The sequence below is a fragment of the Platalea leucorodia genome, assembly GCF_965183815.1.
Source record: "Platalea leucorodia genome assembly, chromosome: 3".
In the NCBI taxonomy this organism is placed as follows: Eukaryota; Metazoa; Chordata; class Aves; order Pelecaniformes; family Threskiornithidae; genus Platalea; species Platalea leucorodia.
Window position 1 is genome coordinate 27,899,622 of NC_138825.1, and position 72,089 is coordinate 27,971,710.

The window sequence follows — 72,089 nt, forward strand, 5'->3', positions numbered from 1 at the left end:
AACCCACCCCAAACTCTTTATTTTGAAAAGCTAAAATAAGAGTTCAAAATTAAATGGATGATTCATGTGAGATATGTGAACTGAACAACACATCAAACTGTTGTACCAGCTGAAATGGCCTGGGTTTTCTCAGCACCATTAAAGAAAAGAAACAAGAGGTGAAAAAAATAGATTGCTGTTTTATTCCATCTACGCAAGCGTCACCGTATCTCAGGTTCGCAACAAACCAGACCCTCTACGATGAGCTCTCTGTGCGAGGGTGAGGGCATTTAGTCGTGGCTGCGGGGACAAATTTTGCTTCCTTTGTCTCTCCCAGGCATGGAGGAGCTGAGGGTTGGACGGGGTCCATAGGAAGAGGATGCTGTGCTCAGCACTGGTGGCCCTGCGAAGCCTTTACTCACAGTGGCAACCCTACTGCTTCCCCAGCTGCGGCTCTGCGCTCGTATGTTATTCCTCCATAAACCTTTTCCCTCCTGCTGCCGCTTTCCTGGATGTGGAGCGCAGCAGAAGGCTACCGTCCCATCCTAAGGAAATTCTTGGATGTGTAGACAACTGCTTTGCAGACTCCTGATCTCACGGTCACATGCAAAGAGACCTACTGGGGTTTGCCATGGATCTTGCAAGTGTGAGGGATACAGCAGCCCCGTCAGTCAAGTAGCAGGAGGAAAAAAGCAATCATAACTAACAGAAATGTTAGCTATTAGTTCCCTGAGATGATCATAGTGTGTTTCTTACTGAAGGTAATTAAAGAGGAAATCATGTTCTCGTGTCTGAGATGGCAGAATGTAAACACGGTAAAAACCATAGCATATGGTGCTGCTGGTTTTTTGAGTAACAATAATTTTAAGCAAATGTAAATGTTCCCAACTGAGCAAATGAGAATCCTTAACTGAGTCTTCTGTAGGAGATACATTATAGTCCCTAGCAAATATTAACCCTGACCTTTTGATGCAGAAAAGATCCATCTCACTGGTGTCAGTCACATTTATTTCAGTCGAGACAAAATAGCTCCTAGGTGTCGCAGGAAGAAACAACGGCATCTGAGTGCCTCCTGGAGAACATTCAGATCTTGAGCGTATTTTGTTTTGTGCTGGAGTTGAATTTGATGTGATAGGTCTGGAAAAATATAGAGCTGACAGTCTATATACACAACCAGGTTTTTAGTCCACATGGGTAATGAGACCCAAGCACCCAGCCACTTTTTTCATGCCTCTTTCAATTTAAAGTGCATTTTTAAATGAACAGTGGGGTTATTTGGGTCTATTAATTACAGTAATTGTTTCCTGCATGGAAACCACATGTATGAGATGTGAAAGGCGCGTGTGTGTGAGAGGGAATGCTGGCGTGTGTGAGACTGGTGCAATTCCCGTTTGAAGATTTTTTTTTTATCCCTAGAGAGGGAGCTTGTAATGAGCAACAACATTTACACTGAAGACTTCAATGCTCCTTGTTGCCCCATCGTTGCCTTGCCTTTCACATGGAGATTAAAGCCAGTGGTTGAAGCTGCTCCTCCTTTTCCCATGTGGCTGATATAAATTCTACATCAAATAGAAAGGAGGAAGGGCAGGTTTGGCTGTCAGCAAAAAACGAAGGAGAGGTCTGACAGCAGCAGGAGCAGGGGCTCAGTTCTCATTAATCTGGAGGGCACCAGACGAGTAAAAATAAAACCTCGGGAAGATGCCTACTGGGTCCTTTAAACAAAGAGCCTGTGATTGGCATAATAAGAAGAGCAGCATTGATAAGTACATGGGAAAATGCTTTTCATAAGGCTCGCCTACTGATGGATATGATGGGAAACTCATGCAGATTTTGATAGTTTGTATAAAACTTGAATGCTGTGGTTTGTGCATTATGGAAGTACAATAATGATCCTGTAGTTCAATTTCTAACCTGTTTTCCATTACAAGTCTCTCCCTTTTAACTTTCACAAGAAAGCCTTCTTTCTGCCTGATTATGGTATTTTTCCTAGTGCAGAATGATGCCAGAGGAAAATTGTTTGGGGAAAGTTTGGGATTAATCTCAAACTTTGCAGAATGTTATTTCCCCTTTTACATCTCCTTTTGCTGCGGTGACACATCTCAAACGTGGCTCAGCCCATGTGCTTTCCTACACTTCGCCCTGTGGAGCAGCTAGCTTAGCCTGGAGAGGAGAGGGGAGGGATGGAAAACTATTCAGCAACACGTCCTGATAGCGTTCCGCAGCCAGACAGCCTGGCTTTATTGAATTAGGGAAGAGCGACGCTGGGAAGAGAGACAGTAGATCTCCCGAGATATCTAAGAGTAGGTAGTTAGCCCTTAAGCTGTGCAGATAGTTTGTATGTTGAAGTCACGGCACAGACATAAATCACTCCTCAAAAGCATTAGAGTTGATAGTTTATTTTGTCATTCTCTCAGCTTGATTTTAGGAACAATTGCATATTCTCAATTCTGTTTTTTTTTCTTCTGTGCTGAGGTCCTGTTCTCTGCTCCTCTGTGTGGTAGATGAGTAGCAGAGACCCTGTTCTGATATACCCAGAAGTATAAAAGCAAGAGGTGTAGAGTCAGCACAGGGTTTTTTATTCACCTCTTAGTTTGGGATGGTTCCTGTGCATGAACATGGGAAAACTTACTCTTGACACAAGTGGGACGATACATGGTCAGAAATCAGCATTTTAGCTACTCTAATCAATGCTGTTTTCCCTTCTTTCTTTCCTGGGGAAATATTTATAGTTGTTAATACTGCTCCTTTTACCCCTTCTCACCCCAACTGAAGATATAAGTAAAGACTTCAAGGTTCAGAGACAAGACTATGAAATAAATCTCCCTTTGTTAGTTAAGCTAGAAATTTGAACCACCACAGAAGATTGTTAGAAAAGTTTTTAGGCCAGGGGAAACTTTGGTACTATTTGAACACGGAGGAACCCAGGTTGCACATCAGAGAAGATTTGTGTCAGCAGCACAACATTTTCTCTCTCAAAACCCCTGTTGCTACCTCATATTGTTTATTATCTTACTAGTTTTAAACTATTTCAGGCTTTTGCCAGAGTTTAAGTACAGGGCTGTAGATATTTGAGTGTCTACTGCTTTTGATGAATAATAGGTGGTTCCTTTGAAGCCACTCCTTTAGTACCAGGTGGCATCACGTCACATGAGCACTAAATATCCAGCTGGGCCAAATGAAGAAATAGCTGGCCTCAATGCCAGGGCTACTGGCCCTCTCCTCCTTTTGTCAGGAGGTGAATTTTGTAGTTCTGCTGAATGTTCATTCAGTGAGATCAATGGCAAACTTTATTTTTTTTGGCTCTGTTGTTTCTGCACCACTTGATGGGACAGGTTTCTCATGGCAGTTTTCTTGTGACAAAGCCAGAACAGAAGGAAATTTGTTCTCATCGGGGCTTGGCCACCAGAATAAGGAGACCGGGCTGGTTTTTGTGATGTGAGTATGCCAGGGGAGAAATAACTGTTACGGTAGTGTACTGATACACAAAAGGATAAAGTTCTTGTGAGCTCATTAAGTGCTGGGTAGCAGAGAAGGTAAGTCAGAAAGAGATTAATCTGACAGGGAATCTGTGATTGATTGTACCAGGTATTTTGGGTGAAAATGAAAAATAAAATGTGTTCTTCCTGAAACTTTTACTTATTTTGAAATATTGCATATTTGGAAGTATTTTTGTGATGACCAAGTAATCTATGCAAGTCTTAATATAGTAAGATTTAATTAAAATGAAATAGTTGAATTAATTCTTTTAAATGCATAATTTAAAATAGTGTCTTCAATCAAATGTATAAATACAATAGTCTCTGTAAGTGAACTGCATCAGCCTAAGGGCTTGCTATGCTTTTTATTTGCTTTATTAACTAAGAAAAAACAAACTTCTGTAGGAGTTATTTTATGTTTAGGCATGATTAAAAGTTCTCACAGTATCAGGGGATATTAATGGGCAATTATATTTTGAGTTTAAAATGGATTGATTATTCCTTTCCGAAAGAACACCAATGCACAGACAAACTGCACAGAAATAACATGTCAGTAATATCACACTACTGTACAGATTTTAAAGATAAATTTCCATCTGGCAAACAGACATTCAGGAAGGAACTGTTGTTAATGTGGCTTTCACACAGACGAAGTTCGTAAGGGATAAAACCCGGCTTGAAGCTTCGTTTCTACTTCTCACAGTTGGTAAATGTAAATATACTCTAGATGTTTCTTAAAGAAATTGAACACAAATAACCAATAAGGAAAAAGCTGAGTTTTCTCTCTTGTCCCACTGGAAGTTTTGGACTACTCAGATGGTCCTTCCAGAGAACAAGAGCCAAACAGCAGAACAAAAAGAATTCCGAAAACGACAACTACAAACCAAGAAGAAAACATGCTCTGTAAATATTAATACTTCACTGAAAACTTCAATGTGCTCAACAAACGTCACTTAATTTAAGCCCTGTGAGGGAAGATAAATAATAAAAACCTCATTTACGAATGAGAAGGCCGGAAGAGAGCCTGAGCCTATCGAAATGATATCCCTGCTAACTTCAGTGGTCTTTGGAGAAGGTCCCCTCCGATCTGTGCAAGGTCAGGGCTGATGACTGCCACAGGATGCGGTGGAGAGCCAGGCTCTCTTCTGTTCTTCACCGCAATACTAGCCCAGCATTATACAAGGTAAGATAATGAAATAATACCTAGGTGCTCACTATAAAACACATTGAGTTTGTTTCCCTAATGTACATGCCATGGATAAACATGAATAATAATACTCTCTGTTACTGTAGTACCGTTTGACCCGAGGTATTCAAGGATATTTTACCAAAGATGCACAACATACTTTGGGAGGGAAGAAAAATTAACCAGGCAAAAAACATATGGTACTTTTAGTAAACATACTGTAATTGGAAGTTGTCTTTGCTCATGGAATTGAAGCTAAGAGTAACTGCTACTGGTAAACAAAGTAAATATTAAAACCAGCAGAAGGGAGAGCTGGTTGAAAGATATAATTTCAAACTGGAATGGTAGCTGAAATTTCAAAATTTATTTCATCCTGAGCTGAAATGAAGTATCAGTCTCAGAATTTTATTTGGGGGAAAAATATATTAACAATGGTATTAAAATATGTTCAACTGTATTGAAATTCTCCATTTTAAATGGTGATGAAATCAAAATCATAGAATCAAAGAATCATAGAATTGTCAAGGTTGGAAAAGATCCTTAAGATCATCGAGTCCAACCGTTAACCTAGCACTGCCAATTCCATCTATACCATGTCCTCGAGCACTGTATCTATCCGTTCTTTAAATACCTCCAGGGATGGAGACTCAACCACTTCCCTGGGCAGCCTGTTCCAATGCTTGACCACCCTTTCGGTGAAGAAGTTTTTCCTAATGTCTAACCTAAACCTTCCTTGGCGCAGCTTGAGGCCACTTCCTCTCGTCCTATCACTTGTTACTTGGGTGAAGAGACCGACCCCCACCTCGCTACAGCCTCCTTTCAGGTAGCTGTAGAGAGCAATAAGGTCTCCCCTCAGCCTCCTCTTCTCCAGACTGAACAACCCCAGTTCCCTCAGCCGCTCCTCATAAGACTTGTGCTCTAGACTCTTCACCAGCTTCGTTGCCCTCCTTTGGACACGATGTTAATGTAAAATGTTGATGTAAGATGTTAATGTAAAATATTTTGACATTATTTATCCCCATTTTGTAAAGGAAGAAAGGTTTCCTCAAAGTGTTTGACTATGTCATCGATTTTTATAACAGTTCAACTTCATAGTTTAAGGAATAGATTTGACTGACACTTACATGCTTAGTCACAAGGAAACAGGCAGCTACTGATTCATAAGCTCCAATGGACCTTGTCTTTGAAGGCCACCTGTACAAGTGCTCATTAAGCATGTTCCAGGCTGCTTATGAGATCTCTTGAGATCAAATAGTTTAAGAAAATAGGGTTTGTAGTCTTTACCACTAATAGGAGTTACACGAATGTGTCTGGGGCAGAGCGTGCCTTGTGGATATTTTCTTATTTGCATTCAGTATTGCCTTTCCAATGGCCACTGTAGATTCGCTCTTTTGTAGATTTTGCCATTTTGTAGAAAGCTGATTTATATGCTAATTGGCTCACTGTGGTTCACTGAAATGAAGGCTTGTTTTAAAAGGGACCAATATTGTAACTCAATCTGGTAAGTGTGGGAGACAGCTGTCCGCAGTTCATAGTTTGAAATATTGTTTTAACAATTGTTTCTTTCTTTTTCTTAAATCAGTGGTAGAATATTGCCATTATGGGACTTTAGGCAGAAACACCTATTTCTTATAAGAGAAACAGACTTGCAGAGAGTGGAGCTTGGAGATGGGGCACCTGTTAGTTATTTTCTCAATCAGTCGCAAACTGGGATCTGAATTCTAACAAATTCCCCTTTTCAGTTGCAAAAGCTCTTCAGGAAATGGGATTACACTGACTTTAGAAACGTTGACTGTTTCAAACTGGTACCAAGCTAAAAGAGATGTGTTAGCCTGTGGCAGCGGTGTGGCTCCGTGCTTGGCTCTGGGGAAACAGGATATTGTGCTTTGGAGTCACATACAAATCCACCCCAGATCTGGATCTGAAAATAGCTGCTCTTTGAAAGCTTCTTGCCTGTTGATGTGGAATAAAGTCTGTGTCCTGAACGACGGTCCTTCATCTTAAAACTTGCCTATGCTGTGGGAATTAACTGACACTTATAAGTTAAATCTAAAATTGGGCTCAGCATCTGTTGTCACAGTACCTCGGGCACTGGGGATGACTTTGAAGTTGTATTTAGACTCCTTACAGTTAGACCTGGGGCACCCCTTCGTCTGCCACACGCAGGCTCTCAGCCTCCCGTAGGCAGGGGCAGCCTCCAGATGTGCTGGAAAGCATTCAGCGAGGGCAAACAGTGGCTCGCGTGCGGATGGCCTTTGGCGGAAGGGCAATTATACTGAGGAGCTGTTAGTAGGGAAGCAGGCAGGGAGGGAGGCAGGCATCTGCAGAATAGCTTGGATGCAGTTCAGACACTTGCAGAAATGGAAAAAAGGAGTTAGCTAGGAACAGCCAAGCTAGAATACTTTGTCCTCTGGTTGAGCAATGAGCTTCAAAATGAAGGAGAGGAGGAACAAACAGGGCTTATTTCCTCTGCGTCAAACAAGGTAAGGCTGGCTGAGTTGGAAAGGCCAGGTTGGGCAAGTAGGTCAGAAAATAACCGCTACGTGTCAATGCAGAGGGTGAACAGGTTGGGTAGTGAAGCCAAAAGTGGTTGGTCTCTGTGCTGGGAGCTGGAAGTACTCGCTGAATCTAAACATTTGTCAGCCTACTTGGAAATCTGAGTGTACACTAACTTGCCTAATTTTAGCTAGCCAAATTTTAACGTTTTGCCCTAAAGCCCATTTGTTTTCGTAATCACCTACAGAATTACTGCAGGGCATAAAGCTCTGAGTTTAACAAATTCTGGATAAATAAGGGCTTGATTCATCAGTGTTTGCCAGATTAAATAATTTCTTAGTACACATCTTTTCGACCCCAAGATTTCTTATGGTCCTGCATAATAAACCGTTTGTGCAATTAGCAATAAATTTGTCACTGTAAGTCACTCTTTAAAGCTGGGAACAAGTGTAACATTTATTAGTGTGTTAGAGTTTGCAGTTAAAAATAGCTATCCTGTTTTCATATAGCGAGCGCGCTTTCAGGCTTGTTTTCTCCAGCTCTGTAGATACAGGGAAGGTGACAGAATCAGCATAAGTATGTGATAGAAAACAGTATTCTTTGCATAGAAATAAAGTTTATTTGCAACATATTTTGATAAAGGAAAATCTGCAAATTTTGGCTTCGTTGCCACCTCTTTCAGCATTACATTTTGGGCTTTAACGAGTGTTTAATGCTGCCCGTTCTAATTGCAATAGGCCTTATCTGAAATGTGCAGTCCAGTGGTATTAATGTTAATACGTTATACAAATATGCAATGTTAATACATTATGCAAAACCAAATACCAACTGGTGCTCAGCATGCAGCTTTAGCACTCAGTGATTAAACAACACACAGTGAAGGACTTACTTAACTTTCTTCACATTGAATACTGTGGTCTAGCATCGGTCCCTGAGGTACCAGTCTTGCAAATGTCTTTGCACTGAACTCTGCAGTGAAATTGCTAAGATTGCTGCTTGCAGTACTATGAATGGCAATTAGACTATGTAACATAGACATTTACTTTTCATAGCATTTACCAGAACTGGTGGTTATTTATTTGGAAATCTCAGACATGAGGTGTTATTTGATTTAGGGAGCAGTCTGTGTAATTTATTACCTCTGGATATCCTTTGGCTCCTTAGGAAATATCTAATTAATGCCATCTTCTTGATTAGCTGATTCCTAATTAAATTTAGTATACTGTATATGTTTATTTAATTTGCTGTATATGTTTATTTCATTTGATTTAATTTTGTAATAAATCTTTCAGGCTATGAATTACATGTCTATTAGCTCTGAAAAACCGAAACTGATGCAATATAGAAGAAAGAGTTAAGCTCACTGTGGGCTTCAACCTGTAAGAGGCTGAGGAATCTCTTTTATATCAGTAGGAGAAGAGCAATCTGAGCCCTCACAAAATTATACCCGACCTGTGTGTGGAGGGTGGTGGTGGGGAAAGTTGAAGACTGAGGAGGAAGAGGGGGAGACTTGGGGCAAGAAGGATTCCAAAGAAAGGATTTAATTATATTGGAATTAACTCTAGATCATTGAACTGGACTGAAACAAAATTAATTATAAAGCATTTGTTTTGAAGAAGCTGAGCCAGAAAAAGCACAATGCTGCCAAATAATATTTAATAATTGTATTCAAAAATTAGAAAAAGGACCCTTTGGGACTCCCAGTAGATCATTGAAACCAACTGCTCTTTTGATGAAGTATGTGTCTTTCTCAGATTAAATTACAAGGGCTGTCTCATGTTCTCATGTGATTCTGTAAACCTATATTACATTATTTTAGTAAAAGCAAAATAAAAAGAATTAATTGGTGATCACAGACTTTTTAAGAAAGGGCAGAGTAGAGTTTTAATGAGCAGTTACTCAACTGTCTGTTCCACTGCTTTTCCCCAACCTGAGCCTCACGTTTTCTATGGTGCTGGGAGAAACTACTTTTCTTGAACAATTTCACATTTCCTGGCCCTGCTCATGTCTTGTAAGTGATGACGTGTCTTAGAAAACAGAGCAACAGAAAGAGAACGATGGTTCTTGAGTGAATTGGGAAAAACACAAGGAAACCTTTTCAAAGAGAGAAAGGGATGTGTTTACCTTTTGCTTTGGCTTCAGCTGTGTCTAGACACAGCTTTATGTGCTTAATGGTAACCGCAGAGCTTTGGGGAGGATCCTCTTGCTCATTAATGCCCAACATTAATGCTTCCTTAAGGCATTTGCTCCAAGGAGGTGCTAGGCAGTACCACCAAAACTGCCAGAATCAGGTTTGGCAGGACCTGGCAAGCGTGATTATGGTTTCTTGAAAACAAAATCTCAAATGCTGCTGATTTGTACTGCCAAACACCTCTGCCCCTGGGACAGAATGTTCACAGACAGTGCAACTCGTCCTTGAAGCTCTGTGGGTGCATATTCACTGCTAACTAATTTTAGGCAATACTTCAGTGTTTATGTTGATTTGATGGATAATGCTTTCTGAGATGTTTTGTGTAGAGAATTCAAATGTAGTCACAAATGAGAAAAATGTTAATTGGATCAGACAGCTCTGTTAGATTTCAGGTGCCCCACAGCTGTGAGCCTTTTTTCTTTTCAACAGTGTTTTAGTCAAGAAGTGGAATTAATGTTGGGTTTATCTTAACATTTCTGATTTTTCTGGCTTAACATGGCTCCTTTCTTGCCCAGTTTGAGACTCCCACTGGGAGATAATTGAAGTTCCTCCTGGGAGAGTTTCTGCAGCAAAACTGTTTTCTTTTCAAGCTCCCTTTCTGTTTTGCCTCACTTAAAATGGATGGAGATATGGCTGGATGTGTTGATCAATTTTTAAAAGGGCTATGAGCAAAAAAGATGGGCAGAATGGCTGATGTGCAGTGATACCTGGTGCAGTGCTTCTCGGTAAAAAACAAATATGGCTGTCAGATTTTTAGGTGTTAGATTTGTAATTTTTCTACTGTGTTAGGCAGGTTTTCATGTCTTGCATTTCATTAAAACATTTCTTGACAACATATGCTGTGAAGGGTATGCCGTGTGTGGAACAACTTGGGGGATGGAAAGATTAACTTGGCACTTCAGGATCTGGGCCTCTTAATGCTCTCCTAATGTCTGTCACTGGAATTATCCTCACAGGCACTCTTCTCCCAAGATGTTTCCTCTGTAAAGAAATTTGTAGTACCTCTTCCAGATTTTGGTGAAAGAAAAGCCAGTGCTGACTTTCCTGACTTTGGCTCTACATACAGGTGTTAAATCTCTCCCTGAAGTTCAAATCAGGAACTCTCCCTGAATTGAGAAGGATTTGTCAGTCTCTCGTGGGCTCTGCTGTCTATCACGACAATGTATGATCTTAGAAACTTTGTGACAATAAGGGCAAAACGAGGTTAAAAGGAGGGGAAATAGAAATTCATGGCCAGGCTGCTAATTGCTGGGTGACACCTTGTGTGTAAGTGCTCAGTCAGTATCTGCGGCCCTGCTCCTGCCGGACGGTTTAACTCCACCTGGGGAAGGCCTCAGGTTTACTGGAGGCCTACAACAAGCTCTCTCCCTTAATCCCATATAAATTTTTTGCCACAAATTTAATTTTGTGAATCAGAAAGAATTAACAGCAAAATAAAGCTGGGAACTGAAGAATAAAATGGAGAAACATAAGAAAGCATGTGGGTCGTATCTTGACGCTAGGCCTTGTTTCCCAGAGAAGCAACAGTGCTCCCCTACAGGTAGGGGACCCGGGGCTCCTGTCTGGCTTTCTGCCACGGAAGAGGCAGGGCAGAGATAACATTTCAAGGATATTCTAAAAAACTATAACTACTTAGAAAGCCTGGTCATTCTTGCACATCTCAAACTATCCCGGCCCCTCGGAGCAGGCTCGGACACGGAGCAGATCCCAAATGGCTTCCTCCAGGGAGCATGGCTCCTGCCCCTGTGTACACGTCCTGACCATGCTCCTCCGGTACTGCCATACGATCGCTACATATCAGTCAGTACAAGTAAATCTATTACCGTGGCCATTATAACGGCCATAAAGCGGCTATAGAGAGAAAGTAACGCCACATCACTGGGGTCTTGCCTTTGAACACGTTCTTAAAGATATAATTAAAACCACCAAGTGCTTATTTCAAAGCCAAAGTTCGTAAGTGATGGGTCTGGCATCATGCCTATTGCAGGAAGGCTAATTACACCATAAATTAAACTTTTTTTTTCCTAACCAAACATTATGACCTTTAATAAAATTGTTTTTACAACCAGCTGTCAATAAATCATCCAGGAAAGCTAGTGAGAAATGTTCTGTGAGCACTCCACTTCTGTGAATTTCATTAGCTGCAGTTTATTTGGTTTTGTGAGCTATGATGGTTTTTAAATCTCAAATTAAAAGCCCCGAACCATAAAAACTAATTCAAGAACATTAGCATCTCAGTCTCTGAAAATGAGCCTCTCTAATTGCAGAAATTAGTCAAGATTGTATAACGATCAGGAGGTCATTAAAAAAAAGAATAGTGCATAGGCAGTGCTTGACTCAGCTACAGCAGCTCCAGAAAAGCTTTTTTTGAATATACCCTTAACGACAGAAGAATGTCTCCAGGTAGATTGATTTGAAAGCACTGTGAAAGCCTTTTAACCTAGCAGTTTGATTTCTCAGACATCAGTTTTCTGGCCTTATTTATTCTCTTACGCGCATCAGGCCTTTTGAGTTTAGACACATGCAAGAAGTTATGCTGCGTATTGTACCGTTGTGTATGTAGCAGTGAAGTATGAGGTAATGTCAATAGGCTTTACTTCAGGAGCTCTTTTTGTTTTGCATTCTTAAGGCTCCTGTACTACTTCATGGTAATTACAAATATTTGTAGGAAATATACTATACTGCTTGATTTGTGACTTTAAGATGGACATATTTTAAAGCTAGGCGTTTTTATTAGATCGGTACCAGAAAATGAAGCTGTTAACATTCTACTCCTCTGTCTCATAGAGCTCTTCTAAGTAGAGCAGTGAGTTTATTTTGTGCTGTAGAAACACCTACAAAGCCTTTAAGTTTGAATCTGATAAGACAAGATAGCAATCCTTATTCTCAGCTCCTTTTTGGAATTGCAGGTTTCCTCACATTTCTGTTTTCCTCTCCATATATTTTGGCATGATCATTTCAAGCCCTTCTTAACACTCACTGTTCATCTGACTTTCCACAGCTCATTTGTGTGGAATATGTAACATAAAAGTCAGATATACCTTGCTGAGCTGTGCATAGCTTCCATGACTCCTTGTTTATACAGATGCTGGCATCTCACACAGATGTCTGTATCCTGCCCTGTGGTTTATATTCAGAGGGTTCCCTAGGAGTTCATCTGTAAATTGTGTCCACTCCCTCTATCACATTTTGTTTGAGGGACCCTAAAATGAATACTTAATCGAAAGGAGAAGATGAGACTTTCCAGCACCTACTTTTTACTAGTAAATTTTTAAAATTGCCTCTTTTCCTGTACTCTGCCTCTTTTTTTTTCTTCCAGACTTTTTTCCTCTTACCTGCCTCTTGTCACAAGCGTTGTCTGAACCAAAGGTCTTTTGGCATGTCTACACCAAAAATATGAAAAAATAATGTAAAAAAATTTTGAGTCTTTATTCACCATTTCAGGTTCCCTGTGTGCATGGGAAGCTTTGAGACACCTGCACCCCTTATTCTATGAGCTCTTCTGAATCTCGGTCTGAGACATCAATTTCCCTACATGTTTTCCTTCTCTGGGTCTCACAAATTGGTCTATTCACTTATTTCTTGCCATACATGCATGCACACTGCCAAAACCAGCCTTTCAAACCCAAATGCTGTAGTGTTGTCATTCACATTGTTCCCCAGCTTCCAGTTCCCTGCATACCAATGTGTAAATGCAGACATACACATGCACACATTTATCTATGGCATGGTGATGGAAGTGCCAGTTTTTATTATGTGACTTGATTTTACAAGGTGGGCTCCCTTAGTCCGCTAGCATATTATAGCCTTGTTATTTCTGAAACAAGCAACTTTATGTTTATTCCTCATATTTGATCATTAGTGAGACTGTTATTATAGCTATTCTGATGATCTTTAATGTTTTCAGACTGAATTTCAATTAATACAGTGTTTTTTCCCCTAGGCGTTTGCCTGTATGACATGTAACTGTCACTTAAATGCCTTGGCAAAACAGTTTGCACTACCCTCCCACCCCAATCAAATACTGAAACATAAACTCTGAACCTGACTGTAAGGAAAATAAATCAATTATAAATTAATTCTAAAAGCAAGATGTAGGCTACTGATGAGGGCAAGAGAAATCAGAATGTATAAATATCAGTTACTTGAACTCTGTGAAATATACACACACACACACGCGCGCCTGCGTGCGCACACGCGCATAATGCTAAACTTGATCTGGACTTTTTCCTTCTGGCTTCATTAATCAACTAGCCAATCAATCTGAAATATTTCACTTCAGCTTCACAGATCTGTTTTATGTATATACATTTTTCAGCTTTTATTTTGTTTGAGGTTTTTTAATATTACTTGGCTTGCCCTTCCATTATTCCTGAATGTTTAAGGTTGGAAAAAAAAGTAAATTACAGACCCCCGTGGACTGATGTAACACAAGAAGGCAGATGTTTTTCCCTTCTCTCAGGTCACACATTGTTTTTAAACTGAATGCACTAAGTCCAATAAAATGCTTTAAACAAAATACCGGTTTCATATAATAGTAGGCATCTCTTTCTGCAGCCATGTTTATCATCTGTGGAAGCCATGGGCACTTCAGATGAATAGCTTCTATTTAGTTCCCATTAAGTACCAATTTGAATTGGTATAACTTTACCCATATGGAATATGCATCATAAGTGTCAGAATTGCCTTGGTGAGCAGTATATAGTTTTCACAAGTTCTCTACCTAGCGGTCTATTAATCTGTCTTTGGATGTATTTATTTATTTATTCATTTATTTAAATAACAAACAACTGACTTTAGCAAAGGTACCAACTAAAAAATAGTTTTCAGAAAAGATTTTCCATATTGATTTAACAGGTAGTCCTATAAAGTGAGTACTCTCTGCATACGTTTTCACCGTGCATGAAAACGGAAACTCTGGCAGCTGAGAAGAGTGTCACTCCGTATGACTCTCGCTCTGTGATATGACCAGCTTGTTAGGATTTTGTATCAAATTACTGCTTCCCCCCCCCTTTTTTTTTTCTTAACTGCTTTAGCATTAGTGGTACTTCTCCTTTCATTATAATTGGGTCTTTCTTATTGTTTGGCTTTGTCTTGCAGCAAGACTCAGAATGTTTCTAGAAGAGAGAGTATAAATATGACATATCAATAGAATGCAACATCTGAGGGAAACAAAATGCAAGGACTTGCCAGATGCAACATTTCTGTCCAAATTGGCATCAGAGTTTTCAAGTTTGGATTTAAGGCTTTAGCTCAGGCCTGGTACCAGGAGAGGGGACACTCAGCACTTTCACTAAGTGCGTGATTGCTGACAGCCCCAAGCTCATCACAACTGTCCAATTTTAAAGACGTTTCCATGAGATTTTTCTGAGTTTCTGAACTGGTGTCCTTTTATTGCATTTTTACCTGTGCAGGATATAAAAGATGTGCATTACTTTTGTGGGTAAAGTTTTTAGTTGCTGAGTGTGTACCTGTTACTTTATACGTGCTCTGTTATTTGCCTTCCATTTTAAAGTGAAAGTAAGAGTTTTTTAGACTGCTAAAGAGTCCCTGGATTGTGGGAGTGCTCAGGGAAAGCCAAGATACCAAACACCTGTTTTTCACTAAACTTGAGGATGTTGGGTAGGTCAAGAGGGGAGCTGTGGGTTAGCTCATTCCACTGTAAAGCAATGAAAGCCATAAAATATTATGAGCAAAAAGCCACCTGTTCTTGAATTAGTGCTTGCCGTCTACCTTTGTGGTTTAAATTGAAAGTTCAGTATCTAGGCAGACTGTTTTCCTTTTGCTCTAACTTAACCACAGTGTGTCAATTTGTACAGTGCCTTCACAATCAGCTCCATCTCAAAGCCCTTTGCAAAACATAAAAGCAGGTGCCCACACGCATCCCTTCCTCTCCCAGGCACTGTGCTAACGGTAAAGCTACTTTTCTGTAAGCAAAGCATAAAAATCAGGTGAGTGTCAGACACTAAACTGGATACCGAGATGTTCAGAAAAGATACAGCCATCACGATGGATGGCTGAGACAGCACTGATTTACTGATTTACTTCAGGTGCAAATGCTTTCCAAGTAGCAGCTCTCCTCTGGCAGCATCATAGTCCTCCTTTGCTGGACAGAAAAGCTGATGGTCTCAGTCTTTACTGCTGGGTGTCAGTATGGAAAAGCATGCAATTTTGTATAATTTGGTAATTTGGTTGGGTCTGGGGGGATTTTTGGTGTTTTTATTTATATTTTTTTACCTGGTAACATATTAGTTTGTTCAGATTCAAAATGTAAGCGTGGAAGAGAAGGAGCTGATCTTACAGAAGAGCCATGTACCTGATGAAAGGTACTCTGTCATTCCATCGTTACGTTGACCAAAAGACAACTGGCTGAAGGCAATAAAAGCAGCTAGACAGGGTTTTATCATGAGATGCCTGAGGAGGTGGTAACCTAAACAGACCTACTCTGTCCTGCTCTAAAGGTAACGTGAGTGCAGCTGACTCTTGGGGACTAAATGCTGTACAGGGGACTTGTATCTTGATCTTCCAAAAAATGTCTGCTGATACTGATCTCGATGCCTCTGTGCCTGTTTTTCCTTGTGGCATAGGCTATTCAATCTATTTATTTGCTCAGTTAGCATTCAGTTCAGTGGGCTCTGAGTATGAGGCTGGTGTGGCCACGTTATGCTTTCAGGAGCAAGTCCGTTTGTTTCATTAGGTCCTTAGCTTTTAAGATATTTGGGGCAACAGTTATTTTATGCACCTACCTGTGATGCCTAGGTGAGAGCTATGCCCATTGTCCCTTTCCCACGTTGTCAGTGAAGAAAGAGAGAGAGAGCATCCTTGGGGCGGTGATTCAGATCTCACGTGGGCTGAGGCATCATTTCTGGAGATGCTTCACTTCTCTCCACAGACAGCTTGTCCAGGAAGCGTGCAGCAAAGCTCGGGCCAGGCTCCCTTTTAATGTTCTCTTGTGAAAAACACGCGAGCGTAAGGCTTTCCAGCTTCCTTTCGCTGGCTGTGGGAGGGTTGGGAGTCTGTGCTAGGTCACATCCTTACAGCTCCGCTGCTATATCTAATGAAGCCCTAACATCCAGAGGTGCAGCTTTTGTGAGCACTCTAAATAGGCAGTTCTCTGCCATGTCCGCTGCAGATGGCGCAGTCTAAAACCACAGCCTTCCCACCAGCTGAGGGCACTGAAAATGCAAGTCAGTGAAGGATGCAGGCTTCTGCAGTGGTCCATGTGCACTCCAGCAGAAGTTGTGAACAGGCTGGTTGTTCAACTCCACGAGAAAGTTTGCGCCAGCTATACAAGGTTTTTTGTCACTCATCTTCTGGTGGACATGAGAGAGGAGCTTTATCTTTAGTAAGGAAAAGAATTTTTTTTTTTTGCAATATGGTATGTTGGGCTTAAAGAATAACCGTATGCTCTTCAGGCTTATTTTAAGTCATCTTCACTGTTATATTTGCCAAGCAGTACGAAATGCCCAGGAGAACTTCAGCTTACCTGTGTTTCAATGGGTTGATATTTTCACATTTCTCTGTGTTTTTGTTAGTTTAAAAAAATTTATTGTCCAAAGCAAAATATTCCTTCAGATAATGCTATAAATTTTAGTCTAGCTCCAATTCTTCTTATTTTGTTAGTTCTGGCTTATTTAAAGTCCACAATCAAGTAAGACAATAATCAGTTTAGTTTTGCAAGCAAAGGAAACAAAAAGAAATAGCTAGGAATGGAAATGAGTTGTCTCAGTCTCTGTAAGAACTACACACAGGTTAACTGATGGATTTTAATGCCAGTATTTCAAGGTTAACTTATATGACATTTACTAGAAAAACCTTAGAAAAACCTTAAAATAAAATTAAAAAAAAAATCACAAAAAGATTAATGAAGTGGCTATTTGATTTAGTATTTGTACAGGCTGCTATTTACCAAAAGCGAAACCTCATATTCTGCTCTGCATACTCCAAATCCACTTCCTCCGTTTCTGAGCTTGTGCTGTCAGCCACTTCCAAAGCTCTGTGGTAGCACCATTAATAATCCTTTTGATATTCTTTTCTCTAATAAACATAAATCATCATGAACTCATTTGGTATTAGCATGGATGTCCTAAGTATTTCTATGGTATTCCATCACCTAATAGAAACACTCAGTTGTGGATCTGACTAAAACTAAAGCAACAACATTACTGTGGATGAAAACTTGAAAGAATCCCATCTCGTGCTGTGAATGTGAGTGTCGCTGTGTACTCTGATGTGAAATTTGGCCAGATTGTGTCAAGTGGGACTATGAGGGACATGACAGACTGACTCCTGCCTCTTCTGAGCTTGGAGAGGGCTCCCTGTAGCATCCCAGGAACATGGTGGGGCTCCAGGCCTTACACCCAGGGTGCAAACCCTCCTGCATACAAAGGCAAGGCCAGCGTAGCTGGTCCTGTGCTTTTGCTTGGCTCAGCATGAAATGCTGAGCAGTGGTGACCCAGGCATTGACACCAGGTGGGCACTGATGGCTTTTGGTTGCTCAGATCAGTGGTGGCAAAGGCATCTGGGGCTGCTGGCCACAGAGCTGAGCCGGTGCTGTCAGGTCTTCTGTTTCTTGTAAAGCTTCATCTCTCAGAGTTGAGACAATGTACGAGAATCATGGCTCTGATGCCAAAGGAACTTGGGCTTTTGCTCTGAGCAGGCCTGGAAGTAGAAAGAGGAGCAAGAAGGTCCTTCTCAGGTGGCTTTTCAACCAGTGTAAATCGTTGTATCTCTGTGGAAGTTCAAGGATAATTTCCACAAAGTGAGGATCTGTCTGCTTTGTTTTTTAAGCAGACTATCTTATTAATCTTAGCTGGAATTCTGCTTAAATTTGATAGCAAAGAGCAGCGCCAGGCATGCAGCACCCTGGCAAAGGAGGAGGATGAACCGCTCATGCTCTGCTCTTCCAGCCTGGTACTCTGAATTTACCTGGTCACAGCAGCTTTTCTCCAGCTGTGGGGACAGGTGATGTGATGGGCAAAGTACGGCAGCGCGTGCAGTATCAAAACACATTCACAGCCTTTGGCAGGAGGGAAGAAGGCAGGTTTGGAAAACTTAGTGACGTCAACAGGACCAGGATTTCCCTATTTTAACTTTGAATTTGGTTTGGTACACGGGTCTGCTGGCTGTGGTTGCTGGTCCTTGCGGTGAAAACAAAGCACTGACATAGATGAGAAAAGGGAGATGAAACTACAGTGTTACTTCAGTCCAGCATCAGCCATAAAGACAAAGAAAAAAAAACCAGCATGACTCATTTAACATGGCAAAATACAAACCCTGCTCTTTAAAGTTACTGAACAAACACATCTCTCCGTAGTCATATCAGAAATAAAGCCTATATTGAAATTGCTGGGGGTAGTTTCAACTTTGCTATTGATTCATACAGTGCCTTTACACTGAAATTTTGAGTAAGCTTTTTCTTTTACATTTTGTTTTGACTTTTTGGAGGATTAGGTATTTACATTTAGACTGGGGAAGAAGGAAGGCAGACTGGTTTATAAACTTCGTATTACTGACTATTTTTTTTCATGGAGTGAGCTATTATTTTGGCAGTAATTGCAAATGATCTTTGCACTGCAAAGGTATAAAATGTCAAATTCTCGACATCTAGTCAAAGTAAAAGAATATGTCAGCTTTTTAATGAGTCCAAATGTTGATCTGCATGATTATTTTATTTATGTGATTGAGGTCAATTACATCCTTTTAGAGCACAAACAATAGTAATCATTTAAATTTTTCTGTTAGCCTTTTAACTGTGGTTAAATGTTTTTTCCTAAACAGCTTCTTCTAATATCTTTAATTTGCAATATTTTTACTGGTGCCAATTGTTCTGCTGAAGTTTTGCAATGGATATAAACCACAGTGGTTTGTTCATTACACTAGATGCCTACAGATTTCTTTTTCTCTGTAGCTGTGCTGTATGATTTTATGTGAAATTGATTCTGTACAACTGTAACTAATAGGATTTTCCTGGAAGCAATCAGAACATCTTGTACCAATGTTTACAATAAATACATAAGAAGAAATTGATAGCTATCTAACAGTTTCCAGCAAGATGTGAATTAATGCAAAGCCAGCCTCTGAATGTTTTTCAAAGGGAAAGATTGGGTTTTGTTTTATTTTATTTGTATTGAAACTTGTCATGTTATTTGAATTCCCTTGACATTTTTTCATACTTCAGGGCCTTTTTTTACATTGTCCATCCATCAAACATGCTGTTCTTACGTGGTGCCTGGGAAATGTTAATTGAACAATCCTGAGTTTAACCCCTCCTTCAAATGCTTTGTAAAAATACAGCTGTTAATAACGTTTATTTGGCTTCAATTTAGATATGAAAAAATCCATTTCAGGAGGTTACTGAAAAAAGGTTTAGACTTAATATGTGTTCCCCACATATTAAGAGCAATGGCATGTGCTGTAAAGAATAAAAACCACAACACACATACATCAGTCCTCATGGGCTAATGGAAATCTAGACCTGATTAAAAACCCATTTCAGGACTTTTTTATTGCAGGGGTGGGTTTGATAGCTGTCAGTGTACAGGAAAATAGCACATCTGGAATCTTACTGTGTACTTGTGCTGGCTGGTATAACTCAACCTGTGTGTCAGATTTTTTTTTTTAATAGCCAAGATTTATTTGGTTTCTATTAATTTTTTAAAAGTCTTTGGTAAGTATGCTTATTAAGTACTAAATTTTTACCCTCCACAAATTAAAAGCTATATTTTAGTAGTGAGCAGTTTCCTTTTGAGAAAAGTAAGAAAGCCAGAAATACGCATTAGTAATGTGGAGAGTTAAGTTATTTGATTGCAGACGTACCCCAGTGGGTTCTCAGGGATGGCTATTTTGCAATTTGTTTAATGAAAGTTGCATTTTTCTTGTGACTTTTCTATCTAGTTAGTTATGGGAAGTCTAAAATGAGATATTAAACAAGTAGCAGACTCTGACTCACCGTAATATCAAGAATTTATTTTCCCATTAGGACAGTGTATACACCTAGGAAATTGTAAATATAGTTTAAAAAACAGATTTGCTTGTAAAATATGAAACTTCAGGAAAGAAGAGGCTTTTTTCCTAAGCAATATCTTGGAGAAAGATGAACAGTCAGCTACAGATCAAGAACTCCAGCGTTGTTTTGGTTTCAGATCTAACCACAATTTTAATGAAATATGTATATTTGTAATCATCCTTAAGTTAAAAGCAAGAAAGAGCAATAAAAGTCTTTTGACAGTCCCCCACATCCTTAGATTTATTGTCTAGTTAAATTTTTAATAGTGCAGTTTCAGAACTTTTCTATTTTAATTACTCTAGAGATTTGTACAGCTGAAATATTTAATATATTTTCATATATTCAAATCATGGTCTAAAATCAACAATGACTGGGATGTTGCCTGTCTTGCATGATCTTAAAAATCTCCAAAGATTGAACTATGCATATGAATTAATAATGTTTTGGCTGATTTACTCAACAGTGTCATTTTAGCTGCCCTGTCCTACTTGGAAAAAACACAATATTTTAAAGTTCTTGCAGGTTAGAGTTACCAGGTGAAACTCTAAGTCTTCAATGGGAAAAGATCCAAAAGGGGATAAATTCTAATTACATTCTATTATATTCAAGATGGCAATGTTTTTGAAGCAAATTATATACTATTCATTCGATTTATATACAGCGTAGGTGGACACACATTTAAATGTCATTCCAGTGTTAAAATGACTAGTTATAAAAGTCATAGCAAAGGACTTCTAGAATATCACTACAAAGTGCCCAGAAAAGTTCAGCCAATTCATTTGACTGGGGTGGAGAGAAAGAAAAGTATACCTTTCTGGGGTAGAGTCACCCACTGGAACAATCATTCATCAAGTAGTCATAATCTTGACACAGCAGAGTGCCCATCAATTTTATTTGGACCAAAATCAAGTGAAATACCTGCACATGAGATATTTGGGAGTTTTGTGTGATACCATGTTATTTGCCCCCAAATATACCAGTCTTTTCAGTTTCTTAAAGGCTTTAGAGCAGAATGCAGTAGTGACTTCTCAGATAATTATTTATATTTTACAAAACGTACCATGTGCATTTCCCTAGGAAGTATTATGCATGAGAAGTAAACTGTACAAAATAAATGAACAAAGCATATGTCATGAGGTAATAGCCTGGCTTTTGGATTTCTTACTAAGCAGGCATTTTCAGAAACAGATTTTAGAATGCTGTGGTTCACAGGTGATCAGTGGGAGATATTCTGGGCATTTTTTTTTTTTTAATGAGGAATTGAATAATCCTGGCTCTTACTGGACTCTAACCTGGGCTCTTGCACTGGGTTCCTACCTTCTTTTGCTGATTAGTCTTAAGAGGTCTAAAGTTAGAAGCAGAAAATGTTGATAAGCAAAGTCTGCTTTACCAGACAAGATCCCCCACGTGTCCACATTTTAACCCTCTGATCAAACTGAACAAGGTATGAGGTTACTGACAGGTTTGCGGGCTTGCAAGGACAGGAGTCTGTGGTCAGAAAGTAATGGGAGGTACCATTTCTTTCATCTTGTGTAGCAAGGAACATCTCTGCTGATTTTTGGCGAGTAACAACAATTTGTAGTAAAATTTTGCATTGTTTTGTTGCAAAGGGTCAACCCAGAGTCAGTGCTTCCTTTTTTAATCTCAAAATAAGCTGAAACTAAATTAGGCTGTACACAGTAGGAGGTGTGCTCCACAGGACTTTCTCAAGGCACAGATCCATATTAATGGATCAAGGACTGTGTTTTTGAGAGGCACTCCCTGCCAGAACGCTGCTGGTTCAATGCTGGGTGTGTTGGACTGTTGTGCTTCTCTGGGCAAGAGCAGCTCCTTCAAAATGAGCCAGTTTCGCTCCACAGACCACAGTGAGCAGCTGTCATCAACGCAGCCCTGCTAGGCTTATGTGGTGCAGGTCTACAGTGCTTGGGCCAGGAGAGCAGGTGCTGGTGCCAGGCAGGTGATCTGAGCTCAGTAATCCAGTAGGAAATACGGAGTCACCCTGCTATTGTGCAGCCCCGTGCTCCGAAGAGTCGTGCACAGAGCCTCTGCACTCAGCAGGCAGTTTTGGTAGAAACCTCATGCTGGGTGTGACCTTTACCACGGGTGAATGTCACTCAGTGGGCTGCTGGTCACTAATAGATCAGAACTGCGTTGCCTTTATTCATGTCATAATTCTGTGGTGAATGAGGTCAAGTCATTTGCCATTGCCTTTGGATGCTTGCAGAGATCCATCATGTTTCCTTTCTTCTATATCCATGAAATTTAAATGTGGCAGTGCTTGCATGAACAGATGAGTACGACTAAAGGTGTGAAAATATCTCCACAGGACTACAGCTCTTCTGTAGATTCCTGGATTTCAAGAGAGAGGACAGATCCTAATGATGACCTCTTAGCCATTTCTACCAGCTGTTCTCACATCAAGCTTATAAACCTGAATGCAATGAAAGTTTTTTTTTTTTAGACAGACATTTGGTTTTGCTATTAAGTCTTCAAGTGACAGGGAATATATTATGTCCTCAAGTAGACTATTTTAGTGCTAATTTACCTCCCTAGTAAAAATGCACATTATTTTTAGTCTGATTTTGTCTGCTCTAGCCATTGGCCTTTTTCATATCCCTGTCTACAAGCTTAAAGTAGACCTGATGATTTATAAGATGGGAAATATTTTTGGCATGGATGAGCGTATAAACTATGATCAAGTCAAGCATTCAAATTACCTTGGATAAGTTTGAATCTTTACAGTCATTTAGGAAAAGGCAGGTTTTCCAGCCACAGACCTATTCCTCTAACCCTTTTCTGAACTGTTCCCAGTTTCTGAACATCCCTTTTAAGCGAAACTCGGCTAGAGAGCTCAAGATCAGAGGTGCAGCAAACCTTGTCTCGTGCTCTCTTAGTACTCGTTGTAATTTACCCTGTGATCCTAAGATGCCCCAGAGTACAAAATAATTTTCCTTTAAAAAAAATGTGAGCTTTATAAACCTTACAGAGCTCTCTTTCAGGATGGTAATTCTCATCATTACAGCTGTCACACCATATTTACTGCTGTCACTGTTTTCTGTTAAAATGATGAAGCAAAGAAATGTCTGCAATTGTTAACATCATCCTCAGTATGAAATGTCTCATGTTTCCCAGCAGACCCTAAAATAGAGAGACGTAAACTGAGGAGGAAAGCTTTGGCAACCCTGAAAACCAAGAGCAGAAAGTTGCTGCCTAGTGACAGTAAAATGAGAGAAGACACGAGGATGACAAATGGGAGTCTGTGTGGGGGACACCTCAGGACACAGCTATGGAAAGCTCTGGGGTGGGGTGGGATTTTCCTGTGTCCCAACATGGAAAGTTTGGGTGCGAGGACCAGAACTGCAGGGCCTGCTTGGCAAAATACAGGTGAAAGAAGGAACAACCCCTTCAACCCCTTCTTGGATGGACCATGGTTTCTGCTTCTGAAAATGGCCCAAGTCCCACAACAGCCATGTCTGTCATCCTAGTAGCCCTGCCACAACCTAGTAGACATAAGGCATTTGCCCGTTGGTGTCAGCTCTGATCCTGTTTGAAAGATATATATTTTTTTAGCATTCACAGTGGCTCCTACTATTGTACATCTTTATTAAAATTTATATTCTGTAGAAACTTCTTCACATTTATTCTTCATGGGGAAAGATTTTTTTGTCTGCTTGGAGTAAGGGAGCTTTCTAGCCAGGGACCTTAGAAGACTGAGGAAACGGGAGCTGGTGCAAAATGCCTTGGGGGTTTTAACCCAACCTGAACTGCGGGTTTCTGTGGGTAAAGGATATTGCTTCATGAATGGGCCATATCTGGCAAGGAGGTCTAGTGACATTGCTGAACAAGACAATAAAAGCAAAGTCTTCTGCTCCTGTCAGATTTCAGGACACTGAACTTTAGTTCTAGATAGAGATAATTTTTATAATTCAATATTTTGTCCTGTGTGGTTGCTAGTCCTGGTCACTTCTTTCTTTACCTTGTTCTCCCTTTGCTGGCTTCATTACTTCCTCAAGTCTCACCCAACTTTGGTTTTCCCAGCTCTTCACACTCAGCTATACCTACAGCTGGAAGTATGGGTGTAAATGCCAGTAGAAAAGGATGAGTGAATCCAAAACGGCTTTTCTATGATTTTCTTGCTACTAAGGTGAATCCTACTATAATATTAAAAAAAAAAAAAAAGAGATGCCCCACCTAAACTAAACCCAGTTTAACTATTATGCTGGTGGGAATGTTCTGTGCTTGGAAGCAAATGCTCAGACTTCCTGCCAGAAGGGGATCATTATACAAATGCCTCTAATAAGCTGTAGAGTTTGTTTCATTGAGTAGAGATTCGAAAGCTAAAACCAATGATAGACTTTCTTCCAGAAAATATCGTTTTGTGATATTTGAAGCTGGAAAATATTATCCCTAGTTTATAAATGAGGAAAGCAAGTGCGGAGATGGTTATGTGATTTGCCAAGTGTTTCAGAGACAGTGTGGAAGAGAACTTAAGTGTGACAAAGCTTCTAAGGAGAAATGATAGCTCTAATGTATGTAGAGTTAGCTTAGCTCCTCATTGCCTAGCAGAGTCCTACACTTCTGCACTTCGTGGCTGTGAAAAAACACCTAATCAAAATGGTAGCATTTCTTGTGTGTTCACTTTTCATAGGTGCAAATGAAAACACCAGATGGAAAACAAAATTTAGCTGATTGTGGATATTTTAATAGCTATATCAATATCAAGCATTCTTTTTCTTTACTCCATTATATTCATCAAGGACGTAGATCTACTAGTACTTTCCTTAACAGAAAGGGTCACTGGAAGAGTTCAAATGATGGTGCTTTTCTAACCAGTCTAAGAGAATTAACTGCTCTAAAACGCTTCCTGGCTTGTGTTACGACAGAAATTGTAAAAACAGTTTTACAAGCTGTTGTGCTTTAGTGCAAAGCAAACACATGAAAAACATTTAATGAGCATTGCTTCTTGCATCTTCCTGTTAATTTATATAATTTAGACCTATAAAAGAATCAAGAACTGTTTGTTTGGAGCAGCTTAAGATGTTTATTAATAGCTGTTGGTCATGTTATACTTGTAACGTGAGCCTAGATCGGAATACACAGTTGTAACAGTGATACGATATCAAGAGAAGTTAACTTTGTGTAGGCTTAAACATGTAGAAAATAAACCGTTTATGACACAGTAGAATGCAGTTAGTTTTGTCTACCTGATCATAAACTGGAGTTTGATATTTCAGTGCTGTGCATCCTCAGACCCTGAGCCTAAGGGACCTCGCACTTCCACGGTGCCTTTCCAGGTCGGCGCAGAAGCCCCTGCGCGGGCTACGGAGGGGTGCCTCCGCTCCTGCAAAAGAGGCAGCACCACATGTTGGGAAGCGCCACGTCGCACCAGAAGGTTCAAAGGCCCTCTTAGGAAAACAGCCCAGAACTGTAAGGGGATGGCACAGACGACCTCAGAGATCGTCTCCCTTTTCATTTCCAGGGCTAGCTGGTTCGGGGCAGTGCTGGCTCCAATTACAGCTCAAGCACAGCTGCAAAATTCCAATGGCACCCACATCTTAGGCACAGCTTTACTGCCTCTCTTCCTGGATCACCAGGCTGATATGCAGTATATGCAACTGATCTGGCAGATACATAGATTCAAGAACAACTTGGCATCGTCTGTACGTATTATTGGCAATTTTTCAAACTTTTCCATTCGTGTGGATCTCAAAGCTGGTCTCGCTTCATTTGTAAATGCAGTTACTTGCCTAAGTCATGCATGATGCCCTGTAATAAAGTTATTTCTCCAATAAGCTCAGACCTGTTGGGCAACTTTGTGCTGGAACTAATTATGCTTCCTGACATCCATTGAGGAGTGACTCATAATTTGCATATGCTTGCCTTGTGTCATAATTCCTGAACTGTCCATTGAACTCATTCTGTATAGTCCCATTGTATAGTAACGTAGTTTTTCATAAGTCATGTAAATTGTGCGTTTTATCATCTATCGTTTCTTTGTGTCAGAATCTTTGACTGTGCTGGTTTTTTATATCTCAGATAAAAATGAAATCCAAAGGCTCAATAAGTAAAGCTTTATGAATAGTGCTGAAAGTTTTCTACTGTGGGGGTTTAAAAATACACTAATCGAAACACTGTATTTTATGTTTTGAATTTCTGCTCTAGTGGAGGAGAAAAATGGTGAAATAGGAGAGAAAGAAAATGGTTAGTGGTGAGAGAAATATGAAGACGAGGTATGAAAGAGGCTGGGGCAGTACTTTTGTTTCTCTTAGCCCTCTGCACAAGGCTTATACCCCATTCTACACACTACAGTGAGTTACTTTCAGCATATTAGTGGGGAAAAAAGGTGGTACATCAATTTTAGGCTGGCTTTCTGCATGGTGCCAGTTTCACCATTGGTCTCACTTCTTTACTGTCCTCAGCATCACTGGTGTCAGCCAGTATTTGTTTTGATAATTCTGCTTTCTTCTGCTATGAGTGACCAGCCTGGGCCCAGTTCAGGCTGGAATATCAGGTAGCAGCTGGATATGTGAAACTAAGTTTAATCACGGCACAATGCTCTCTGGTAGCCTAGATGTACTAGGAAAAGAATGCTGTCCCTACAGTGAGGTTAAATAGGTCTGCAGGTGATAGTGCTGGAGCAATAACACACCCTCTAATTCACTGACTGCAGCTTGTGATAGCAATGTGATGTGCCAGCTGGATAGGATCCTGCTAGGAATGACTATAAACCTTTTTATTAAACACAATTCTGCTTGTCTGTACTTCCCTCTCCCCTCTGCTAGTTCTCTGAATTGCAATATCTATCCTCTTTTTTTATACAGTAGGAAAAATAATCCAGATGAAAGCTTTCATTCTTTGCCTTACGAACCTCTTTCCTCAGACCCCCTAAAGGGAAATTTTTCCTGGAAAGTTTGGACAGTTCCTTTATTTTCCTTAATACTTGCAAAAACTAAACCACTGCTTCAGAAGAGGTACTTGTATTGCCATACACTGTTCGGTGATTTTTTCCTTTATGACTTTTCCCTGCCTCTTTCTTCTGTCTTTTAAGGCACAGCTTGTGGAAATATGTCACATTTCTGTGGTGCAGCAGAGTGGGAGGCAGCAAATCTGGATCTTATTACCAGTTTGGCCATAGTCTTCCTGTGTGAACATGGGTAAGTTATTTCCTTCTGCACTGATAACACAGCGATGTTAATCACTTACTTCATGGGGCAAGGGTGGCCAATCTGTAACATGCTTGAAGTCTTTAAGCAGTGAAGATGAGACTCCCAAAGTGGGTGTCTGTCGTGTGTTTGGCTAGCATGGAGACTTCTGGGCAATCTGAAGCCCCTCCGTGGGACACAGCAAGTGGCTACAGCTGCTAGTGCTGATACCACCCAGCCGCCCTGGGATTCAGCTGCAGGGCAGCCCAGACCTGCTCTTCAACAGGTCCTCTAGTGAGTCATCCCCATGTCCCACCCTGTTGAGATTTTGGTATGAAACATGTAGGATTAGCAAGGTTGGCTATCTCTGTCATGTGAGAATAAATGGAAATGAAAATACGCTGAGCTCTGGTGAGAGGAATATCAGAACCACAGCAAAGAGGGCTGGGAGAGAGCAGGTGGTCCCCTCCCTGCCAGATGCAAGTATATTCCTGCACGTCTGTTTAAGCCATGCTTTAAAAAGTGCCAGTGATGGGCCAAGCTGGTACCAAACTGCAAATATCAGGGTTGATTCATATTATAAGGTACCTTTCAGCCATTTTCTTGTTCCTCCAGATAAACAAACTGCATGGGTTAAGGAGTGCATTCCTCCCCACACGTGTCAAAAATCTCTGGCTGACTCTGTTTGCTCAGTTCCCCTGATCCTATAAATTATGCAAACTGTGTTCATCTTGGACACATACTGCCTTATTTTCCCACTTACTGCATAGCTTGGCAATGTTAGAAGGGACATATTTTTCCTCCCTTTCTTCTTTTTGTTTTTCTGTCGAGCATTTTATTTAACTGGGACTGTAAAACAAAAGTGTTAATTGCCAGTTTGGTGCAACGCTTCATGCTTTATTTGATAGTGGGCACCACTTGTACCACAGTGTAAAGGTAGTTTAAAAGACGTGCTAACCCACTCCTTCGAGTACAGTTCATCTGTATGGCGTGTGTAAGAAAATGGCCCACACTTGGGCCTGACAGGGATTAAGAATGGATCTGGCAAAACTTCACATTCTTCCCCTAGAAACTGGACTGAGAGAGCGAGCAACCTCCAGGCTCACAGACAGCAGCTGAGCTTTGGGCTTGGATTCGCACGCCATGCAGAGCCGATGACGCAGCCTAGGAAAAGGACGAGGAGGGAAAGCTCCTTCTTGATAATCAAGCTCTTCTCCAGTTGCTTCTGTTTTAGATCCCCATCCAGGAAACTAGTTCCGTTTTAGATCCCCATCCCTATGGACTCTATAGACTTCAATAGTTCCACTGAAGCAGGTGTGATTTCAGTGTGCTGCCCAATTAATCTTTAAAATCATGTCTGAAGATTCAATGACTTCCAGGACTGGGTCTTTGCTGACAATCTTTGAATCATTTAGAAAAAATGCATCTTCTCAAAGCAATCAAGATACTAGGAGGAAGCCATAATATGAAAAATGGACCTGGTTTTCCCCAAATTGTCTAAAATTAAGGATCGAGAGTCCCATTTTATTACAGTTTCCCGCTGCTAAGCCTGCCTTTACGAGAAAAAAATTCACAGAGTACATTTGACCAACTTCTCAACAAACAAAATTGGAACAACCTGTTTTGCTATGTTATGTTAACAAACACTTGCTGAGAATCTTTAATTTCTTAAATTCTCCATGCTCCTTGCTAACTATGTGCATAAGAAAATTACACTTTTTTTTTTTTTTTTTTTAAACGAAGCCTTATCCATTTTGTGGCCCTACTCATGAGTTCTAATCTCTCACACCTGGAGATGTCTCCCTTAATGCTAAACAACCCTGAAGATTAAAGTTTTTTTGAAGGTGCAGGGAAGTATGAACAAGTTCAAAGGTCTCAAAATTGCATTTGTTGGTAGGGTGTAGCTGGTTTACCAGTGTTACCAAAATAATACTTAACTTCTATACAAACTCAACATGCAATTAAATACATTGGTCTTGTTCTTCAGAGTAGAATTGAATCAGCTTCCAGAATGTAGCTATGCTTGCTATATGCACGTAACAGGAGATGGTCTGGAAAAAGCTTGCCAGGGCTTTTTTGTCTCTCTTCCTCAATATACCAGGAACTGCAAAGTGAAGGGCCCAATATAATATGAATATGGGGGTAAGTGATGCGAGTTTAAAGGAAAACTCATGGTAATGAAGGTGTTTTGCTTCTGCTGAAAATCACCTTAACTCCTCAGACAAGAATTCTGCTTTTGTGACTAGCTTTGTGGGTTTTCATAGTTGGAAACATGATATTGTCTGTGGCCTTCATGGACGAGAGAGCGAGTACGATGTGCTCACATTCTATCGATTTTCCAGATACGGGAATGCTAATATTTTTCACATGCAATCACACTGGTGTTTACATTATTTTGGGATGTGAAGTCTGTTTTGATGCTTTATGAAGTCTGACATTGCTTGAATAAACAAATTCTTAATAATTGATTAAAAAGCATAGTTGTACCACTTAATCTGTCTGTGCGAGAGAGGCATTTTTCCTCTGGGACAGGAATAACCCAGCATTTAGTTAATCAAGTTTTAAAAGCTGTGAATTTAAGCTCTTTGGGATATATACATTACCAATTGCAGGAAGTTGAGAAATAAAAGGAACTTTTCAAATAAAAAGATGTCAATTTAATAGCAAAGGAGCTGGAAACAGATGTTTCACGCAAAGCATAAGAGTTGTGTCATTCCTTTAGGTTTTCAAAGTCACTTCTTGTCAGATGCATTGGTTAAGAGAGAAAATTAATGAGCTGTGTTAAGTTTTATTACACAATCTTCTGATGTGGGAAAGCTTCCCTCCAGGAACAGCTCTGTGCATGGCTTAACTGATTTAGGCATGCCTGCTGCAGTATTCTCCAGAATGTGTTGGAGATCAAAGTAGAGGGAGTTATTCAGGTTTTATGGCAAGGTAATTAAAAAAATATGGGGATTATTACGTATAAATCATACTTGCATAAATTTGCTGGCAAAATAAAATCAAATAAACACGTTTAAAAAATGAGATCAGGAAAACATTCGGCCACATTTTTTACCATTACAGATGCAAAGCTGTACCCTGAAGTCTACACAGTTGACCTCTTTCTTCCACTGCAGAGAATTTGGCCCAGTTCCATTTTAGTGGTGTTCTCATTTACTTAAAAAAAAAAAAAGGGGAGAGAGAGAGAAAAAACGGGCATGCTGAGCTCTCCTATGTTGTGACAATGTGAAGATGGGCACTTTGCACCAGGTGCAACAGACGGAGAGGTGGTCCCAGGAAGAGCAGTGGCAAGACTTCCCTTGGTTTCTGAGGTGATTTCTTCTGAAAGTATTCTCTTACAAGTAGACTCATGTGCCTGAGCATTTATCTTTCCAATGCAAATGTTAGCATTATACAAAACAAGACACATGGGGAGACTCTTGTCCCTGCTATTGTTACAGTGCAGACCATAAGCAAAGAGCAGGTTTGGACCAACAGCTTCTGGAAAAGAGGGTAAAAAAAAGCCCTAGAAAACTGCAAAGACTTTCTGTTCTCAGGTACACAGGACTTCTGAGAGGAGTACATACAAGCTCAGGAAAGATTATAGCTCATCCTTTCTGGCCACGTACAGGAGAAATGGATGCATGCGCTATGCTCCAAATAGGGGCTCAGAAATCCCAGTCTAGAAAGAGAGAGAGATGATCCAGTTGTAAATGTTGAATTCCTGATCGTGAAATGCAGAAAACATTTCTGTCTGGGTGGGAGAGAAGTGAAGAGTATTGTGAAACTTCTGTTTAATCAGGGGAGAGCTTCCACATTTCTGTCACATAAATATGCAGAAAGGATAAGCTTATAGCTTCAGCTGTCCTAAATGCAGTGATACTATATGATGACAGAACACACATGCACATGCCTGTATAAACATATACACAGTTGTAGCCAAAACGTATAACACTGTCAGGACTGAGCTTTCTCTCTCTAAGGATGTGCATATGCCCTCTTTGGTCTAATTGGGTTTATGACTCTACGTGTGCATGTATATGCAAGAAATATAAAATGCAAGTACAGTAGCTTTTGATGTGAAATAACATTTATCTTCTTGTACCAACTACAGGTCCCTGAGAGAGTACATGTAAAGTTCACACTGGAAGCTACACAGCTGAAGCACTAGCCACAGAATAAGCAGAACACACTTGGCTGTCATTTTACCAATCTTCTCTGCTGCAGTGCTAATGTGCATGAAAGAGGGGCTATTGACTGGCAACTGCATGCAGATGAAACAGTACAATTTGGACAATGAAAACCTATGTGAAGTATCAGGTGAAAATTCCCCTGTGCTTTGCTCTTCTGGGTGATGAAATAATTTCCTGAGGGAACTGAAGAAACCACCTCATGATGTTGAATTGTTTAAAGGTACTTGATTGTGAAATATTGTCCATTTTAACCTTGTCTTGGTGTTTGGAATGGTGGGTCCCTTCCACTTCTAACCTTTTTCAAAGAATCAATAGATGCTGTATCTAATAATGATAATAAGTATGTATTAAAGATATATTAGCTGGAGCTGGAAGCTGAAGGCTGGACCTGAAAGTATTGCAACACTTAGTTGTATTTTCATGCTGCCTGAATATGTACTGCTGTTAATCACATGTGCACAATCTTGAAGACAAGGACCAGAAAACTCATTGAGATTTTGAAACAACAATAACATAAAGCCCATTGCAAGATTTAATATAAAATCTGAACAGTAAAGAATTCTGTGATGTATCTGGTTCTTGTTTGATGTACTTCTACTGCCACAGTTAATATAGTGTTTGCAGTGCACACATAAAGCAGATACACTCAGATTCCTCTCTAAAAGAGTTAAATTATTTTATAGTCATGTTTGCTATCTTTCCTGTCATTTTTTTTCCCACAATTTCTATAGGCTGTATGTAAGTTCTTCTTAACAGCTTTCAACAAAATTTGCTGTAATATAATGGTAGAGGTAGATGGTTATAAAGAAAGCTATAAAGATTTTTCTAATGAGGGGAGTCCCTCTTTCTTGGTAACTACCAAAGTCTATGAGAAAAAAAATCCCCAAATGAGGAGAGATACTTTTCTGTTCTCAGGTGCTAATGATTGTGTATTTCACTACAGCAGAATAAAAATCACCCTCCTACACAACATCAGTCAAAGTCTTCAAAATATTTCAGCCCCCAACGTAGAATTGAAGTAGCATCTAAGTGTTCCTAAAGGCTGGTGCCAGCCCTTCAGACATAAGGTTCGATTTCAGCTTCACTTCTTTTGTATGCTTGAAAACACCAGTGAGCTGAGGGTTTTCTTGGGTTTGCTGCAGACGTGCTGCATGCATGTGCGAATGTTTTCTGCAAGATCTACAGAAAGACAGGAACATATGACGCCTGTTGTACAAGCTGTCATGTCTGGCCAAGGTCAGTCTGACCCGAGTATTCAGGATGCTTAGAGCAATAGCCCCGTGAATACGTAAGTCCTTGTGTCCAGTAGGAAGCTGATGAGTTTTACTGGCTTATTTGTGGCTCTCAGTGGCTGCAAGCATCAGGAACAACATTGTTGAGAAGTTCATTTGTGTTTGGGTTGGTTGATGCATGTGTGCTCCCCAGTTGCATCCTAAAGTGCTTTGTTTCATAACTAGTGTGTTGATACTGGGTCCCAGTGTCACTGCTGCTGCTGGCCGTTTCTCCCCTTCCCAGCTCTCTTGCTGGCTTCCTGCTGCACTGTGGGGAAAAAAGAGGCAGTATGTTGTGGACATCCTCCATCAGACTCTCTGCTCTGCTGGAGGGACTGAGGAGGGACCAGGGGAAAATATGGACTGGCAATTTGTCGAGAATTTGTGTCTCTGCCTCTCCAGTGCTTTCTGGAAGGAAGATGCCGAGTCTTAGCACAGAGTTCCTTGCTCCTCTGTGTTGCTCTGTGCTTGCTTTTCCAGGCAAAGCGGAGCACTCCAGGACCATGCAGCAACCCCTGATGGTCAGCGTGCCATACATGGTCTGATGATCTCCCTCAGCGGGAGCCCTGGAGGCTGCAGGCCAGGAGACAGTGGTGGCCGTGGCACTAAGCCCCTGAGATGCCTGCATGCTCGTGGAGCCCTGGCAGATATGAGCACAGAGCCTTCTTCCCAAAATCAACATGAACCCTCACTGCAGTTGTGTTAAGGTCAAGGGCTGGACAAAGCTGACTTTAAGCAGTCCTAACCAATTAACTAGACTTAACATCCTCATTTCACCCTTTGTAAAATGGCATCGTCATTGAGAAGCACCTTGAAATTCTTATCTAGAAGCTGCTTTAAAAATTGGAACATTATTATTATTAGGTTACTGTGGAACTAGAAAAAAAACTACCCTGGACTTTTCCTCATATGTGGTTGTGCCTAGATGGCAGCCTACATGGGCCTATATCTAGACAGACTCCCGGGCACAGTGTTTCTCAAGGCATAAATCATTTTAGAGGCTCACTAGATTTACTTCAGATAGTTCCATCTTCTCTATTTGGAACAGGCTGTGTTATCAGCCTAATTGCAGCCGTTAAACCATTTGCAGCCAGAATTTTTTGTTTGTGTGTTAACATCAGTGTTGGCAGGAGAATGATCACTGAAGGTGATGCTAACTATCAAATATGCAATTGCTCTCCAGTAACAGTGACTAAGGGCTTTAAAAGGGAAACAGGACCCTATAGAAACTGCTTATTCTGTTTCTAAAAGGATCAGATAAAATGAGGAACCTGCTCTGGACTGTTGGGATGATTTTGCGATGAGATACGTGGCCTGGGCAATCTGATTATGGGCCACCTGCATCTCATACCTCCTTGAAGGCCAAATTTGCTCTTTGCCAGTTTTTTCTTTGGGGTTGCACCGTCTTTTGCTTTTCAGCTATCTACACTGATGAGATTTTGATAGCTTCTTGTACAAAGCAGCGAATTTAATGGTTTTGCCTAACTAGAGCTATATTAGGTTATGTGAAGCAAGCGCATGCTTTTCTGACAAAGATCTCTCTCATCCATTGAGTACGTTGTGTTAATGTTTATTGATTTTTTTGATGAGTGCAATGATTTGGTAATTATCTTTAAATCCTTTCTCTTCTGAGTGTGCAGTGTTTAATGTATGGTTTTATTGATTAAATAATGGCATACACTTATGTAACAGCAGTGTGTTCCTGTACAAGATCTTCCTCATTTATAAATTAGATGCACCATGTATTCAAGCATGGCATCAGTTAAGCTGACATGCACCGAGGACGTTGCTGGCCTGGTTCTGGCACAAGTGTCCAAACAGGTATGTAACACTGTGTATTGAGACGTTCAATACAAATTCAATTACATCAGCAAAGGTGCTGTAAGAGAAGAAAATCTTTTTACATTTTTTAGCAAATATTGCTGAGGGGAAGTGTTTTTAATGGCATTTTCATTGTTATCAGGATGGTATTGTAGAGATAACTCAAATTTCTGGTGTGACTACGCAGAGTCTGCTCTCCTACATATCATAGTGGGCTCAAGAGTTAGAACACAACAGCAGTTTGTGGAAACCAGAGAGAAAATAAATTTAACAGATGATCCTAAATATTTTCAGTGACATTACTTAGTTTCCCACTCAAATTATAAACAGACTTGCCTATTTGCCTCCGTCTCTTGCAACACTATTGCCGGTTATTCCCTTCTGTGTCTTTAATGAGTAGCCTTCGTTCACTTATCACATACTCACATAATCATTTACCTTTTACATATACATTTACAAAACTCTAATGCAATGTGTGTTTAAAGGCAAAATCCAACCAAACAAGGAGTGAATCAACACACTGGAAGTCGAAAAGTGGCCACAAGATGGGCTATCAAAACATGAAGCCGCTCAGCCAGAAGGAGGAATTTCAGTTCTTTGCAATTAACCCTACTCTGGTAATCCTTCTGCAAGAAGGCATACACATCTGTTTGTCTTTTCATGCAATGTGCGCTGTGGCAGGATGAAAATCAGAAGCAGAACTAGTTGTCCTTCCAGGAACTCCCAGATCTGATGTAAGATTATAATCTTGGCATCTACACCGTTTGAAGATGGCACAAATAACAACAGAGAACAAAACCTAACCCGATTGTCCTTAAATTCCAGTAGCGAAGTTATAGTTAAACCTCCCTTGATACACTTCAAAACCAGCTTGTGTTCCTTTCTGGGCTTGCTGCTTATGTTCACTGTAGGTAAGTGACTGCTTTTCAGCTTTGAACTAATTATCGTTCCTGAAAGCATTTTCCAAACCACAACCACTTTATGGGCCAGCTTCTGTTCCCAGTGAAATTACAGGAGCTCTGCTGGTGACTTCAATGGGAGCAGGAGCAGTGTTAATGAAGTAGTCCTATAAAAGAAAAAAGAGGAAAAAAAGAGGTAAACTGCTTTACCAGTGCTTTGAGGTTAAGGTTAGAAGATTGCTATAGTTGTTACAGTAAAATGACTCATTCTACAACTTTTTCTTTAAAATGGAAGTGCAGCGTTGGCTTATTATGCACATCCTGACCTCTGCCTGTGTACATACTCTTGCTGCATATTCTGATTTTGGCAGGAAGCAAATATTGGAGTCCTTTTTGCTTTGCATTTGCTACAAACAACTTTTTTGGACTCCATGCGACAGATCAGCTATTTCTCCCCTGCTGCTCTCAAAAGTTTTTATAATATCAGCCTTAAAAATCACATTTCTTTGGCAAATTTCTCCAGGATAAAGTCAGCCGTAAAATGGAAGAAAAATGCCTTTAGGCTTACAAATTCTTCTTTCTCTCAAGCAGCAAAACGCTCTTATTTTGAGAAGTGTCTGTGTTCATTGTTTCCCTGAAATCTGAACTTTTTCCACTTGGAGACAGTTAACTCCCTGAGAATCTTGCAGGAACGGTATTAGATGTTGATCTCTTCGCAGGAGAGCAAGGAGCAGACAGTCAGGCCACATCGATCTGGGCTGCAGGACGTGTTTAGTGAAAAATCTATAGAGCTCAGCTTAGGGTGTCAGCTGTCAGTCTGCAGAGCATCTGTCAGAGGCGTATTTGCTTCACTGCCGCTGAATGTGAGTAATGCTTTCACAATATGGCAGTACGATGCTATAGATTACAGTTGTAATGGAGCACATCCTGAACAGCTGAGCCTGCTCTCTCTCGCTCATTCAATAGCAAGAGTTGCCTTGCTATAAGAGCTTGGGGGATTATGTACTCCAAACAGCTGTCTATAGCACCATGGATTTATTTGGGCTAAATGAGAACTTGCTTTCTTTAGCTAAATCAAACTTTATCAGACAGTTTTACTGTTGGCAGTTAAAATAAAATGTGTTTGCTGAACAGTAAACACCTTGTTACTGTTAGGAAGGATTATATAAACAAAAGGCATACACAATGAAGTCTTATGCCAACTGACTTACTGTCAAAATAATATACTGCTGTTAGTGGAATTGTGCTCACTTGAAGGAAATTATAGGCCTAAAAACACATCTTGAATGACAAAGAAACCATTTTTCCACAAATAATCTTTAAAAAGTTTAATACGTTGTGCCTTGTAGCAGTGGTTTCAGAGACCAAGGATGCTGTATCCTCACAAAGGAAGGTTAAGAGAAACTGGGTGAACCGCCTGAAATCTTCAAAGGTTTACTGTATTTGCATAATGCACTGGATCAAGTAGATTTAGCATATTGCCCCTACGAGATATGTGAAAGTTGTTTTTGTCCAACAAAAACTACAAACACTCCCTTTCAAAACAGGATACGCTGTTCTTCTTTCACTTATTACACTATATAATCTACGCAACTACAGAACACTCATGGGCAACCAAATACATGTTACAATAATATTAGGCTATTTATGCACCATAAATCAGCTTCCTTTCGCTCCTCAAGAACCTGAAAGTAAGGCAGACATTCTGTTTTATAATCACAACAAGGAAAAAAGGCAGGTCCAAGCCCAGCAGAGTCACTGAAAGGAATAACGCTAACTACAATGAGTTTTGGATGATTCTTCAAAGAGTTTGAAAATGAATTTACTTTCTTTGTGTTAAAAACTGAAGTCCCAATTCAGGAAAACATAGGACTAATGCTATTTGCACTTTCTCACTCCGTTCTGAATTTCACTGTCCAAAATTATTTGCATTTCTTTCTAGAAACATACAAAACATTACTTTTAACTGATTACCTAACAGTTAAAACACCAGAATCCAGTGGAAATGACCAGGGAATGTCTGCTGCTTGCAGAACCCGCCACGTGACCATAACGTAGCCTGGAAAGATGGACAGCACCTCGAAGGTCAAGAGCTGTAGGCTGAATTTGGGCTAATGATTTCTGTCACAAAGAACTTCTCAAGGATAACTTGAGGAAAGATTCATAAGTCTGCAAATTCTTGGGGGAAAAGTCTATAATCTATACAAATGTGTGTTGGGGAAGATCAGTTAAGCATTTATTAGTATAATTAGGTTTATTCATTACTACATGTATGTATCATACTTTGGAAAATGTATTTTTCTAGGAAGAGAACACGCTGGAAGCTTGAAAAGGGGAATTTTAATGGTGCCTTATAAATTTTCCTTTAGATAAATCTGGCTCCAGGTGAAGTTAAGATAAAGCTTTCCACACGTTTCGCAACAGAATGTCTTGCTTCCTTAATGTTATTCCTGACCTTAGAAATGCTCCTTTTCTTTTCCACATTCTCACTGAAAAGCTCATATAATATTATTCTGTGGACAAATACACAAATTTTGTTGCAATTACTTTTTCCAGTTCTTTAGGGAAACTTGAGGACCCAGTAATAATCCCTCGGAGTCGCTTGTCATGCCTGTATAGTTTGTAGTGCTATAAAATGTAGACAGGTTCTTAAATCCACCTTCTTACATCTTACAAAAAAGTCACGAATGAAAAGATTTCTCTATTTCATCTTTCAGTAACAGCTAGAAAAAGATATCTGGTTAATAAATGTTGCTGCTGTAAATTTCAGGACAGGGTCTAGAACTATCATTTTGTTGTGTTAACCAGAAAGGGGTGTTTAGGTGTCTTTCCAGGGAAAATCAAGGATAAGGTGACTTCATGAGGATTTGCTATTGGTCTTCTTTAAGTATGTATATAATTTATGCTGGTACGCAAGTGTTCTACCTTGGCTAATTAATTAGGGTCAAACCCATTACAGGTTCACACTGTTGACCTTTGACATAAACCTGAAGGATCAGGGAAGCTGATAATCTGTTTTAATTATTGTCTGAATTCAGTTCTTAAAAAAAAAAAAATGCAACTACGGACAGGGTATTTTACGGAGAACATGGTATCTTAGAGTTTTGTTCTTCCTTCAAACCAGGCATTAAATGGCTTACTGTTCAAAGAAACAGTCTGTCATTTATGAAACTGGACGCAAATTTGGTAGCACACTATACTTCTTTCTTGCATGTATCGAATTGCTTTCTATGGCATGTGATACGGCACAGACAGAACTGTGACAAAGGAAGATGCATCATTAAAGTCAATTCTCCCATGCACTAATAAGATTCAGTGAGAAGCAATTAGCATTTCCTGAGCAAGTTGCTCTGTAAGCAGTGGGTCAAGTGAGGCACGGTTGCCTTCAGATTTATTTCCTTCTGTCCATTAAATTTCTTGCACTGTAAAGACTCTTGACACTTAGTGAGGAAGATACGTGTCACCGCTATTAGGAGGTACTCGTACCCCAACTGTCCAGTGAGTTCATGCATGCTCTTTGGCTAGATGCCTACTGCTACACGGAGGGTTTAATTGCAAAACTTGGCCTGCCCTCCTGTTTGGGCTATTGTGCTGGCCTAGCTACTGATTATCATTGTATTTCTAGGAACTTCGTTATCTCTGTGACATGTAATACTTTGTCAAATGTGGTTGACATTTGGGAAAGATTTCAAAAGCTAGAAGGAGATAAAGTGTGTGATTGCACAGGCTTATTTCCTTAGGGAAGAGTAATACACAAATATATATATGTATTTGCAGTGATTTATCTGGTAACGTATGTATCAAAGCTGTAGGTAATTTGAGATTTTGTGGTACGTATAAATGCTGTGTTCTGAGAGTAGCAAAGTGAATTGAAGTTAAAAAGCTGAAACACAAAGGAGTTTGAAAAATTCTTACCTTGGATCTGCTGCCAGAAACATAAAGTATGCTACCTCTAAAAAAAAAGGGTCTTCTCTTACAGATGATGTGAGTTTGGCCTTTAAACAGGGATCAAACTCTTTTCTTTGTAAAAAATAAATGCACACCTATACTCTGGCTACTCTCTCTCTCATTACTCTCCGTGGGAATTAGGCAGACAGCCTAAAAACCTCTAGCAAAATTCACCATTGCCTCCAGGTAGCTGCTTTTCTGGACCTCCCTAGCCTTCATTCACCTTGCTTTTAACTGTCAGTTAATTTTAAATTCTCTACAGGGCAGTTATCAGAGTCTCAGTCATCTTTCACTGCCACACCAATGTCCTAGTGGTCCTTCCTCTTGGTCACCATTAAAGCAATGTCCAGCAGTTCCATTTTTAGTTGACTGAGAGAATAGGTGGTTTGCAGCTGTTCTGGGTTTCCTCTTCTGGCAAACAGAGAAATGCATACCTTTAGGTACTGTTGGCTGTACTATGTGTTTGGTTGAACTGAATCTGGTTCATACACCTGCTGCTACAGTACCATCCCCCAGTAACGGTGCTGGACTCCTCTTGCAAAGTGGCCTTTTCTGGGTTTCAAAGGCCTGGTGGTAAGGGCACTCACTGCTTCATCAGATGATCTTAACCCTCTATTGCTCCACCTGCAAAAAGCACCACCTTGACTTTGTTGAAAGCAGCATTTGACCTTTCTTTCCTAGACCATAAAATCCATGATTACTGCTCATAATGTGGCTCTCTGAAACCAGCGTATTCTCTGGTTTCAGTAAGGACAATAATCAGGGACAGCAAAAAATTCAATTAAGTCTGGTTCAGTTAGTTGACTTGAGGTGTTTGCTTCCAAGAGGAGACTTTAGGAAGAAGGTGCTGGCTGGCACACAGAAGAAGGTCTCTCAAGGAAAGGACACAAATGTTAACCAGCAGATGGAACATTTACATCAAAAGGGTATTTCAGGAAGACACGTGATACGAAGGACATTTTCTTTCTGACGTGCAGGCGAATTAAGTCATGTCAAAGACAGGTTATATGCTTTGAATTGCTAAAAGCTCCGTAGCTCTTTAAATAACTGCCAGCCAGAATACAGGTTTGCATGTTTTCAGTAACGCACATTAGTTCTGACCCTCCTCCAACTGAAATCAATGGGAATTTGGCCAACTACATCAAAGGAAACAACACTGGGACATGTAAGTTTGATGCAGATGACTGATTATTGAAAAATATGTATTTGTATGCGTGAGAAATAGGACAAAATAAAAACCAGGAATACAATCCCCATTAGATTTAAAGAAGCGTTTGGATTTGGATTTTTTTTCAATTCTGCTCCAATGAGTCTTGTTCCAGAGCAGATTTAAAACTACACAAATAGCTGCCCTTCTTCATTTCCCACTTTTCAAGATGGCAAAAGTTTCAGGAAAATCAGATTGATCTGTGAGATTACTGGCACTGTGGAAACTGAGAGCATATCAGTATGATTAGGACCTTTCTCATGATTACTGAAACATCAGACTTTTCCCTTGATTTGGCCTCAAATGTAAACTTTGATCCTGAGCCTAAAATATATCCTATTCTACTGTAGTTATCTCTGACCTGAACCACAACCGGCATACTGAAATGTATGCTCTGGGATCTGTAGCGAGCCCTCTAAGCCACACTATCAGCACAGAAAGGCTTTAAGATTGACTTAACTAGGCACTGGGAAAGCCAGGGTGCCCCTTGTCTCCCTGTACATAACATCAAGGGAAACAACCTGGGTAAAATGGACCGCGAGCACAGCAGGGCACAGTCTATGCTGGGTTCACATCTTTGGGCAGCGGGCATCTATATGCAACCGAGAACAAGAGCTGAATTAATATCCAGAGGGATTCCTCAAGGTACAGGGAAGCTCTTCAGCAGACAGATGCATGGCTACGTGTAAGAGAAGCGATCGCTTTTTTTTCCTCCCTCTCTGCCTTACTACGGAAGCCCTGATCACAAAAAGTGCCATTTTTGTCTGAAATGATTTTGAGGGTAATGCTGCGGATTTATGTGGATTACTTTATGCAACTATTGGCAGTGTCAACAGCAAAAGATGACCTTTCAGTGTATGTTTCTATTTGCAGCGTTCATAAAAACTGGGCTATCTGCAGTTACAAAAATGAACAAATAGATCTGGAGGCGTTTGATTTACTTTCCCAGTCTTGACTTTCTACTAATATGCTGGTTCTTACTACCTGTATCCTTTAAACTGTCACAGACAAGTCCCAACCCACCCCCTCATAAAAAAAGCCTGCACTGCACTGAAAACCCTTAAAATAAATACAAAATAACTTTTTTTTTTCCCCCAAAAGCACTCACATTTGTTCCTTCAAAATTAGGACTCAGCAAATAGTTGGAATACATATGTACTCAGAGGAATCCACATCAGATCATAAATTTGTTCATGTTAAACACAAACATATGAATGCACTCTTATATCCAGGGACTATGGAAGGGTTTAGAATTTGCACACTTTACTCTGTGTAATGCCAGGGCAATGTTTCACTCATCTATGTAAATAGAAAGCAGGCTTGTTGCATTAAAGGCATAAGTATCCTTATGCTCTGCATAAACATCACAGGATTCAATTTTGAGAACGAATCACATAATTTGTCATATCTTTTATTGTGATTGACTTCAGTGATGGGCATACACAAACATACGATTTTCCACTCAGTGTATCAGTGTGTCTCTTGGTATGCATTTGCTGCTAGAATAACAGGAAAGAAGATTAACCTCAGATATGCAAATAAGCTTAATTGAATAAAACGGGACAAATTACCCCATCGGCAGAGCAGTTCCTGGTTTGGCTGGGCTGCACACACCACAGGAGCACCAGGAGAGGGCTCATGTGGCTCCCCTCCTTCCTTCCCTCTTTTTCTGGGGCTGGTGGCAGAGCTGGGCTGGGGTGACAGGTACCCCAGCACGGTGAAGCACTGCAGCACGGTGTAAGGGACCCCAGTTGCACTACATAACCCCACCTCTGTGTAATTTAGAGACACGTGAAATTACCCAAGCCTTACTGTCTCTCCTAAGAGCCCTGGTTTGGTTACTTAAAAAGAAAAGAAGCAGCTTTCATTTAAAAAAATAACAACCTCCCCCCTTAATGTTTATAACCCTTGTCATTGCAGAGAGGAGGGTAAATGTGAAAACGGTTGACACACGAGGCCCCAGAATCGCGTCTCTGCTAAGATCATTAACCGCGTATTTGCACATTTTCAGTGTTGGCAGTTGCAAAGAGACCTCGGGCTTTTGGTTCGCATGGGGTGGCAGTGCTGGTGGCACGGGAGGCGCACGCGGAAGACCTCTCTCATGCTGTCTGCAGCTGCAGGAGGAGGTCAAGAAATCATTTGTAGAGCCTGTCCTCAGGCTCGGGAATGGTTCAGTACAGGCATAGTGTTAAAGAAATGTGTCTAAAAAAGAGCCACTAACTGATGAGGGAAAGAAATCTAGAGCAGAAAAAAATCTACTTTAAGAAGTATTTTTCATGGAATGTCATTTATAACTTTCCCACCCCTGAAGCTTCATTCTTCCTCCCTTCCCTGGAAAAACTGGAATAAAAATATGGAGTCTAAAGAAACCTAATTGTATGTGTATGCCAGATGCAAGTTTTGTTAAGCCATCTACTTCTTGTGAGTTGTCCCTCTTGGGACTCCTATTTATCATCTTTTACAAAACAGATAAAGAGGATTTCCTGCTTCAAAAAATGTACAGCTTAGGGCCCAATACTAAAATACCTTATTTATAAGAGGACTCCCATTGAAGCCAATGGAATTCCTTGTATGAGAAAGCATTCGCAAGATCAACCACTAGGAAGAGAAAGCAGTGTACAATAGCTGACTGTAATGCTGGGGAAAAGCAACAAAATGAAAAGATGAGGGATGGGAATTTATGGTCGTGTAAAATTGTGGAAGATAATGAGAATCTCTAGGGCCACCACCTTTAAAAACCAAATTGTCTTCTTTAATTCAGCAATGTATCTACGTATGGTGAAGAAATAGCTACTGATTTTATCAGCCTTGCTAAAATAGTGTTGGGGAAATTACTCCAGGAGAAAATAAAATCTAATCTAATCAAGCTAGGGTTTTGTGATCTGCATCACACAGCTATGAAATCTCCAATACAGGTTTTTCTTTATTTCATATGAAAATTAGTTTCTGAATCTGAAAACGGGTTTCTCTGAGTCAGCAAATCAAAAGGGAAGCGATGCATGTCACCTGTACTATCTGTGGGTGCCCCTCCTCGTGTTAGAGAGCTGGGCAGACAGTGCGAGGAGGAGCGGGTTGCCTTCTCTTTAAGACTCAGCCATCAATCAGTTGTATGGATAGGACACGAGGGCTGGGTTTGATCATGTAGCAGTCAGGTATGGCCAATTTCATTACTTTTCACCATCAGAGATATTAATCTCATCTTCATAATTCTTATTTGTTCTTCAATTTTACTTAGGGATGCATGGTCTTTGTTCAAGATTGCTTCAAGATTTTCTTAGGTGACCTGGATTTACTTGGCCAAGCTGGATAGTGTTTTGGCTCTCTCGGCTGTAGTTGTTTCATCATGAAACAAAGTGACTCAAACTGAAACCTTGAAGGACAGCTGCTCACAGACAACCTTTCTAGACTTTTAAAATGCTGGGCTTCTTTCTTGCCATCACTGCCCGTAAAGCAGTAGTAGCCTGTTGTTGTAGCTCTATGACGGGCTGAGCACACAGGACTGGTAAGCCTTATAGGGAGAAATAGCTTGTGTGTAGATGGGAAAAAGGATAAGCTATCAGGCCTACAAGCCCTTCTTTAAGTGAGCAATATAAGTAAGTGAAGCTTTGGAGCAATTATTCCCAAGCCATATTTAACGTGACATTTTTTCTTTTTTTTTTTTTTTCCAGACTCTAAGAAGAAAATTTGTGCTTAAAAGTGTGCCCATTTGTTCAACAATATCAGGCAACCTGACAAAATCTTCTAGCAGCCTTGCTCTCTCTTGAAAGGACAATCACCATCCTGAAGCATGTCTTGGGCTAAAGCTGGTCATAATAATCACTGCAAACTGTTTATTCAATAAGCCCTTTTTCTTGGCTCTTGAACAGTTTCTTTATAATCCCACTTTTGACATTTGTAATTCTCAAGTTTGTGAGGTTTGCAAACATATTTGATCTGGGAACTGCACATATACAGTTTGTACTTGCTACTCTGAATTCGCTTATCCAAGGTTTGTGATTGATCATAACTCCATTTTGCTTGTTTGGCTGGATGATTTATGTGTTTATAAAGTATCTCTGCTTCTTATTAATTCAATTCAATATATTTATTAAGCCAACTTTTGCTACTGGCCCAAGATACATGTTCTACGGGTCTTTACAGAAAAGAATTTTCTTTGTGAGCATACAGAAGATGAAACACAACTAGAATTCCCCCAAAGCTGAAGGACATTTTAAGTCTATTTTTTTTCCACGGTGTTTAGACACTGGAAAATTCGAACACCTGAATTCAAACAGTATTAAATATATGTACTTTGCTTTCTTCTGTCGCTGTCCTGTGTGTCATATTAATGTAGTACTATAATACTCTAAAAGTAATACTAGGTGCTAGGATTATTAGTTTGTTAAAATGTTTTTGTTAAAATGCACATGAAATGGCACATTCTAACCGCTGAAGTAAAGGACACTGAAGAGGTTTGGTCAAGGCATTATTCTGAGAAGCATGTACCTATATTAATCTTTGCACTACCATTTTTCATATTTGGTGCAAGTTTCATTAACTTTTCTGTGCAAGGCACCCAATATTTTTATCACCCTTCCTCTATCTAACCTCAAGCTTTTAAGTTATGAGGACTGTGACATTCTTGTAAAGAGTATGATGAATAGGAAAATAACTCCAAAAAAGGTGTGGCAGGTTAAGAAAAACCTTTGCATGACTGAATGCATTTACCTTGTTAGTTGCAGCTCTGTAGAGTCTTGCTAAGGAATCGAATTTACGTGTCTTACTTGCAAAGTGCCAGATGAAAAAAAAAATCTGTATTCAACTCTTACGAGCCTTTCGTGGAGTGCAGCTGAGAGTGAGTACTGTGTTACTGTCATTCTCAGATTTGTTTTGGAATGGTCTGCTCCAAAGGAATATATATAAATATATATTTATTTTTATATGTATATGTACATAAATATACATATCAGCTCACACGCATGCTCGTACTACGGAAAGAAAGTCCAGGCAATTAAATAATCGCAAGAGAGAGATTTGTTCCTATGCATTACCAGAAATTAGAGTAAACATTATGCCTGTGGTCTCCTTCAGTTCCATCCTGGATGGTTCTGTTAGCTGAAATACATCTGTTGTCAGCACTAACAAAAAATAAAATCTATGGTTTTAACTTTAAAATGCGATGGGATATTGCCTGGAATGTTTTCTCATATAGACAGTGTTATCTGAGTCCTTCCTTGGCAAGAAGTTCAGTCTGAAGACAGTTCTCAGATGGTTTCGGCAGCTTCGTTTGCAATGCCTCTGGAAGCAGATCTCCATTGTCCTCGTAAGGAATTCCCCGAACGTTTTCATCGTTTGGGAAACTCACAGTTGACCATGAAGTCTCTTTCAACTACTATAAGCAGTTCTGGAAAGCAATTACAGAATTACCTGTTTACTGTAGGCATTACTGACATAATCTATGTCTAGAGGACCCGCGTGCATTGTGTCACCCGCACGGCCCTCGCTGATGGCTGCAGCGTGGGATGCTGCAGCCTGGCTAAGCCCGCAGTGAGCGCAGAGATCCCCGAGCCCTCGTATTCGTTAGCTGTGTTGGGGGAAGCCGCTGCCGCAAGCTGTGGCACTCCAGTGAATGCGGATAGATTAAGCCTTTCACAACCTATAAAGTGCACCTAAAAATAGACCACACGGAAGAGCTATGTCACAAATTACTGAAGCTTTTAATTTTTTTTTTTCTATTTTTTGAGAGACCAGCACTCATAAAGCAGTGTTGAGAGGGCATTATACTGAGGAAGCAAGCAGTAAATTTGTAGATTTGCCTCTAACAGCTGGTTTGGGAGGGACCAGCCATTAGGACAGAGCAGGAGGAATGTGGGATGGGGGAGTGAAAGGGAGACTGTAATAATACTCATAATTAAAATGCTGCATTCTAGCTGCTGGGGAAAACAGTGCTGCAGATTTCTGGAAGAAATTTGATTCCAAGAAGTGCAAGAGGCCATGAGTGAAAATTCTTTCATAAGCAGGAAGTGAGAGAGGGAACTATAAGGAAATATTCTGTTTATTTTGGCCACCATTCTTAAAAACCTGGGGTAAAAGCAAAGAGAAATGAAAGAAAGAATATTGATAAATGATGTGTGAAAAGTACCTAGAATTTCTGGACACTGCAAAGCCTAATTATGAACACAAGTAATTTATTCATGTGTTGTCCCGGAACTAATCAATATTTTGCACTTTATTAGGAATGGAAACTTGCTTTGTCTCTTTCAAACATACGGTAGTTAGCTGATTAATTGAGTGGTTTGTTCAGTAGTATGACCAGCTGTTATAAATGTTTTAGTAATTTTTTTGGCATTAAAAGTAAACAGGCCTTTTTTTGTCTTTTTGGCTGGGCTGAATAGGAAAGCACATAGCCAATAAACCTAGATCTTGTTTCATATCCTGAATTTTGTTTTGAATGTATAATAACCTTAAATGTGTTTCTATGTTTCTAAGCAGCTTCTCACAAGATGCAAAAATAGGTAGCTATTTTGCTGTGTTTAAAAGTTCTTTTGATGTTGTATTTTGCTTTACCAGTTACCCTCCCACCGGCTGTAGCCACAGCCTAAGAGACATTGTGCGTAGACCCTTGAGTCCTGTTTTTTGAAGAATCTGATGTGTATTTTTGGTGTAGGCTTCTTTTCCTTCTGGATTAATGTCAAGGAAGTAACTGGAGAGCACTAGGGATGCTCACTGATTGCGAGCCCAAGCCCTCTGAGGAACATCCCCGCTAACATTGCTGTACTTAGAGCTGTGCACCGTGTGAAAACTATGGGCATTATAAAGCCCATATTGCAGGTTACGGTTGAGGAGATAAATGGAGGGATATCCAAAAGTAGGAAAGGCTGTGTGGCGAGGGGCATGGGACTGCAGTTTCTTCAGAATACTGAATCTTCTAAGAAGTTTGAGAATGGCTTGTGGCCGTGAGAAACATGTTTGTCAAAATACGTCCCCAGCTGTGGGATGGCATAATTCAAGTGTCAGGCGCCGCCTTTCGTTCGGATTTGGAAAGCTGAAGCTCATCCACATTTGTGCTCGATTCCTTGCTGAGCCTGAAGATGTTGCTGGGCCGAAGAATGTCATTGTGTAATTTCCATTGTCGGCTGTCACACTGCATATGTTTTGGGACTGATCTGAAGTTTAGTTTGACATCATGACTTTTATAAGAATCAAACCCCCCAAATCCCTCAGATGAAATCCATATGGCTTTGTTCACAGGCTGAAATAAAATCATGCTCACAGCCTTTACTGCAACTGAGGGATATTTGGTGGGAGTGGTTTTTTGCTTAATAAAAGTATAACGTTCAAATGCTGGAAATGTGGATATTATTAAGTACCTGCTCTGTGAGAATAACTCAAGTGCTGTTTTATTCCCTGTCCCTTTCGTTAGTTCATATGCACAAGAGTCAGATCTGAGGCTGACATGAAGAACGATCTCCGCAGCCTGGCATGGACCCAGCTTCACTTGAACTCTGTTTTAGACATTATTGGGTTTTTGTCTGCATTTTGGCTCCTTGCAGCTCAGTGCTGAACATTTGGCATAATGTGTGGTAAGGGTTATTACGATACACAGAGGTGAGGTAATTCACATCATTTCTGCAGTGTAGGCAAGTTTGCTTGGCTGCTAGAGTGGTTAAAGCAGGAAGCTTCCTGGTGTGCCGAGATGCTGATTACTAAGGGTCAGACCTGCGCTCACCATGACATCATAAAGCACAACCGGGGGCTGATTTATTTAAGAACTGTCATGTCACTGGTTTTGTCACGAGAAAAACAGAGGACAGAGAAGGTGAGGGGGAGCAGTAGGCTTTCACAGCGCGGGATTTGTGTTGAAGAAGAAAACGTTGACGGGTCCTTACATAAGAAATATTTTAGTTACTTGTGAGCCTGGGGTACAGAGTGGCACTCCTCCCTCCTTTCACCGAGTCATTTCCAAAATAAAGAAAATGTTAATAGCAAGTCTGGCATGAGAGGAAGCACCATGACAAAGCTCTGGCCAAATATTTAGGCCTCCTTAGCCATTGCTCTGGACAAATCCAACACCATTTGGCATGTGGGAAAACATGTCATATTTGCATATGCATAAGAAGCATTGCAGTCCCTTCTGAGGTAGTGCAGCGCTGAACGAGCAAACCTCACCAGGATGCCTTCCAGAAACAGCCATGGGCGAGCGATGCTTCCACTGTCCCACTGCTGGGTTTCTGTGCCGCCTCCTCCCATTCCTTGCACAGGATGGGGTCTGTGCTGTTGGAGTAAGCACTCCAAGACTGCTGGAGTAAATACGCCAAACTCCAGGTGCAAAACTGGCATATAGGTGGTGTTAACCTGGCCAGTTCTATAATAACTTACCATAGAAATATATTCCTTTCTCTCTCCTTGCAAAAATTATGTTTGGTTCCTGAAGGTCAATTCACTAGACACAAAAAACCTACTTTGTTAAAGCAATTAATATGACCCATGCACTGTAAAAGCAATGGAAATTCCCATTTGAATGAGACTGTAGCATGAGTAAGGGAATATATTTGTAAATGCAAATCTCAGTACTGATAGGGTACATCTCAGCTTTTCCATACAGCCAGTTGTAAAAACGCCTGCTTAGTATAGCTAACATCCCACTTTAAGACCATTTTCCTGACTTGATGCACTAGATTTCAGCTTCAGCTCTTTAGCATATTGCATGGAAAATGTGTCACTGGTTCTTATGCCAAACAGTACTCACTGTTTGGTTTGATACGCTATTGACTAAGTCATTTTTGTACTTCTAGTACTTCCTTTATTTGGCTGTCTCAAACACTTTTCAAATGCGAAGTAGGACTTGCAACAGGCAGGTGGTAGTGTTATGAAGGGTAAATTAGACACAGGCAGCTTCACTGATTTCCCTGAAGACCTCCCAGCATGGGGCTATAAATGCAAAAAAGGGTACTCCAGATTCTCTGCTCTGGTCAGGATTCCCTCATTTCCACAGTAATCTGCAAACAACCTGTGTTGAAAATCTTATTTGGGTTACAATGCTGAGAGTCCACAGATATTAGAAGGAGAAAATAGTAACAAACATGACCTGATTGCAGGTGGGGACAAATATCCAGATTGTTCAAGGACGTGGGAGTTCTCTGGGTCATTTCAGAGGCAGCCCTTCAGGTTCTGACTGCTTAATTAATTAAGTAATCAACTTTCATTAGGCTTTTACAAGCTATATAGATCCCCACATGCCCTCCATTTTTTTCTACGCTTCTCTCTTCAACAGTTGGACTAGCTACCTGCATCTGGGGTGCGTAGCTCTGAAAGGTGGGTCAGACCCATCTGGGTTTTTTACAGGAAACTCAGGGGAAATACAGAGGAAAGCCAATGTTGGCAGTATCAGAAGGAGTAACTGATGTCCTCTGGAAGGTTTTGATTACCTGTTAATAATCTAAAAAGCAATTTTATTGTGTATTCATTTAGCACTTAGCAGTGGCAGCTGTGCTGCCTGATACTTTAAATAAAGTAGTTCTGCTGAAATGAACATGTGCATGTAACCTTGTAGATGAGATTTTCCAAACAACAAGTCTTCACTGGCTAACGTACGCATCTGAGGTTTCAGAATGCTTTTTGGGAGGAGAGTGCTGAGGAGTAGAGTGAAGAAATGATTCCCCTTAAAATGGATTTATAAACCACTCTTGAATTCACCTGCAATAGATTTTCAAGGTGATAAGGGCTTGTACCAAACACATCTTTTATCCATAGATTGTTCCCATACCCTGTTAAAGGCAGTGGGCGTAACAACGAAGTTTTTGTTCGTTTTGTACAAATAGCCCAGGTACTCTAGAAATACATAGAAGGATTTTAATGATGAGAGTGCGTTGATATCTTTTGACACTGTTACCCTCAGGGATGCTGGGGAATATTTTCCTTTCCATATTGCATGCAGCAAAGACAGGTGGAGACCATTAGGGAGGTGCTAGAATCTGTTGTTCACTTTTGTTACTTGTGATGATGACCTGAGCCAGGGAAGGAAACAAACGCCTGGGGTGCATGTTTCCCCCTTTGTATGCACTGAAAGCATGCACTTTTTAGGCATAGGAAAGGAGATGGCTCTACCCAGATCCCATTCTGTCAGACTGTAACGTTGCCATTCGCACTCGGGTCTTAGCTCCTTGGCTCTGTTTGAAAATGGTTGTAACTAAAAAGCCCATCCTGTTATAATTGTTGTAGAAATGAACAGGAGAGCAGTGACATTTTTTTTTTATACATTCTGAAAATTCTCCAAACTGCTCAGAGCCGTTTCCACCTCTGCATCAAGGGGAAGGTCTGGCTTGAGGGAGGAGTCGGTAATTGAAGCTCTAATTGAAGTCAGTGGGAACTCCAGATGCTTTACCTTGCACATCAGAACCTACCTGTCTCTAGGGTTATCTCTTTTTGATTTGAGAAGTATTTAGGCCTTGTCAGAATTGTTCCATTAGAAGGAGAAAAAACACCAAACTGTATAATTCAAACATTCCTCCTTGTCGCAATCCTGTGTTTTTATGGAGAGCGTATGGGAAGTCCTGCATTTCTGCACACAGCAAATGGCAGCAGGTGGAGTGTTTTTGCTCAGAAATGAAAGGCTGCTTTTGCAGGGTACCTTGCTCAAGAAAGCACTTGCTTTTAGCCTCTGTCAGGGTTGAAGAACTGGGAGCCAAGCTGTGAGCCAGCAGTAGCCAGAGGGTTGTGGCTGGTTAACAGAGCCACAGCCTGGCTGTGCCTCCCCCTGCTCCTTCCCCAGGGCTCCTGCATGATCCTTGCATCCTGGGGGCTGGCAAAGACTAGCAACAGAGTCAATGTAGGTAAAATCCTAGTGAGAGAGTGGTAGAGGCTAAAATCAGTCCTCTCTCCTTTCCTTGGAGGAGTAGAGATGCTCAGGCACTGGTCCATACCATGCTGAGTGATGAGGCAAGGTTACTGCCCAATAGACTATTAAAGAATTTTATTTCTTCAAATAGAATACACCCTTGCACTGTGTATTTGGTCCAGATGGGAAAGAACACAGGGGCCAGACAAAGGCTTCCTTAAAAATCTCATTCCTCTGTATTTCTCTGTGTTTTTTAGTTGGCAAGCATGTATTTAATGGACAGGCTATAAGGGGCCTCCCTAAGTCAGTATAAAGAAATTGTGTCTTAATTAACATTAGTCATTACAAAATCACTATGAAGGACTAATTTAATTTTAGCAGTCCCCATGACAGCCTGTATATAAATCATAGTATTTTTCTTAAATTCACAGTCTCTGTTTCAGGGCTTAGTTGTATAGTAATGCAGCCAGAGAATTGCTCCCTGGATATTAATTAGATGAGGATTTTTGTGTCAGATGTGAAAAATTTGAAAGGAGTTGTGTCAGTAACCACTGTCCCCTTTTTGACCATAACTAATTTAAATCTTAGGCTACTGAACTTTGGATTGGTAGCATCATTAATTTGTAGTGCCACAGTATCCCATTTTTTTAAAAAAAGATCAATTGCAGAAGGCCGAGAACTGGCAAACTCACTTACTAGATGGTGACTTGAGTTGGTGGTGACCCTTGGTTGTCTGAAATCAGAAGCCCAGAAATACAAGAGGACTTTTTCAGTCTTGATCAGTGGTGTGTGCAAACCTGTTTATTTAAATAACAGCAGATAGTTTAATGTTCATCATTCAAAGGGAACTTTTTATAACTTTTTCCTCTAGGTTCATGCTTGCTTTCTGACCCTGCTGCTCAAATAAACTGCAGGGTTTGTTGCTCTTTACATACCAGCAGTTTAAGTTCTAAAGCCACTCTTGCTGACCTGAGATCAGATAAATACTCTCCTGGGAAGTTTTAAGTTATTTGCTGACACACAGTTGGATTAGGAAGGGTACAATTTTCTGCAAAAGCAGACAAAAGTAGAGATGTTCCTCTCCATGAAAGATCTTTGCCCCTTGGTCTTTGCCCCGGAAAAAAGGTTGAGGGAGTATTTTTGCAGGGTGTGTAAAAACGGTCTAGCAGCTTTCTTCTCATGAAGAAGCCTAAAAAAAATCTACTTCAGCTCTAGGGTCATAGAAGACCCCAGTCTAGGTCTCACTGGAATTACTAGAGAAGCTGTAGTGAACTTCAGCAAGCATCAGATCAGGTCCAGAAAGCAAAACTTTAGGACAGAGCTTAGGCTTTTTTTTTTTTTTTTTTTTTAAAAAAAAAAAAAGCTTGCAGATTGGCTGCAATGTCTTCCCAAGCCAACTTGGAAAATGTTGATAGTCATGAAGGATCTCTTGCTCCTAATTCTCACAGCACAATAAAATTATAGAGGCAGTGATTGTAGAGCTAAGAAAACTAGATCTTCATACATTTCAGAGAGGATCTGGGTGTGGCTGGGAATGAGGGGTGCTGCACCAAAAAAAAACCCACAACTTATTTTCTTGTCAAAAAAGAGTTCTTGAGTGGACTGGACAGAGAGCATCTTCGTAGTTTAAATTCATGTGCTTTAATATATTCCTTCTTTCTGCCTCCTCCCGCTCTTACTTCAGTGTTTTCTTGGAGAGGCTTTTTACTGATCTGAATTAAAGCAATAATATTTTGTACTCACAGGGATACTTGCCTGTTTTACATCTCTGGATGAACATTAAAAAGCTGCATTACTGCTTTTTCTTCTTTCTTGCTGTATGTATTTGAGAGCCAGATTTATCAGTTCTAGTTCTCCCAATACTGGAAAACGAATTTGCGTCAAATTATAGCTGTTTGAATGAGAGCAGTGCACAAATGAAACCCATTACTGTACGCCTACAATAGGGCCAAACCTCTGATCTCCATTTCAGTTTTGTAAATGAAGAGTCAACTCTCATAACTTCAGTCAAATCACTTTGGATTTACACCAGGGGAGCAGAAATCAGAATCCGGACTTTCATGTTTAGTCTGGGAAGCATTTTGAAATTCTTGTGGATGAAAGATACTAAAAATGTATGTTATTATTATGTTATTCCTTTTCCATATCCCACTTCACATCATAGGACCGACCATAGATCCTAGGACGGTTCAACCCACACTTTGCCTAAATTTTACCCCTTTAATTTGATGATTATAGCTTTTTCATGTCATAACTCTACAGTTAAGGTTAAGCAATCATTTTGATTTGAAACCATTCTCTTCAGTACCGTCCTGGGAAATGTGAATGAAATCTGTTCCACTATTTTTTGAACTAGAATATGGGAAGTTAATCTTTTTCCCATTTTTAATTTATCCAGCCTTTTCTTGCCAGCAGTTTTCAAGTAAACTTCTTAATGCACAGTCTGAAAACTTGGCGTGGACATCTGAGGAATAATTTTGTATATGTTAAACCTTTGTTAATAATAGCCCCAAGCAAACTGCAAGAGGAGAAACTGCTGGCGTAATGTATATTAAATATAACAAACAACTAGTGGAATAAAAGATCTTTGGAAAGATAAAAAAACAATGCTGAAGTCACAGTACTTACTATTGTACAACCACATGAAGTGATCTCTTCAGAGAAGTTTGGATGCTGAACACAGTAACTGTCCTCAGGCTTGCAGCTTCTTTGTCTAGATCTGGCAGTCCACGAATACATATCCAAAAACTGAAGTTTAAGAAGTTAATGAAAAACTGAAGCTTAAAGATTAAATGGATGAAAAGGGGAATTTAATGTGGATGCATGAAGTTATGGTTCTGGAGCAGACACACCTGAGGCCGACCCTAACTCTGTGGGACCCTGTAGCAGTACAGGGTGCTGGAGCCTGTGGTACACGGGGCCTCTGACCCAGCTCCCACTGAAATCAGTGGGGAACAGTCTGCCAGTTTAGATTAAATTTCTCTCAATTAGGCCAAGTCCAAGGAAGTTTTAAAGCACATTTTTCAAGCATGGACTTCTGTTTGACCAGAACTTGTGCTGTTCTCCTGCATGACAGGTACACATTGAATTTTGTCCCAGCAGTTTGGTCTTCAATTTCTAAAAATAAGTTGACTATCCCAAACCTTTTTGCATGGCTTAATTGATCTTAAAGTGAGGATCAGAATGAAACATTGTAGGTCTTTTAAACTTTGGGTGGTTTTATATTACTTTCTGGTTCTTGAGCTAATAGTTTAGAAAAAAAGAAAATGGAAAACACAAAACAACATTGCAGCTATTTTGATATGTAGTTAAATTTTCTGGAATGATGTCAAACTTTGTTCATGACTGGAACTATCTGAAATCAAAATAAGACAAGCCAGGAATATTGGCACTAACTACATTTCCAGCAGTAGGGTTTTTAATATCTTCTGCTAATGTAATTGTAGCAAAAAGATGGCACCTGAATCTTCTACAAGACTTTTCCTCTTGAAGTGTTTTACAAAAAAGACTGGCGATGCTAAGCTCCTGTTAAATGAGAAATCATGGTACAGTGTGATGGAAAGGTTATCCAGCAAACCAGTGGCCGGAATGGGACTAGAGCCATCTCTTCAGGCGGTGGGTTAGCTGTTACACCAGTGCCTCGCTGGTGCTGCTTATCAGAGACAGTCGGACTACAGTCTGCTCCTATACGGCCTGTTCCTAAGGCCCTATTCAAAGAGGAAGGGAGCTGTCTAAGCTCCTCTTATGGTTCATGCCTTCTCTTGAAATGAAAGCTCACTTTCTCAATGTAAAATTCTGCTCAGAGAGAAAACTAAAACTAAAAATGTCAAACATGTGACTGGGGTGAGGGGGAAAGTACCCAATACAAAGAGTGTTCCTAGTGGCTAGCAGTTTGTGTAAAACTCCATAAATAACAGGGGAAATAAAAAAACCCTCCGAGACCTGTAAACCATAGTCGATATCACTGAAGGCCTTAGAACATAATGTCCCGCATAACAGCAAGCACAGTTTAGTTTGATTAGGTACTCAAGCAGAGAAGCCAAATGGCAACATGTGTAGTAGTGTTCACTGAAGATCAAGTATAACTTTTTATCTTAGAGATGTGACAAGATTGATGGCGTATGTTATCTTGAGACCCCTTAAAAAATAAGCAGCAGCCAATCAACCCCCCTCTTTACTATTACCCTGTTTAAAAAATGGTTGTTTCTAATGCATTTGTGAAGTGTATATGTTTTGCACAGTCTTTTTTAAATAGTTGTTTAGTTAAAGTTGTGATGGGAAATGTCCCTACTTGCTACTCCTGGTGCAGAACAGCTTTCCCACAGGTGTCACCTATAGAAAGCTCTCCCTGCTGCTACCTCTAGCCAGTCCTGACAGCATTTACATCCAAATTTAAATCCATCCTTTTACGCTCTTCACAGAGGAAACGGGTCTAGTTGTATCGGTGGGTATTTCGAGTAGCCTTTATTGCAAACCTTTTCCAGGCCTATCAGTTTCTTCCGGGCTTTTGCCCTGCGAAAGAGCTGTATCATATAAACAGGAAACATATAGGAACTTGTTAATTGTTGCTGCATAAGAAAAATAAACCAGCATAGACTGCTTTTCTTCTTGTCACTGGAGGGATCGAATTACAGCATGAAGCTTGGATGCTGGAGCAGAATGTTAAAGCAGTAAACTGGGTTCAGGCTGGAGGAAGGAGGGAAAGCTAGGTCTCTCCTTTGTTGATAAAGCCCATCAGGTTTTTTTTTCCTTTTAAAACTTGCTTATAAATCTTGATGAAAAGGTGCTTTGGGAAACTGTCCCAAAAAACAAGGTAGCTTGGGAAAACCGCTTTTCTGTCACAAGGTGATGCTTAATGCTGAGGTTTCTAAAGCTGTTATCATTGCCTGCAATGGCCAGCATATCTGTGAGGGCTACAGAACAGTTAAGATTTTTTTTTTTTTGGCTATGCTGGAATCTGTATGTCGATGCCACCTCAGCCTTGCTTTCAGCTGAGATAGATGCTCTCTTGAGGCATTGTGGTAACAACACTAACACACACACAAAATATCCAAAAAGGATTACAGTTGGCTCTTACTTGAAGAAAAGACAGAGGAAAGGGTGCTCACTGATGAAGAAAACTGGAGGCAGCCCAGTAAACCATTTGAGGATCTCCTGTTCCCAGTTCAGAAAACTCCCCATTCAACCAGGATGAGTCCTTACACATGATTCTTTAATTGCAGACCAAGATCAGCTTTTACACCCATTGTAACCTTTATTTTGGGACTAGGTTCTTGGTACAATTACCCTGGCTTCTTACTTTGATTATTGCAAGATTCTCTACTATAAGTACAAGGCTCTCTGCATTTATTTTTTTGGTGCTGTTACCTGAGAGGTGGTGCTTGGCTCTTAGTGGTGGATGTTGTCCCTTTCTGGCTTTGCTTTCATTACCAAGCACTGTGAATCAGCTGGAAGAAATCCTCGATAAATATAATAATCATGTATTGATATACAGTTTACTTCCATGATGTGTCATATAAGATACTCCCAGAGTTTGCCTTACAGTGAGCTTATGCATGACTGAACTTAATGTATGCCACTAGATTCATATCTGAGAAAATATATAATATTATTGCCCTGCTAATAATAGTTTCCTTACTTGGCAAGAAGCAAAATGATCATTGCTGGGGTCTTTAGGAACCATCATAACTTAACTGGAAAGTAACCCCATAGTGTGAGGCAACAGAGCGTTTCTTGGAGCACACCCAGTCTGTCTCCCCGGGGGGGACACCCCTCTGAGTAGTTCTTAGAGAAAAATAGTGGTGTAAATATTTGGGAGAGAGAGGGTTTGTTGTCGATAGTGTACTATCAGTGCCAGAAGCAGGATATCAAATGCTATTGCAATATATTTAGTGTCATTTAGAAGGCCTGAGGAGATAGGACTGTTTCAAAGGAGCAGTGTGGTACAGAAAACAGTCATTGAATTGAAGTGAAAAAGGGGAGCTAATGAGACAGAGTGATGATACAATGAAGAGTTTACCAGCAATCCTCAGCCAGCGATTTCTACTCCCTTTTGAAATTCTGTCAAATTCTCTTACTATTACAGTAAAACATTTCTAAAGTGAAGACCAAGACTCTACATAAAACCAAAATAGATCACAGGCTATAACGAGGAACTCGTCAAACATTTTGAAAAGTAACAAGCGAGTAGCAGGGAATGTTATACTAACCTGGTACTTCTGGTTGGTTACAATTATTGATATAAAAACTTCCTTGGAGGTCTACGGCTCTCTTAGGATGGCCACCTCGTATACTGAATTGCATGTTTCCCAGGCAACAAATGCATTTTGCTCCTGTGCTTTAAGTTTATTTAGGGAGAAATGAGCCCGTCAGGATGTAGGGGACCTAAAAAGGGGAAGGAAGCGGAATAGTTGCAACAGGAGAATATCAAACAACGTCCAGGAAAGAGAATAAGTTTTATTCTCACTCAGGGCTGGGTCCTGTGTACCTCTGTCCAAAAAGTAGCCCAGTGAATGTAGTGGGGAAACCTGTGCAAGGCAAGAGCAAAGCTGGGTCCAAATCGGAGGCATTTATCTGAAAATGCCTTAGAAGTAGAAAATCTATTAGATTTCAGTTAAAATAACAACAATTCTTTGCAGATCTGCCAAATGTCTGCAGGCTTCGGGTGATTTATTGTCGAATCAATGCGTGGCGAACGCCGAGGTCTGCCTTCCCCTCTTTCCACACCAAACAGAGGAACCTTCAAGACCTTGGCACTTGTCAGATTTAAATCCTTAGGGCAGTATTTCTCACCTCAAGTGCAAAATTCACCACTTCCCTGTGAAAATCGGTACGGTTGAGAACTGTGCGTGCAGAGCAGAGCTCACTGCTAGCGTTTATACAAGATTCATTATGTGGGTTTTGGGTTTGCGCTTGGTAGTGTCAGAAACTGGGGGGGAAAACTGTGAGTTCTCCTCCCCCCCCTTTCCCAATAAGCTTAAAACAGCTGTGTTAGAGTGCAATCTGGGCCTGCCTAATCTCAGTGCTGTTTTTTAGAAATAATCTTCTCATTCCCACTCTCTCAGCTTCTTTGAAACATAATGAATTGGAATTACATGTAAATGCCAGCAATATTTCAAAGGGAGGCTGAAACACAATGTCTGGTCTCTAATTAGCTTTGCAGTGTGTGGCCTGTAAACTTGATGATAAATGAAGCAATTAGCCATCAGTGGCTTCAATTAGATGGCAGTAAAAATGGTAACAAAATAAAGTCACCAGTGAGGAAATTTGCTCTGAAAACTGCTGCTGTGGGTTGGCTTCAAGCTTACCAATGAATTGGGGCTAATTGGCTCGTTTGTTCATTGTTTCTCAGGGGCAGAGCAACTGCCTAATTAGTGAGCGCTTTGCAGGGCCCAAAGAAAACAGGAAGGGAAGATGAGACATTGCTCCTCTCTCCGAGCACCCTATCTCCCCATGGCGAGAAAACTGCTGTGGGGCGAGCACACTGTCCTCTTGCTTTCCTCTTTTGGTGGAGGAGCGAGTTGGTTTGTACCATCTTCCAGATAGTCGCTTAAGCCTTGGATCCCAGGGTGCTTCTCAGACATTTGTTGATGAAGCAAACCTCAGCAGAGCCCTCTCGGGCTCTTTTCTTGAAGCAACAACCAGAAGTCAGGAGCTGGCTTGCTGGCATCGTACTGGGAGGAGAAGGAAAAGGCAGAGCGAGCCCCGGGACTGCTGAGCCCAGCAGCGCTTTCCAGCAATGCTCCACTGTGTAGTGTGTGCCTCTGTTGGTTTTGACACTTAAGTGGGGGAAAATAACAATGGTACAGTACTTTCCTGGTGAGAGATTCACCAATGTTTTCCCACTTTGACCAGTATTTTATTCCAAGACACTCCCCTCTGTATAAACAGGATAACTTAATTGCTACCAAAAGTACACGATAGGGGAAAGAGTCAGGCTGGTGGTAAAAACTGTTTTCTGTCTGTGATTCTAAATACATTCCTCTGTCCCCACCTGTAAAGTCATGCCCATCAGTGATGATTATCATTATTGTAATGGGAGGCACTGGGGCTGTCTCATTTTCCATAAATGCTTTTCAAAGATGATCAAGTGAAGAAGCACAAATAAGATAAAAGCAAAGTGTGAAAACACAAGGGATTTTCAAATCAGGGTTTACGTTTTCAATTAGGAGACTTTGTTATTGAAAACAAGAAGCCAATTTGTCAGAAGCAAAGGCTAATTTGTCTTCACCTCCGAAGACTGGAGGGAAACAATACATCCTGCTCACTCCAAACCCTCTGGGTGGGAAAAACGAAAAGGGCTGCTTGGTTCCAGTTCTCCCAGTTCAGCCTCTGTAGGGACTGTGGTACATGTTCTAGAGGATGATGATTATTCCTTTCCAGTGGTCATGGTATCCTAAAACACATCCTAATTGAAATATAGCAACTGCAGAGGAGGAAGAAAAAAAAAAAGTGTTGTAATGTCAACACTGGTGATGTGATTCAGGAGTAAACTAAGGAGAGCTGATGTCTGGCCCTGCTGATGAATTCATTTTTGAAGGTGTTAAGCCTGTCTGCTTCCAGGAAAGCTATTGTCTTTCACTACAGATTTTACCAGAATGATACCAAGATGATTTGGAGAGTCTCTGTGGAAACTGCAAATTCAGTTTGATAGTATAAAAATGCTGCTGTGACACATCATAATTAACACCATGTTGAGGTTTAACCCCAGCTGGCAACTAAGCACCACCCAGCCACTCGCTCACTCCCCCTACCCCAGTGGGATGGGGGAGAGAATTGGGAGGGTGAAAGTCAGAAAACTCATTGGTTGAGATAAGAACAGTTTAATAATTAAAGTAAAATTAAATAGAGTAGTAGTAATAATAATAATAATAATAATATAAAATAATAATATACAAAGCAAGTGATACATGATACAATTGCTCACCACCCGCTGACGGATGCCCAGCCCATTCCTGAGCAGTGATTGCTGCCCCCCTGGCCAACTCCCCCCAGTTTATATACTGAGCATGATGTCATATGGTATGGAATGGCCCTTTGGCCAGTTTGGGTCAGCTGTCCTGGCTGTGCTCCCTCACAGCTTCTTGTGCGCTGGGCAGAGCATGGGAAGCTAAAAAGTCCTTGACTGGTGTAAACACTACTTAGTGACACAACTAAAACATCAGTGTGCTATCAACGTTATTCTCATCCTAAATCCAAAACACAGCACTATACAAGCTACTAGGAAGAAAAAATCAACTCTATCCCAGCTGAAACCAGGACACACCAAATTTTCTGCACTTCTTGGCGGCTCTGGGCTGACATCTCTAGTGATACTTCACTCATGGTGCATTCATTGCACAGCACCCTTAACGTTTTACCCAAAGCAAAACAGAACATTTTTACCTGCCCATCTGTGGTGCTGGGTGTCCCTGCCTGCACCTTGAGGAGCCCTGTGTATGGGCTCTGCCTGGAGCAGTCTGGGAGAAACTCCTGCCCACATCAGCTGGCTGTGGGTCAGACCCACACCATGCTCTACAGAGATCAGTGGACTCTCAGGAGATAAAAACAAATGTTCTGGAAAGGCAGGATGTGTTCATGTGCAAAGTGGCTTCCACTTATATATCTTTAAACTCTGTTGCATATCTTTTTAAGCTCAGGATGTCCCTCAGCATCACTGGCATTCCCTGGTGAAAGACCAACAACATTACGTGCTCAGAGAAGTGTGCCTATTTCAAAGTGACAAGCTTCCAACAGGACCCTGCTTATTGGTTAAAAACAACTATCTTAAGAAGAAAAATTAAAATTTCAGTGCTGTTCCCTGAGCAGCCGAGCTGTGGTGTTCAGAAAGGCTTTGTGGTATTTCAAAGAGCAATCTACCATTTTGCTTCTCTTCAGGGAAGTGTGAACCGATGCAGTTAGCAATCTTGGCTGACATCTGAATTCTTAACAGGAGGAGCATGTTCTTGCAGAGCAGAGAGAAATAACTGAGGCCGCATTGCATCCCCTGTTAGTTGTGGTTATTATCAGTATACATATATTACCAGCAAACTGCTGGGCTGGACGTTTAGCCCGTAAACTAAAAATACTTTAATGTTTTGCTCCTCTGTTCAGAGATTTGCAATTGGAAAAAAATAAGGTTGTTATTTAAAAACAGGCTGCTAAAATGAGACACATAAAATATTGCAGTATTTTTATTATATATAAAATGAAGTCTCTGCATTTGTTTTTTATTACTGAGTTACACACAACAAATGAATATGCTCTGAGCCAACAATTTCTACTCCGTTACACATGTGCACTGTGTTCCTCTGACTGCAGTGGGGTTTGACTAAGCCCTTCTACCCAGTTGAAAGAGTAGGCGGAATGATATTAGCTTAAGCAATGAAAGTCAACAGAAAATGGGGGATTTGGGATCTGAATAGTAAAACGTGTCTTGGAGCATGTCATTTGCACAATGGCAGTTCTTGGCATCCAGTGGCTTTGTGCTAAAAATGAGAGTTTATTCCTCAAAAATCTCCAATTTGGGGAATGTGTGGTGGGCTTGAAAGGGCTCAGAACCTCTTGCCTGAATGACACTGCTGGGGCTGGAGGGCAGATGAAGACTTTAATAGCTTCCAGTCATCTCTTTTGTATGGTTCAATAGGAATGAGTTAGAGCATTACTGTGAGCAATGCCAGCACGTAAGACATTTTGAGTCACTGGTATGTTAAAACTGGTCAAATCTTAGAGCTAACAATATAAAAAAGTATGACTATGATCTTACTGTTTTGTCTGCAGCGGTGATACAATACCTTGCCTACCTGCTCCATGCCTCCCTGTAGAGTAATGGCTGAATGCCAGCTAAAATTGCCTGGAAAAACTCAAGCCTTTTTTTAGATTCATTGCAGAAAGACAATCACAACAAAACAAAGAACAAAGTCCCCCCATCTTGAAGTAGCTCCTAGGAAGCATGCAAGATCTGGACCTCCTTTTGCTTACTTCAATATTAGAGTGCCGTATCTTTGGAAAGATTCCTGATGTACATCAGTGGAAGCCAGTAAAGAACAAGGTCTGATAACTTCATACAGAGTTGAATAACAGGGTAGATTAACAATCACACATCTTGCAATATTGGAAGAGAACAAAGCTTTTCATTGCAAAACTGTATCTGGATGAAAGCAGCAGAATAGGAGTTTGACACATAAGAGAGCCTTCGAAAACATATAAAGCAAACAAAATTACGATCAAAGAGAAATCTGGGAAGATTTTTTTTTTTTAAAGGGTCTGAGCATTGCCAGGAAAGTTCCTTTTCTTTCCCTTTTTTTTTTTTTTTTTTTTTTTGTTTTGTTTCCTAATCTATTGACTATGGTAACACTCTAAAGGTAGGAAGCAAGTCCGTGACCCTTTCTATGTTGGCCCACAGTGCAGGATTAGGCTTGTGTAATACATAAGCCATAAGTTGTCAAGCAACAGCCTGGCTTATCCTGCATTCTAATATTAGAGTGGACTGATACTATTCCACATGATCTCCACCTATAGCTGTGCCTTGAAGACCTGCATTAGTTTTAAATTGGATCTGAACCCTTCAGCCCCAGTTCGTGCCAGGCTTAATTCTCATGTACCATCAGCGATTACTATCTTCTCTCTTTAGCGATTGCTGTTATACTCAGTGAGAGCAATGGCAACAAAGACTGGAAATTACTCTATGTGGACACATGCCCTTCTCCCTGTTAATGCAAGATGGGATGTTGAAGATTAGTCCCTAGCTCCTTTCCATTATGGTATCTTTCAGAGTGAGCTGTAAACCTATTAGCACTCCAGAGGGATTAGTTATCATTGTGTCTAATTGCGAGATTAAAGTATGATTAAGAAGGTATAAAATGGCAGGGGGTCTAAAGTCCATAAAATGAAGAGAAACCTTATTCCAGGATTAGGCTATTACCCACCACAGGCTGTCCGTCCATGGATGCATCTGCCAAACGGCTTGGTCAAATACTCATTACTTGACTCCATTTACTCTCTGGACAGGTGAAAATTGCACTTAGTTATAGCCAATGAACATGGCAGCCAATGAATTATCGCTTGGAAGGTCAAAACTCTTTCCTTACAGAGTATAGGTGAAGAAATCTCTGGATGGGATGGTGTGGAGGAAGATGTGAATATTAATATTCTCCAGGGCTAGAACAAATAGGATGAAGGATGTTTGTCTAAGCCCTAATAGTCATTCATGAATATAGGGCTATTTAAGAGAGATTCCTTTGTTCCTATGAACACAGGGTTGCTCAAAAACTAGCTCCCTAGACAGCAAAATGTGAAATGCCTGCTAGTTTTTCAACTTACAAAGGCAGGGCAAGAGAGACCTAGATATAAATCTAAATACTCCCTAGTCACACATAGTATTCTTTTCATGTCTGTTCACCTGCTTCTACAAGTGTTGAAGCAGAAATATCTGTATTTGGAGTTTATGAATAAGTTGTTTATTTGTATTTATCAGTAACCTACAAACTATGTTAAGATGAATGGAAAAGAGTTTCCATTCTTTCAAGGTGGCTCTCCTTAAATTTGGGATACAGGAACATGCACAATCCCTTAATGCAGTGTTTGAAAGAGTACCAGGGCACCCTTCAAAATAGCTATTCATACTGGTAAGATAGATGTTCAGGTGGACCAAATATCTTCTGGTGACCATCATGGTCTAGTAAGTTCTCTGTCTGCATCAGCATAGTGAGGAAGAGCATAAACCCTGATGGCTGCAAGAGAACTTGCTTGTGTGTTTATTGAGCCTCTTCTGTTTTAAGCAACTCGGACAAGTTTCAATAATTTCTCTGGCAATACTCATGACACTGGTGCAAACAGTTTCTCAGAACTCAGACTTCTCACTGCTATCCCAAACATTTCCTCTGTGTAATTTGATCTACTCCTTTCCAAGTGAATTAGGAAATGATGACAAATGACAAACAGTAGCTGAGCATTTATTGCTTTTACTTACGTAAAAGAGTTGCCTCATTGAGCAAAGGTGGTATCACACAGATAACATTATACATAAGTTTGAAGTCTGATGTTTTAGCAAGTGTGAAGTTCTGCCTGTTCATGGCATGAAGGTGTGTTTTTTAAGCTACCTGGTGAAGGGCAGATTGACTTTGTCAAGAAGAAACTTGGGTCTACTGAACCTAGTTCTTCTTGCTGTCCTTACTTATCTGCCAGAAAAATTGTGGTTTAGGGGCTTGTCTGAGCCCCTCAGCTTCCAAGGATGAGGTCTGACGCTGCCTAAAAGACGTGAGCCTCTGTGAGCAAGAGACAGCTAATGGCTTGAGGTTTGTTGGGCCAGCTCTGTAGCTCTGTCCCTGAGCACTCTTTGTCACCGGTGGTGCTGGGCAGAGCCTGAGGGGAGGATCAGAGGCAGCTGCTGAATTGCTTGGTGAAGGAAAACTGATGTCCTGTTAGAACTGGCACTGAGATGCAGAGGAGTAACACATACCGCATGCAGAGAGCTGGAGGCATCTTGGGAAGAAGAGGCAGGTGGTAGGACAGCCACCGTGGGCATCTCTTTTAAGGGGCTACCCAAATGCTGCATGCATGAAGGGCATATACTGTTAAGCAACTATTCATGACAGTAATGCTGCAACAACAGTTTTTTCTACTACTCTACTTTCATGATATTTACTTCTGTGTGCTGATAAGAACCAAATTTCAGTCCTTTAAGGTTTGTCTTTAATGAGTGAAAACAATGCCTAGGTGAGAAACAACTGAACGCTTTGAGGAGCCATTCACTGTGCACCATCCTATAAGAAAAAAAAACAAAACCCACCTCATAGTTACTTATAAAAATAGTAAGGGAGATGGGAAACCCCTCCCCCACCTCTACCCATAGGACAGAGGAAATAAATGCCAGGCATGAGTATTTGCCTGAAAGTTAGTAAACAGTAACAGGGATAGGCTACTCCAAGCATCTCGTGTATGGCAGATGCTGTGTGTAATCAAGATACAGGATTGGTGTGCACAGTGGAATGATGGATGGTTATCTCCTTTAAGCTGCAGTGAATAAAGCTCTGAGAAGGGCTGCCAGGCTCACTTTTACATATGCGTTTTCTGCAGCCAGATGAAAGTCATTTTCTAAGAGCTGGCAATTGCTAACAGGGTGTGCACCACTGGCTCTATCCAGACGTGAAGGTCTTTTCCACAGAGGCTGAATGCATTTTTGGCAGCTTATGTTGCTCAGAAAAATCAATGTTTTTTTGTAACTGTTTGTTATCTGAAGGCTCTGTGTTATGCTGTGCAGTGGTCTTTAGAGCAAGGTGGATTAGAAGTAGATTAGAATTGCAATAAATAAGGCTTTGCATCAGGCTCTTGCTGTTTGAACTTTTCTGCCGTTCACAGTGCAGGTCTCCTTATCGCTGAGCTTCTCTCAACAAGGAATCTGAGGAAAAGAGGTGTTTTTAGTTGATGGGCTTTTTTGCTTTTTTGCCTTTTTTTTTTTATTCTGATTACTTGTATTCCAATATGGAGCAGCGTCCAGAAATCTGACCCCAAATGATTTCCTGGTGTGCTAACATACTAAAGGCAGATAGTGAGGTAGCCCATACTCTAAGGAAGCCTGCAATACAAGAAGATAAATAAAAAAAAACTGGAAGGGCATAGAGAGGCATGCAGAGATGATACGATTTTCTTCTGGCTTTCCAACAGAAGCCAAAGAGGAACTCTGATTTCTCCTCTTGACATGCCGGTATGCAGTCCATCAGTCCACATAAAAAGGTAAATTATGCTGATCTTTTTTTTCCACACAATTACATGCTATTTACAGTCCAATACCTCCTGACATCTATAGCAAAATTCCCAAAGATTTGGCAGGATTGTGATCAAGGCCTGTGAGTCAAATCCTAGCTCTTGGACATAGATGGTGCAGGACCAGGCTTGTGGGATGAAGGAGCTGGCTGATGAACAAGCGCTGCCGGCAGGGACTCTGGACAATGCAGGCGGTGTGGGGCAGCTAGGTGAAATAGGTGAAAAGCAGAACATATAGGGGACAACTGGGTCTTGGGCTAAAACCACTGAGAGAAGAAGAGATGGTCTGAATTGTAACTACAACCCTGTGAAGGATGGAATTAGCAGACTGAAAATAACCAGGTTTGAGATTATTGTGCTGGTCCAAAAGACACTCTATGAAACACTATTAGATGGATGTATGGAAGAAGGAGTATATATTTTTGAGATATCATTGAATGTTATATCAGAGAATATGGATTTTTGTGCTAATGCCAGGAGAAGGCCCTGCTTGTCACATGAACAAAAACCACACTGAAAGGTGACCCAATGAAGTGTGAGCTGGTTACTGCCAGCTTGCAATTTTATTAGGGTGTCCATATTTTCTCCTGTTTTTTAAAGTCTTAGTTCCTGGTCATGTGTAGCTACATAAGAATCTCTCTTAGGGTTGTTTTTGTTTCTTCTTCTTATTTTTAAGTACATCTAGTCCTTAAGGAGCAAAGCTTAAATATGCTATGTGAATACAAATTGCTCAGAAACCAGAAGGCAAATGAAAGAATTAGAAGGGGTTGTTGCTTTGCTTTGGTTTGTTTTTTAGAAACATTGTGACTTTTAGGCCGATGTCCTGAATTTTTTAAGACTGATTCAACGTTTTTTGAATCCTTTGGCTTTTCTCTGGCCTGGTTCTGAGAAGCCTCTGAAAGAGGAGTCACACAAACCTGCAGAATGGGCCTGTCGTGTGCTTTCTCTGATCCGATTTTGCTGCATTTCATAGGAATCCTCATTCCCACCTGGGGAGGGTGAAGCACAGTTTGGAAGCTGGAGGTGAGCTTTCCTCAGGCACCAAAGGTTAGCGGCTTAGAAAGGCTTCCCTTCCCTCCTGAAAGGCAAGATGACAGCAACAGAAATGAGAGAGGGAGTTAGGAAAAGGGAAAGAAAAAGTGGTTGTGATACATTCTGAATACCACTATGCTATGCCTTGGCTGCTGTCCTCTAATTATTAAAACATGCTGTTGGCTAATACACGTGTTTTATTTCCAAGGCGTTTGCACAGAATTATTCACATTTACGCATTTCATATCTCCTAAGCCTGGATATGAATAATAATGGCAGACACCTGATTGTCCTGAGCAGCCTAATGTCAGTCAAATGAATTCTCCAATTCAAACCAACTGTTAGCAGTAGTTTCTGGAAATGGGACTTTTTGATGTGGAAGCAACATTATTCAGGTTAGAGGTTTAAAACATCAATGGTGGTGTCTTTAGCTCTTTTGCTTGTGAATAGGTATAGTTGGCATGGCAGTTATAATACAGGCGTTACTAGACCTAGGACCCTCACCTCTGCTAGCACAGGCAACTAGAGAATATCAGTCTCTTACTCTGTGCAAGGCATAAGGCAATTCTGACTATGGAAAAACTGATGATCTCCAGTGGATCTGAACATCTGCTTACCTTTCAGCACTTACACTGAGGCTATGGGTTGGATTAAAAGTACAGCTTCAGGAACCTTTCTGCCTGTGAACTTCCCACTTGCTAGGTGTGAGGTACATTATTTTCCTCAGTGGCTGGCTCTGATCCATCCTTTCTTGCTGTCTTGATATTCCCTCTGGGACTCACCTAACAACAATGCCACTGTTTGCTCAGATTAAAAAAATTTAAACAACAAACCTCCCTAGATTCCCTATGGATATTCCTCCCCACAAAAAAACCCAAACACAAAGCTTCTGCCTTAAGGACACAATTAAGCCTCCAATTAACAAGTACATAAAGGCACACCAGAGCAGAGCTATCTTTGTTGATTGGGAGCAAAGCCAAGTAACTCCCATTAAGCATCCCCTTCGCTGAAACCATTAACACCTCTTGGGGTTGCTTTGCATTTCCCCACCGGTGCAGGACGGCCAGTCCCTCCTGTTGCAGGCAAGCAGAGTACTGCTTCATCTCCTTGCAGAATAACTTAACCCGGCTGCAGATCTGTCCCCCAGCAGTGCCTGGCTGCCTGCCTGCCCCGGGGCAGGGCTTGAGCTGCTGGGGCACCTTGCTGGCGGCAGCCTGCTCCTGGGAAAATGCCAGTAAATTGCTCCCTCCCTCTCACTGCATCATAGGATCATAGAATATTTTAGGTTGGAAAAGACCCTTAAGATCATCGAGTCCAACTGTTAACCTGATACTGCCAAGTCCACCACCAAACCATGTCCCTAAGTGCCACATCTACATGTCTCCAGGGGTGGTGACATGTCTTGCTTCCCCCTCTGCAACCTGAGGGCTGCCATCCCTTCCACCTTTACTGGCCTACACAGATGGTGAGAGTTTCAGAGCATCACAGCAAGGGCAAGAATTTGTATACTTTGAGTCCAGTACCAAGAAGGGGAGGAAGATAAGGTCTTAGACGTGGCACCTGATGCTATGGGAATGCACATATGCATGCAAAAATAGGGAGCAGGAATAGCAAATAGTCTTTTCCATCTCACTATCTCGGATGAATAATCACAGTGAAACTGAGCTGCATAGGCACAGTCATATATAAAAGAACCTCACCAATGCAGAAAAAAATGGTCAAATCAAATTTCCCTTATGGGTGCTCAAGCACAGGGTCGTAAGGAGCCAAAGATGGCATTGTCCAAGTGGTTCCCTGGGCATCTGGGGGGCATGAGCAGTGTGGGGTGCCTGGCTCTGTCTGAGGGGGCAGCTCTGGGACCCCAGGGGGATGACAGCTCCATGATATGCCCTTCAGGAGCCTTTGCCCCAAATCCACTCACTTTCCTCTGAATGCCAGGTTTAGGATGTGCCCAAGAGATGCTACCTTATATTTCTACCATGAGGTTTTATGGAAAAAGTCTATCCATAGATTTAAGCCTAACTAGACTCTGCTGTATTGAGACATGGCTGATGTTTCCTGCCGGATGATTTGTCTTGTGACAGCTACAGGAGAGGCTAATGAAAAATGAGAAGAATGTGCTGGCCATCTTAGCAGCCATATTTCACAGTGTGGTTTTGAAACCTTTTGTTTTCTTAACTTCCTGAGGTCAACGGTTATGGGAGATGGATGTCACCACATGTGCTCATTTGGAAAAATAGCAATGGTTAGGCTTTAGGTTAGTGAACAGTGTTATGGAAAGACAAAAAAAACCCCAAACCCAACAACAAAAAAAACCTCAACAACTTATTTGTTTGGGACATGGTCAGAATTTCAAAAATCTCAGTTCAGGATGTTGATTAGGCAAATTCAGCAGGCCTTTCAATTAATTTATGATTTGTTCCAGAACTGAATAAACAATGCATGAATATTCAGAACTACTTCAGGCTTTTTTAAATTAATATTAAGGCCTTCTTGAATCCAAGTATGACTACAGATAGAATCCCATCTCTTCCAGGGGGCTTTTGATCTCAACTTAGTATGAAACCTTGTTGTTATTCCTCAGGTACTGGAAATGCGCTCGCTTAGGATACCAGTCGAGCACTTGAAGGTATGAATTATTAGGGAACGTAGTCACTGATGTTGTCTACTGAAGAGTCTAAAAGCTAGGAGCTTTTAAATAAAATACTCCCATTTAAAATGTTAGACTAATTCAAGCAGCAAAAGTGCAATAGTAGTGTTTTTAGCGTTTATATAATACATAATATCCTCACTCTCATCTCCAAAATACTTCCCAAATACAGATACGCACCTTCCTTATTTTACAAATGAGGAAGCCTGATGTAATTTATCTATGCTTAAGTGCAGGGCTAAAGACCCGGAGCCAGCTCCTAGCAGGGCCATAGGGGAATGCTGGGCTCTGTGCTCCCCAGCCAGCGCCAAGCCTGGGGAGCAGCGGGTCGCCCGGTGGCAAGGGTGCCTGTGGCCAACTCCAAGCCCCCGGGACTCCAGCAGCTTTAAAACCCAAACTGGCTTTACCTTTGTGGCTGCTGGATGGAAGGACCACCCAGCTGGATGTGCTCCTGCCCTGTGGTGCAAGACACCTGGGCACAGCTGGACTGTGATGGTCCACGCTGAGTTTATAGCAGCAGTGCCTTATCTGTATCTGATTCAGTGCCTGTGCAGTATTCCTCTTGCATGGGCACGCTACCCTGTTATTAGCCGTGGGATTTGTCACACGATACCCACTGGCTCTCCTGGAAGCGATGCAGGCTGGTCCCCCTAGGCAGGGAGCTGAGAATATCCTGCTTCTGGCAATAATAAAGAGCAAGGCGATGCTCCCTCCACTACTTCAGTTTCCTGGCTGCGTCATGCAGCACATTTGTGTGATACTCGGCGCTGGCTAGCGATGAAAAAGAAATGAACTGGAAGGAAAGGGTATGACAAAAACGAATGGTATGGTATAACAGAAACTGGTTACAACGCATGAGACGCCAATATGGAGCAGTTATGCTTAAAAATGCTGAACAGATGGCATAGGACAATGTAAAGATTGTTTAGCATTACCCTGAGGTATGGTGAAATATTGTCAGAGGTGTGGGAATGTAGTGAGATTTTCCAAAGAGGTCTTCTGGGACTGCTCACACGCCCAGCATGTTGGCAAGCGTTGGGAGACAAATTGAAACTAATAGCTGAGCAGGTGAGACCAACAGGATCTGCACTGATGTTGTTAAAATGAGGCTTTAATAATGCAGAGTGGGACAGTGCCGTATATTCGATAGCTATTTTTGTTGCCATTACAAGTAATTTATTTTATGTAGACATCAGAGAAGATAAATTACTAGTAGCAGAGGTGATTAATATGTTAGGCAGAAACACTGCAGCTCTTCTTTCAAATGCCGGTGTCCATACATAGGAAAACTTACAGGGAGATGTGAAGCTACAGCAGCCACTTTAGTGTGCTAGAAATGAAGGCACTTAGTAGATTTAAACCACACTTGACCAAAATACATTTAAATGAAGGAAAAAAACCCAAACAGTCTACTATTTTTTTTAAAAAAACTTAACTATTACAATTGGTTAGTTGCAAAAGTGTTTAAAAAGAAAAAAATGAATTACACTGGATTTTTTAATGTTAATTTCTATATTGCATCAAAATAATTAAAGAAAAAGTACTACTTCTTTCTTGTCTTCTGTCTGAAAGTATAAGACAAAAGTTGTCAAATATTTGCATGTGGTTTCTGTGGAAACAGCCCAAGAGTGTTTTCAGTTAAAAGAAAAAATGCTCTAACTTTTTGCAAATTATATTGGCTTGGGATGTGATGATGCTGGAGAAGTGTTTTCTGTTTTGTTTGTAAAAGAAAAATTTTCGGAGGTCGTATGTCAAACTTGAGTTCTTCCTGTTTTCCACAAAATCAGCAGGTGGTACTTGCAAGCAAACTCTATCTTCTAATTTGGCAAAAATTCCCAAGTAGAAAATATATGGGAGATCTGCAGTTTGTTCCAGTGTGAAACTTGGCAAGAAATATTTTTGCCCGCAAAAATAAGGGCTTACTTATTACATTAGGCACTTTTTCTTTTTCAATATGCAATAAGGACATGAAACATCTTCTGGATGCTCCCTAGAGATGGACAAAGTTCTCACTTGAATTCTTTCTTATGAGAAATATATGCACATAATT